The sequence below is a fragment of the Neolamprologus brichardi genome, chromosome 12 (genome assembly GCF_056152115.1).
Source record: "Neolamprologus brichardi isolate AB-2024 chromosome 12, ASM5615211v1, whole genome shotgun sequence".
NCBI lineage: Eukaryota > Metazoa > Chordata > Actinopteri > Cichliformes > Cichlidae > Neolamprologus > Neolamprologus brichardi.
Window position 1 is genome coordinate 17,964,752 of NC_142115.1, and position 72,089 is coordinate 18,036,840.

Sequence of the window (72,089 nt, forward strand, 5' to 3'; positions counted from 1 at the left end):
CCTCTCCATTCACACCCTGAGCCTCTTTCATTAGCATGACAGTTGCTAGCAGCGTCCAGGGGCCCCCAGGCTGCAAGGTTCTCTCCTCTGGGCCCCTGATTAAAGGGTGAACTCCTAGGACGCAAAGCTCCCGATTCCTTTCATCATCGGACCCATGCAGAGTCTCTTGGATGATCCCGAGACCGCAAACTGTCAAGTGTACCTGTTTCTATGGGTCCGTCCCCCTTTTCCATCTCTTTCTCCTACATCTTTCCGTCCTGCATCGTTCCTCTTCTCACTCTCTCAGACCCACTACAGTGTACTTTCTTCCATCTTGGTCTAATTGTCACCTCACCTCCTATGTCTCTACAGACCCTTATGGGCTTCTAATATATGTATGCAAAAGGGGGAGGCCTGGCTGGTGTCAGTCTTCTCTTTGCACATTGATGCAGATCACAGGGGCATATTATTTCAGGTTGGCTCTTGGGTTCACAATGGCAGCCCAGGTGACCCAGAGAAGAGTGCTCATTCTACGAAGGCTTATCCTTATTTCTCACTCCTATAGAACCACCTTTCCCCTTCACAGTGGTGAGAGATCCGGACAGCCTTACACCTGACATACAAGGTGGCTATCATCTCCAGGCCTTGCCCATCAGGGTCTCCCTCATCCAGTCTGGATTTCAAGGCAAAACGTCTCATTAGCCGTGGTCCTTGAAAGAAGGGCACTCAATTTCAAATTCAGTTACACATTCCCTTTGAATGGAACTGGAAGGCAAAGAAGAAGAGAGGGAGAGGGGATGGAGAGAAAGAAGGCTTGGGAGACAGTCTCAGTCGAAGGCTGAGGCCTTGGACCCAGAGGGAGGGAGTGCAGAGAGGGGAATAAGGTCTGCTGAGGCAGCCATAATTTCACGCCATCATTACCTCTATGGGCTGGAGATTTATGCTAATGCTATTTCAGAGAAGTAGTGCTGGACAAAACGGGTTTAGAGGGTCAAAAGGAGCTGTGTAGTTGCCTGTACCTGGTTTTCAGTTGGTTAAGCTAGAATTGCCTGTGGGGGGTTGTTTTGTTTGTTTGTTTTTTAAAGGTCTACTCTGACTAATTTATAGTCTGGGTTTTTTGCTTTTTTTGGCCTTTGCCAGATTAAAAGGAAACGTTTTCCATGGGAGACAGCACTCCCCAATCACTCATGTCTTAAATAGACAATGACAGTGTTAAATAAGACACGCTACTCTATTTAAGCTTTCATCTGCTCATGTCACTACACTTCTCAGACAAGTCAAAACTCCATCAGAGCTTCACACCAGCCTAGACAGAGGTGAAAATCAGATTTGGCCCTATCCTCTTCCCATGAAGAGCCGAGAGCACAGGTGAACGTCTTGCCAGGATTGCTCTCGGCCGAGCGGTCTAAGATTCAAGATTTGGACCCCACAAAGCTCCACGATAGCCTCCTGGAGTTCAAGAAGGCTGGTGAGAGCGCCGCGCAGCAACCGCGTACACCCACTATCAGTCACTAATGATGGTTGCATGGCAGAGGTTACATGCAGCAGGGGGGCAAGCAGACTTTCCTCCTAACAAGGAACAGTCACAGAGAGAAACAGGTCAGAGTTTGTGAGGGCTGTGCAGATAAGATAACACATCGCGCGCAGATGAAGAAAATGTCACGGCCGGCCTCTTCTGCCAGAGCAGAGCGAATAATTAGGATCGGTTGATGTTATTAAAAATACACAGGGGTTCTGATATCCCGCAACACTCAACAAGACGCAGCAGCACAGAGGGTGCAGCGCAATAATGTGGGAATCAATTAGCGCTGACCTTTCAGCACGTTCTCATTCTGACCTATCGATCATGACACCTCTTGATCCTTCTTTTCACCGCGTTCTGATGCAACTGCAGACATCAGAGATGAGATCAGTGACACAGGGTCGCACCATAGTGAGATAGAAGGTGGCGGATGGATAGTTATCACGAGGACCACCTGTCACTCCTCCAGCCTTCCTTCGTGAACGTCATCACTGACAAGCGCCACAGGAGGTCAGGCCGTGATAAAGCTGAACCTGTTAGTTAAGGGTAATGACACAGGAACTTTAGATTTAGCCTTTAACAGGTTTCAGAGCAAACACTAAAAGCTATTTTGACATTGTAAACGGGGGAAGTTCTTCTGTCTGCACCAGGGGTGTCAAACATAAGGCCCGGGGGCTAGAAGGAGCCTGACAAAGATTTCCAGTCCAGCCTGTTGAAAAGATTTGGAAAATATGAAGGAGGGCCTAAATTTTTTAACTCTATTGTTATAAGTTTAACAGGTTTTCCTGCTGATAAAGATCTCCCCCATATCTATTCATACTAAATACTTAAAAAATATTTTTAACAGTCTACTATAGAAATTTCAGTTTTAACAGAAGGAAAAAAAAAACTTTATGCTTTATAAATATGGGACAATCTGTGCACCAAAACATGTTCTAGAATTTTACACATCAAGTAGAAAAACTGAAATGTGCTGTAAATGTCTTCATACTGACAGAAAGTGGAGTTTCACTCATTTGGCCCACTTAGATCAAAGTGGGCTTTATGTTTGACATCTGAGGTCGACACCATCAGCTACACCTGGATAATTACACAAGCATGACTATTATTAAAGTATTTGTTAAATTACATAATTCAGGAATAATAATACGCAATATATATTAAAAATAATAATAATGTGTTACAGATCAAGACCAGCGTTTCAGTACAGTGTGCCCAAGTTCTAACATTTACGGCTCTAACTGCTTTTTGTCACTTTTAAAAGTTGGAGACACACTAGTACCCAGCAGCCGAACGCACATCAAAAATCTGTTTCTGCTTTGTTAAGAATACAGCGGAACTTTGGACAATCTCCCTTGCTGATTATTTTAAGTGATACATTTTCATGCACATACCGAACAAAGCTTTTCATGTCGGGCCGAAGTCATCTGTCACTTGCGGGGCCTGGATTGAGCGCTGAGGACGTCTGCGTGACATTTGGCTTCTCTATCAGTATGTTTTACCCACTGTATTTCTCCGCTTTTGCACAACCGACTGCCAATCAAGATAAGGCTATACATTAAGTAGATGATTTGATTTTCAGGCAGAAGAGTGCTCTTCACCTCCGGATACTGATACAAATTTGTGAGAGTGTGTATACTTTAACATAATGGCTGTCAAAAGTCAATTTCTCCCTCCTTAAGCCATCTCTCATTGCTGCAAATCGAACTGTGCCACACAGACAGAAATAGAGAGAGAGAGAGTGAAGAAGAAAGTGTGTCGGTGCTGCAACAGCTGCTGTCTGTTAGCAGTACGGGAGGGTGAGCACTTTTGCCCTACGGCACACTGCAGGGGCTAAAACGTTCCTCCACATCTACGCAGGCAGCTAAGAGACTGGAGGCATACACGGGATTACATCCTGTGCTATTGCCCTAGGCAGTCACCAGGAGAGGCCCTCACACATACTGCAAAAGCGTGCGCACACACAAACACACACAAACATGCAACATAGTAGCAGTGAAGTGAAGCCACATAAATGCTCACCAATGTGCACAAATTGCTAAATTGTGTACATATTCTAATTTTTTTAAACACACAGACAGGCACACACACATCTATCGTAAGGCGCATCCACATTTTGATTTCTTTTGGTCATCAATGACACTTCATATGAGACTCTTTTCCTGAGGCAGTCTGCAGGTTACTAAATAAAAAAAAGGAATTCTCACAGGAAGAAGTGAGTGTGCGACTTTTAAAAGGGTTTTATTTGAGGAACACTTGATACAAAGTTCAGAGACTTACTTAAATATTGTGAAAGCTGTATATCAAGTGCCAAATTAGGACTAGTTACTGTATCTGTAATGCAAGAAGAGAAAAAAAGTCGTTTCCTCCCTGTGTTGCAGTGCCCAAGGTGACATATCTGCCTCCTTTACAGCTCAGAGACACACCACAAACACACATGCATTCACACACACACCCAGCAGGAGTTTGGTGGTGAACAGATGAAAGTATCTTGCCTGCACTTTTCTTGGCATTGTGCAGGAGGGCCCAGGGGGGTGTTCTCAACTATCTGGTACATATACAACACTCCTCAGACAAACACACACAACCGCGCAGAAGCAGAGTAGTGTGGGCTATATATTGTAAAGAGAAAAAAAAACTTTCACTAAGTACCGAAAGGTCAAATCGGGTCAAAAAATGTGCACTAGTTAGTAACTCGAGCCAGGAGAGAAAACTCGTTTCTACATTTTAAACACATACTCATTATGTAAGAAACTGTCCCCAGCGGAGGGAGAGATTAAAATCCAGCGTAAAGATTAAATTCCTTGGCTGTGATTTCAGGTACAGTTCAATATTGCACATCTTTGAAATGAATCCTCATCCTGGTTTAGGTGAGTTTATGCCTCACCTTGCACCTTTTGATGTGTTCTCATCCACGCTCAAAGAGAGATATAAAAAGAAATGTCAGAAACATTTCTCTTACTCTTTCAACCCTTGTGCCCATTAACAGTTAGTGCTCGGAGTAATTGTGATTTGAATGTAACCCCAAATCTGTTTAATGAGAATAATGATCCATAGAGGGAGCACAGGTAAAGTGCTTTTAACGAGAGGGCCCTTATTTTACCAGACGGAGAGGAGCAGAGAGGAGCGGTGCTGCCATTTCACTTTCAGCTACAAAGCAGCGCTTCAAATTGTGCAGACGAGACTTCATTTGCTCTTATCTGAGAGTGTATAGGTCCTCCAGAGTGAGTGCACGGAGTGAAAATGTGAGGGGATGGTGGGTGAAGATGTATAGAGCGCACAGCACCACGGAGAGATGTGAAAACTCAAATTAGCTGAATATGAGAAACGGAGGAAGTTGTTAGACATTACAGCTGCACGCTCAGGAGTGCCGGCTCCACAGTTATGTCCTTCTCCAGACAAACCTTGAAAGATATTCTGTCGTGAGGAAACAGTTATGATATTCATTTCATAGACTTTACATTAGGGGTGTCAAACATGTGACCCAGTGGCCAGAACTGGCCTACCGCCTGGCTTTGTAAGTGGGAAAATTGCAGTGAAGCTATTAATAGTTACGATTTTTCAATAAGATACAAGACATTCACTGTGAGATGAATATAGCTTCACTACATATGTACCAAAATGTATGTAAAGTAAACACATTTGTAGATCTTGATAAATTGTTTACATATAAAAACAAACAACAACAATATAATATATTTGTTTAGTTTATTTGAAGGTTTTATACTTTGTGTAGAGCCACTATGCTCTGTTATGAACATGTAATAAGACATAATATTGAAAAAAAAATATTTATTTATTATTTATTTAAAATATTTCAGCCTATTTTACACGTGGTTCATTAAATTTGACTGTCTATTTTTAGTTCATTAAATTAAAAGAAAGGTAAGTGATTATGCATTAATTTAAAAGGAAGTTTGATGCACCTGTGTATCATATATCATAACATAATCATTTGAGGATTCTTAGTATCCCAGTAAATGTGTTTGCATTACTGCAGTGTAGCAGCCATCACCACAAACCAAGTGTTATATCTACTAAATTTTAAAGAACAAAAATATACATTACATACATTACATGAAAATTGTGTCTCCACTACACTTACACACATTTTGCTACTATAACAGAAAAACCGATAAAGCATAACCAAGCATTGTTTTTTTAATTCATCCGGTTCATCCTAGTGTGATGTGGTTATCGTTAAAACATTTCATTGCTTTATATTAAACCTCTATACCAAATATTTTATATATAAATATATTTATGCTGTTTTTATAGTGAAAGCTTCATATATTAAAATGAAACATTTGCCAGCAAACAAAAGTCTGGCTGTTTCTCTATGATGAGCTCTCGAATCAATATATGTATATAATTACGTGCTTTATCTGATTGTTGGGGTTATCCTTCAATATTGTGTAGTCTTTACCTTACAGGATAAGGTAAGTAAGTACGTACGTAACTAAAACTTTTTAAGACAAGAATCTATTACAAAGTGTTTTACAAGGATATTAAAAACACATCACACAGAAACACCATAATTTACAAGAACATTATCCAAACGCCTGTCTAAATAGATGTGTTTTCAGCTGTGTGCTGTTGTTGTTGTTTTTTAAAGAAGCACACTGGTTTTCATGAATTGGTGTTATGAGGGGAAAAAACTGGATTGGACTGAATTGCAGTGCCTTTGGATTGATTTTCATGTTGTAATAAAACCAAACAGATGACTTAGCAAACTCGTCATTTAGCAGTCACCCTTGAATTCCTGGACTAGAGGATCAGGATGCTGAAGACCTTTAGGAAAAGTCAGTACCTTTGTCAAGCCCTGACAGCTACTACCGTACATACAAAACAATATCAAATAATCAAAATAATGAAACCAAACAGATTAATTAGTGAGCCCTAACACTCAGTAGAGTTCCTGGACTAGGGGCCTAAATTGTGTAATATTAATTATTTTCTACTGACAGTGCTGGCCTCACCTGGGCTACAATGTGGTATTGGTGCTATTGTGACACTGAGTTGTGTGTCCGAGTGGATGCATGTGTGTATACAGATACGTGCACCAGTGCATCTTTGTGTTTTTCACTTCAGAGGAAAAAAACTCAAAATTATAGCAATATAGTGCAATCTGTGCTTCAGTCATAGTAGATGTGTATATATATAGCCCTGTATATTTTAGTCAGTGCCATCCTTGCCTAAATCTCCTGGTCTTCCATTACCCAGGGATAGAAATCCTACTGAGGAACTACAGCCAACTTGAATGCCCTCCTCCTATACAACAAAGCATCTTGGACAAGAGAAATACTGCAGGAAACCTTTGAGGTTGGATTGAATGAATGAAAAAAGAGAAAATGTCACCAATTCCATCTTCGAAGATTTGAGATAGAGGGTCTGACAATGAAGGTACATCAAAGGGAAATGCAGACCCCACAGTCTTCAAAAGGCACCGTGAGCACATGCAGGGTTATTAAATAGATGAATATTGACAGTGGTTTTCCTATTTGAGGTGAACGGCACCTCAGCTATCTCCACAGATCCAACAGGACCAAGGAGATGGCAACCGCAGCCTGGAGCTCTCCACCTCCTAGCCATTCACAGCAGCCTTAATTGACAGGCGAAACCGTAGAACGGCTCGTCCCCCCCACCCCCCACCCTCCCCTTCACCTTAACCCCACCCCCTCACCCCACCTCCACCCCCCGCGCAGCCAACTTTGCCCACTGGACCAAGCTGCTGCTGCTGAGCCAATCGGAGGATGTTTTGTTTGCTGAACTCCGATACGTCCTTCAGCACTTTGGCCCCATTCATCTCCCCAAACAATCCCCTTAAGAATTTAACTGGTGGGCAAACACACAGCACATGGGTAATGAAGGGGGCACCTTGGCTGTCTGTGTGAATATTTACCCTGCCATCAAAGGAGGGGCATGCATATAAATCTCTGCCTGCACTCCCAAGTTCAGGTTCAGGCTTTGGGAGTGCGGGAGGCGAAGCGAGAAAGACGGCTAGTGAATAGTCTTCAGATCTCACAGCCTATGGGATGTGATAGAGCTTTAAACGTATGGAATATGATAGCAAATTAGCTTGGTTTGTAACTCTGCAGGCACACAGAGGTTGTTTAAAATGTCAGATCCATGAATAAATACATCTGAAAATAAAATGGCACCCTCCCACGCATCAGGACTGCTCAACAAGAAATACTGTAGTGCATCCAAAGCAGCCAGGACTTCTTTTTTTTCATATCTAAAGGTTTTGTGGCCTCATCCCGCAATGAAAATGAAACAAAGTTTGGTTTTGAGTTTGCGAGAAGTTGTGACCTTTTCTGCGATGTTCTATTCAGTTGTTTAACACCTGATAAACCAGCGCGATTCCATTGTTCAACACCTGATAAACTCAATTCGAAAGGGGCCAGGAAACAATTCTGCTAAAGAGAGCAGCAAGAAAATAGCTGCAATCAGCCACTAGATTGCAATGTTTTGTCTCCGATTTGGAAGAGTGGAGAGATTCTATCAGGCCAGTTCTTGTGGCTGATATGCTACTGGTAATACGTTCAGCCCAGGTAAACTCACAATGGGATGAATGGACATTTTATTGAAACTTTTATATATAGCATTCAGGAACCGGCATGGTCTGCTGGAGACAAACAAACTGTGCTATTCGCTTTTTCTTCATGTGTAAAAATTCCAATCTTTACCTGTTCTCTTCCTCTCCTCCGTCAACCTTGAGCAATATGTATGTGCACCATTAGTCTTTGTTAGGAAGAAAACAATCGGGAATTAAATGGACTAAATGGAGTTGTGATGAACGTAACAAGCAAACGTTGTAGAAACGAGAAGAAATAATAGAACAGAATTTTTTTCACATTCATAATATTCTCTGGCGATGACCTCTAAAACAATGTAAGATATATTTTTTTAATTTTAGTTTAGTTTTTGTTTATAAAAACAAAACGGCTGCCATTCTTAACCACACATTCAAGAGGAAAAAAGGAGGAAGAGACGTGACACCATCCGAGTGACTCTCCCTCAAGATCCTCAGCTGCTCCTACCTTTGCTCTCAGCGCTAGTCATGTGTGTATCCGTGTTATGTAAGGCCATCCTTTCTTATTCTTTTCTCAATGCTGGCAAGCTCTGAAATTCTCACATAAAGAATATTAAAATAATTTAGGATTTGTAGACAATCCCAAACCTCCGATGCTGGTTTCTATCATTGCTGATTCATCATTTTTTCCTACACTGGCCAAAGCTCCGTAAAAACCTTGTGACATCATTGATCTTCCTTACCCAATAATATAATTGGCCGATAATGTAATCAAAAGACCAGAATGTATTGCCGTCATGTAAAATATTCATTGTGATATTCATATATACCTGCTGAGGTGTGGAGTCACCCACACATTTTCTCCCTCTTTCTCTCTCACACACACACATACGCACACACACGCACAAACAAAGCCCTTTATACAGTCTTCCACACCAACACTCCTCTTGGGGCCAATACTGCAATACTGTGCTCCAAAGCCCTTTAGAGGGGCAGCAAGCCGGAAAATGACCCCATGCTGTCCCCGCTCGTCTCAGCCCCGCCTGGTTACGCCCGTTTCCCAGGGACCCGCTGAGGGTCCAACGCCCCTAGGCCTCCCTCTCACGCCACACTACCTCCCAGGGCCAAACGTTAATGGTGTGGGGGGGAGGAGGGCTGCTCCATGGACAATGGCTGCCAGGAAACGTGGGAAAGAAATGTCACAAGGCTCTCTGACAACCGAGGTTCGACCCCCTGACCTCAGGGGCTGGTCCCACTGGGCCTCTTTATGTAAACAGAGGGTCTCCAAAGAAAAGAGAACCCTACGCTAATCAGATTCATAACCCGTGTGAGAAAATGTATAGAAGCCAAGGTGTGATGGACTTAAGTCTTAACTGGTGGCTGCTTATTAGTATATTCTTTTCTTGCATCACGTTTGAATTTACAAACTGCTGCTGAATACGTTTATACTTTACTGCAATCACTGGTTCAGTATTGTTTAGATATAACACTGGAAATGCACTGTAGTCTTTAACTGGGGTCACTGGAGTCATTAACAGGCTGAGGACAAAAAAATTTACAAGAGCCTGATGTTTGAACTCCCCATCGCCTTGTAAACAGTCCTGGTCATTTAACCTCTGACCTTTCAACAGTGTCTTCTCAATCTAGCCACTGCCTCTCTCCATATGGTCAAAGAAGGTCAAGTGAGGGTATGGTCAGCCGCACTTGCCCTCTAAGATTTTGGTTTGAAAGGGCCGGAGTTACTGGGTGGACACAGGCAGGGTGGTTACTGTGTAATGGTAGGGGACAAATTGCTGTGCAGTGGGGGTTAAGGAGAAAATGAAAAACCCAAACCTCCTTGCAAAGTGTTGCTGGTGAGAATGGTGTTTCTTTGTCGTCGTGCCACAAAGCTCACACCATTTAAATTATTTTAAGTGCCACTGTTATTGGTTTGCGTAAAACATTTCATATTGCTTCAATTGTTGGGCTTTAAAAATTTTAAAATTTTTGATTTGCACTCTCGATTTTTTTTAACAAGATTGTTAAAATCCCCCCCACCCCACCCCCATCCCCCCCCCCCACCTTACATTAACATCTTACCAAGTAATTCCTTTAAATGACAGTATCTCTTCAGTCCCCAATAAACTAGTACTTGTGTTTTCTTTTTCACGGGTCACGTAATTATCGTGATGGGCAGTGAGGCAGCTGGTCATCCTATTTACAGACAACAGGCCTAATCTGTTTGCTTAAGACCCTTGACGTGGTTCTATTGGTGACTGCATTGTTGCAGGAGCACATGTGCGGGTCAGACCACTATGGTCACTAGAGGTCAGAGTTCGCAAACCAGACACTATAACCTCATTCCCAGGAGACGCCTGCTGATGAACTCCCAGGCTAGTTAATGGACATCATTGAAAACTTAGGCCAGACAAGTTAAGGATAGGTTAGGTTTAGGGCTCAAATAAATACCGGCATGGGGCTTAGTGAGGTTAGGTTTAGGATAAGTTTCACAATGAAATGGTCATTTTCAGTCAATAACAATAGCAAAACAAATGATATCAAATAGTCAAGTGGTGGTAGCCACAGATGCACTTATATGCATTAGTGCTGTGCGCACCTGTATCATAACAGCAGTTGCACATGTCCATGCTTAATAACAGTCAGATGTACAAGCGACCTTGGTGGACTGTGATGTTACAGTACAAGCAAATACACTGGGTCTTCTAGCAAGTAAAGCAGTTAAACCAAGGAATCCCCAGTCCAGCACCAGTTAACTCAAAGGACTATGATGGAAAGCAGTGTGGAAGCAATTTGGCAAGAGGGCAGTCATTTTCACTACAGAACTATGAGTGGGAAACAATAATTAACTCTCGTGATAGGGTCTTTAGAGGGACAACCTTTGAGGATTATCTTCTTCCATCAATGACAGCAAGGCTAACAGTTATGCATGGAAATAAGAGGCCAACATTTCCTGACCACTAGCTACATTCAGAATTAGCATCTTAATATGTGTTTTTTATTCATATGCACATTTTTCACTGTACTTTTTATTTGAATTAGCAATGAGTCGGTTGTGTTATCCATCAAACGCATCTACGAAAACTTCCTGCACTTTCCGCCGCTGGCACTTTCCACCTCATTCCTGCCTTCTTGTCATCTCAGCCATCAGTGTCCGCACCACCACCGTGACAGCATGCAAACCCAGAACCTACGCAGCTTATAAGCATAGATGAGATACTGCATTGTCCCGCAGCTCCTTTTAACCCCCATGATCATAAATCTGCCTGCATGGCCTGTGATCGTTTATGAGCACTTTACATGAAGATCGCTCTCACAAACAACGCCCTTCAGCTAGTAATGAAAGCCAAGGATCAAAGCTGAAGATCAATGTCAGGTTACAGGATTCGTGACAGGGACTGTTTTCATGCATATGATCCCATATGTGATGAGGATCTCCAAGATATCTTGTTTATATCAGAATGTGAGACACAGCACATTGACACAGAGTGATTAGAAGTTAAAAAAAAAAGAACGTTTTTCAAGTGTCAGTGAGGCCAGCTGAAAAACGGGCAAAGAAAGAAATGATTACTAGTTTCTGTAAACTGAGAAATGCTTTGGCCCATAGCTGAGGTTAAAGGTTAAATGGTGGGGTCAGACGGTCATGACTCAATGTCTAGAGCTTTCTTAGATCAATAAAAGGCTGTTGAAGACATGGATGAATTAATGAAGGGAAGTATCACAGGCTCATTGTTTCTACTTTAGAGATTAATAATGCAACTGCAACCAAATTAAAGAAAAAAACTGTAAATATATTGAAAAGGTCTCATAAAGGTATACAAAATAAACCATTTGATTTTTAATCTGTGCTAAAAGTCACACTTACATAAAAGGTCATTCTACACTGAACTCATCTGAAAGTCGCTTTGAATTTAGCAGCAAAATATGCCCACAGTTAAGTTGCTCCGTTTCTTTTGCTTCCTTAAAATCTTGACAGCCTGACTTTAACCTACTGTGACCTTGCTCTTCCCTGGCTGTGCCTAGGCAGGTAAGGTTTCAGATAAGCACTCTGCTCTTTGGCCTAGGCGACAGATTAAAACTCGTGTCCCCTTTGCCCACTTTCATCTATGGCCAGCTGTCCAACCAAGCATACCCTATGCCTCCTCACCCTGCTTTCTCTTATCCTCTTCCTCCAACAGCTTCTGCTTTCCCTCTCATGCACGGGGGACCAAGAGTGGCATGCAGGGACAAACTGGAGACCTTACAAAAAAAAAAGAAAAAGAAGAAGAAGAAGAAAAACAGGAGGGGAAGGACGTTGAGGGGTGGGGATGGTGAGGAAGAAAAAGAAGCGAGGAGAAAAAGAGAAATGCACATTGTACTTTTCAAATGGATGGGAAATGATTCGCTAGGATTTGCTGACAATTATACGGTGGGGTTTAATCAATTCGGACCATTCACAGCGTGGAGAGGGCTGATCCCCCAGTACAAAGGCACAGACCGTGGGAGGGCGGTACCTAGGAAAGCGCCGGCCTGGTGTAAGTAACATGAGGCAACACTCCCCTCCCCACACATTGCACCGCAGCATATGGCTCCTCTCTGAACTTATTAGCTGGCGGATTAAGGCCAATCGCAGAGACCAAAGGGCCTGTGGCTGCCTCTGTTGCACCCTCCCTCTCCCCTCTTCACCCCCAGGAATGAGGCTGACTGACAAGGGGCATTGTGTTAGGCACCTAGATCGCCCCACCTCTCACTTACCCTGTCATACAGTGCAGGTTGATGAGGTTATTTGGTAGCAGGAGCAGGATCTAACCATTAACCATAAAGTAGTAGAACATATTGTGCATAGGCTTAGAAATTACTCCCTTATATGGATCCCAGCAGCAACCTTCAAACATCTCTACATCATATTTCATCAAATAAAATAATCTTACCCTTTTCCCTTGACCAATATATGGTAATACTACCTGCAAATTAGCAAGCTGCTCGGCTATGGAGTGGATTAAAAGCACCTGAATGTGAACACACAGATTAGCCCTGTAGATATGAAGTCTAATTAGCATCTCATTGCAACTCGACATGCAAGCTCAACATGAGTGCAGACATGCTGAGAGAAAAGGCTCCATTGGACAGGGGTTGATTATAGGTCCATTATGCACAAAGTACTTAGTGATGGGCTGAGAGTAGGAATTAAGAGCTTGATGGCTACTGTGAGGGGACCTGGGTGAAGTACAGGGGTGTTAGCAGTCAACAGGGTCTTGGGTCTACAGGAGGCCAAGACTGGGGGAGGCTATACAGTAGTCTCTGGTCTTCCTGAGTATTCATGGAGAGAGATTTGACAAGAGAAGAACCCCCTATTTAAGCCCTCATTTGATCTGGAAAGTGGCAGGTGATCTTCTGCCTCTTTTTTGTGTAAGACCACAGGGGTTTGCCGACCCCTTGCGACTTGTCTTACCTGGCGCCCCTCAAGACACCTCATTTAGGGAGGAAGAGAGAGGCTAATTCAGTCCTCGGTATCCACCCACTGCACAGCTCCACCTGGCCACAGGGTTGTGGGTCAGCTCTACACTGAGACAGCAGGGATGCTAGAGGCCTGCTTTACTAATCCTCTCACATACTGGGAGGTGTTGAAGGACCCAAAGGTCAGAGAGAGAGAGCAGAGAAGCCATCTTCCTGGTTCATTTAGACAGGATTAGAGGGCCAATAGGGGTTGGCCTTCAGGAGCAAGGCCCCTCGTTCGGAGATCATGAAGGCATTTCTGTGAAAAGCAGAAGAAGGCCCAGCTTTGGTTTGCCCTCCCTGCTGAGACCACCTGTGACCTCTGACCCCACAGAGATCCACAACGAATGCTGACAAGTGTGACAGCAGTGAGTATATCACAGATGTTACAGCTGATAATATGCAGAATGTTTGGTGGCAAAACTATTCTTCATTATACAGTTATCTCTATATGAGGGTTTGTTTGTTTGCTTGCTTTTTCATTAGACAGAAAGCAAGGATTTGACCTTAAACATGAGGGGAAGCTTTGTTCTGTAAAATCATTCTGTATTCCTTATGGAGTGGGGTTGGGGTGGAGGACTGTACCTTCTTTACATATAAAGCAAAAAAAGTCTGCTTTTTTCTTCGATGCTACAGGGAAAGTCTCTGTAACAAAAAAATCACAGATCCAAATGGGCATCCTAATAGTCAGATTTTTCCCCCCTAGATTTCCAAATGCACCCACCTCAGCCCAATCAACGCTTCTACACTTTGTGTCTCACCATTTCTGGCACTCTGACACCTCTGAGAACACCCCCAGAAGCCTGGACTTGCTCATCAAAAGCTCTTCTCACAACAAAATTAACCACAGCGCCGGCGAGAAAAAAACATTTTATCTGTGAATGTATTCAAAGCTAAACAAATACAGTAAGAGGGATGGACATTGGACGCACATCGACACAAAAAATATAAAATTCCAATCATTGCTAGGAAACACACAGAGATAATGTGTTCACATTTTAATGCCTCCCTTTAGTGAATAACAATCACATCAGATAACACTTAATGACCCTGTCAATGATAGCCACATTAAATGCTTGTAATGCTCAAGAGCAGTTAGCAGAGGCTATTAGATAACCATAGTGATAAAACCTGCAATAGTGTGCAATGCAAGGCCAACTGTTAGCATTTTAGATTAGCTCTGCGCTGAACCTTTGGGTTCATTTGGCTGCATTTGTGTCCATTATCGACTGAATAAGCAGATCGGACTGGCAGAGATCCATTTTTCTCCACACACCGTAGCTCTTTATCTTTGTCTGAGCTCACTCAAATCACGTTAGCCAGTCAAATCAGGTTAGCTCCTCTTTAGCATCAAACGCACTTCTAATTCAAAGCATCACTTCATCGACACCAGGCGTGTTGGCATGCCAGAGACAGAGTTGTCAGTGCCTCTGCACTGATCCACATCCACCAGGGTCAGACAGGCTGGGATACCGAGCCAATCTGTCTGAGTGTGCGTGTGTGTGTGTGTGTGTGTGTGTGTGAGGAGCCGGAGTTGGACTATGAGATATTTTAGGGTTGGATGAAAAGAGTTACTGACAATCTGGCAGCCTTTCACAATGACATGTGTGTTTGATGGTACACACAGCCCATCATCAGCTTCCGTGACCCAGTGCTGTCACGGGGGGTCGAGTGCGTGACAACGTGCTTCTGTTTGTGCTGTGGAGGACTACAGTTTGTTAAGGGTGGGTTGGTGGGGGCAAGGACAAGGGTGGGGGTTGAGGCTGAGGACAGGGGTTGTGTCGAGACTGCCAGTCTTGTGCTTACCGTAGGACCTGGAAATACAGTCATCGTAAGAGTTTGTCATAACACTGATTATCAGACTTATCCAGAAAAACAAATAAATCAGAGCAATTAAATAATGTATCTGTATATCAAAATTACTTTTTTCCCCCTTTTTCACAGCACAATCCTTTCATTTTTAATCCATATGTTACTCATTACATGGACTTTCGTTTGTGACTGGCAGCAAATTCTCGTGAAAAGTAGAATTCTAGGGAGAGATTAATGTCATGTTCTCTCTATAATAAATCACCAGGGTGAATGCAGAACAGAAGTGGAACACAAGACCTGTATTTCATAGCTTCGTGCAGATATCAACAAACCCTGCTTGTCCCACTGCCTGCAAGGACGACTAACGTCCAAAAGCAAAGAGTTTCTGAAGCACAAAGTGGTGCACCAGGTGAAAGAAATACAGACTCCCGGTTAGAAGTTTAAATTTAATTTCATAAGCCTGAGGCCACATATGTCTCAGGTAAAACTAAAAAAGCATAATCTACACATAAGTCTCAGGACTTGGGAATAGGTTTTGCAAGAATAAAAGCAAAACTCCTACAACTGTGTTTAAAAACATAGCACACCATGTGCTTCTTCACCATGCTAGGAGATGCTAATTCCTTATTTTGTACTAGTGTCTTTTCCCAGTTCGATTCCTTTGATTTTGCAGTGGCGAAACTGTACGCATGGCCTAACTACGGCTCGTGAAAATAACTGAGTTGCATATTGTTCTGACTCATATACATGCCAGGAGGTGGAGTCAGGTATTGTGATTGCGTGAGGCTAATAACAGTAGAGTGGGAGGAAGAGGTGTACATAAGAAGTTAAAAAGGCTATAAGGCTTACAGCAGGCGTAGGCGTACGTCAGGGTCTAAACGTGTGTGTGTGTTTGCATGAGCATACAGTGTAAGTGCAGGCACCATGTGGTACAGTAACCCTGCACTGATAAATGTGTGGGATGTGAGGATCGTTGTGGAGCCCCAAAGCCAATCTGTCCAGGACCCTCACAGCAGCCTGAGGGCCTCCTCGGTGCCTTCCTCTACCTGTCTGTCTCTATTTTTTGCCTTCCTGCTACTCAGAGACTCCAGGAATGTCTGTGTGATTTTTTTCTGGTAGTTTCCAGTCTTTGAACGCATTTTTAAATGAAATATTGCAAATTAACATGCAGCTATTTGAAAAAAAAAAACTGCACAGACTGAAAATATTAATGAATAAATATTAGCTTGCAATTTGATTAATTATGCATCGCTCCTATTTGATCAATTTGACATCTTCAGCAGTATCGTTCACTTAATTCACACATCTATAACTGTTGTTGGGACAAAGCTCAAAAGGTAAAATAACCAGCAAAAAAAGAAAAAGAAAAAAAAGATTCACCTCTTCCAGCCATCGCTACCATTATTTTGCCGCCACGTCCATCGTTAACAAAAGCCTTAATTTCATGAAATGCCCTTCAGTGTCGGATCTGTGAATGAGCTGCTTTGCTACAGTGCTAAGAACGAAGCCTTTATGACAATCACTGCGCTGCAACACTGTAATAACTCAGATGCATCGACAAATAGACATTACAAAATCTGTGAAATATACATGACACGGACGCTTTATAAATGCAATTTTTTTTGCATTTGAGCAGATGAGTGGTGGAGTACACATATCTGGAATCAAATAAAGACTGTGTGCGGGAAGGAAAAGAGTGATGCGGAATCAGTGTGTGACGGAGCTGAGCAGCAGAGAGAATAAGGTGGTTTTGATCAGGAGTTTTTCTGGGATAATTGTCAGGATCTGCTGTTTGGAAGATGACTGACAAAAGGAAAAATATGACAGTGGAATTTGTTAAGGAAGCATGAAAATGTGTCAAACATCCATCAAACAAAGAAATGCAATATTTATGGGTTCAAGAAGACCCCCCCCCCCTTTTTTTCCCCCCTCTAGATGCACACACACGCATATTGTTAAAGCCTTCTCAGCGTCTTCTCCACAAATCATTTCCCATGTCGTCATGCACCTCGCTAATGTTCTCTCGTAAAAGGATTAACATGCAAAAAAGGCTGTTTACATAACAATGACGAGCGTGAGCGTTTAAAAATCTTCAGTCGAAAGCCTGATTATGATAAGTGTGTGAAAGTTTGCACAGGCTAAAGGCATATTTGGGATACAGTTTTATTCTTTTATTAAAGGAAAACAACCCCAATTTAACACAAATTAATCACTTGAAGTAATGTTAAGCATTTAAAAAAACTCCACTGCACTTTATAATATATATATATTTCAAACACATTAAAGGTGTATGCAATCCTATATCTCTATTTAACAGATTTTAAGCCAAAGAAACTTTTTTTTTAATCATCTCCTTTTACTGTGTTGACATACACATTTACGGACATGCATACACAATCCCAATGTGCACGTCTACAGACACTACAGAAAGAAAGAAAGAAAGTTTTGTTGTCTTTTCTTAGAAAGCCCGTTGATTAATTACAACTATCAGCCTGAAGACCTCCTGGTATGGTTAGACAACCTCTCCTCCCTAACCCTTCTCTCTTTTTCTCTAACACACACACTCACTCACACGCACACACACTCTCACACCTACTAAGAAAACAAAACCCCACTAATCATTTGAAGCCTGTGCTTTGTAGGTGGGGCCCAGTCATTATCAGGCCTCAGCAGTGCGGGTTTTTGTTGGTTTTAGTTTTGCATCCTCAATCAATCGCTAACAGGAAGAGCTTTAATCAGGGTTTTAATGCAGCAGTACAAGAGGTGGGCTGGCCCATTGTCTGGGTCTGAAAGGCTGATCAGAGGGGAGTCCTCTCACGTTTCTTTACATTCACCTGCTGGGCCCTATTGGGTCTCTTTCTGAAAGAAAGGGACAAGGGAAATGAATAAAGAACACAGGCAAAGTGTGGGTCTGCTGAACCAGCCTATGGGTTAATCAAGGAGCTACTTGTCATCTCCACAGAGTCTCACAGTTCTGGCGGTTAAGCTCGCCCCTTCTCTTTCGTATGCCAATTCAAACACACTGAGGAGCTGGGCTGGGATGAACAACAGCGGCCCTAACACAAGCATGAGCTAATGGTACTCTGAAATGAATGTATGAAGCGAGGGTGGGAGGGTGCTGATAAAGAAGGAGGACAGAGAGAAAACTTTATGAGTTGCAGAGAAACACAATTTTGAGAGACTGAATATATGAGAAAAAGAATGAAATGAAATCTAAAATAGATTCAAAAATATTGTACAGCAGGAAGATGTGTTTTTCTGAGAGTTATTCTGTTAAAAACAAACACTGCAAATATTCAGAGTAGCTCTGCCCAGACTGCAGCAGAAGCTTTGCAAATCATCTCTATATCCAGTTTGCAAAATGCTTTGGAGAAGCAAAGCAGAACTGATATTTCAGTATGAACCAGTATTCCAATATTTTGTACATTTTGTGATATTCTGATTTTTCTTTGCATCTGAAGCACTGCTTATGGCCCAAAGGGAAGAAAGTTCAGTACTTTAAGCAAAACTTGCAAAGGTGACACCATTTTAGACTTTGGATTTCTATAAAAAATCCTTAAAGAAGAGTTTTATCATGATATCGTTGTTTGCAAAGGTGCGGTGGGGCAACGTTTGGTAGGCTTAATGGTCTATTAAATGATGCTCTTACCCCATCTAGTGAAAAGAAAGAGTAACTCAGATCATTAGGAAAAAAAAAGAGTGAGCGAGTTTATGTGTGTGAGCGCTTGTTTGTTTGGGGGTTTCTTTTAAATGACACTCGCAAGAAACACAATTAAAATGGGACGTGGATATAACAACATATGGAAATGTGATGCAAGTACTGGGTGTGTGTGGAAATTAAAGCAAATGAACAAACGCATAAAAGTGTATTATTTCTAGTGCTGATTATATTAATTTCTAATTTTACTTCCCCTCAGTAGTCCTCATACAAAGACCACAAGAGGGCATTATTTAATCAGGGCTGTGTGGCACTATTTACTACACATTACACTGAAGTCGTAGGAATAAGTACAGTTACAATCCTGTTCAGATACACAGTTAAAAAGACAAGAATGAGGATCTATAAATATTTTTTTCCAATTTATTTATTCTTTATTATTAATATTATTATTATTATTAGAATTATTATTGTTGTTGTTGCTCTTGTTGCATGCCCGGATCAAAAATGAAGGTGACTTTATGTCACAAGATGAAATACCAAAAAAAATCTTCTTTAAATCATAGCAGAACTAAATTTTAAAAAATGGCAGTAATTACCTTTAACTTAAAAAAAAAATGCTATAATGTCAATTACTATTTGTTTGTTGTAATCAAATTTAACTGGGTAAAGATCTAAATAATTATTTTTCCATCAATATGTTTTCTGTTCCAGCCAACATTTATGATGTTTCCGGAATAAAACGTTTGCAATTTGTTCTGCACAGAGAGTGCTTTGGAATTACGCGTGTACTTTAAACGTCAGATTTGTCAGAGACAATGTAGACTGGTGACTAATGGCTGATCTACCTGACAGGGCTTTTTGTCGAAGTCCACAGGAAGTCCACAGGAAGCCTTCAGTCCTCTCCAGCTCAGATTGATGCACTTATAAGAATGCCCTCTAACAAAAAAGGGTGGTGGCAATTAGGAAAACAAAAGAGGGGAGGGTGCCAGAGATTACAGCAGGAGCACTTCAATGCCCAGCTTTCGTGTCTCGATTAGAGGAGCCAAAGAGAGCACTTCTATAAGTTAATGTTTGTTAAATATATGGATTTTTTAAGAAATAAAAAAGATTATGATTATTTCACAAAATAATACATCAAAAAACTATTTTAAATATTTTTTCATGATGATTGTGCCAAAATAGGTGTAGTTTTTACACAACATGCTTTTTTTTATCAGTCTGTAATTAAACTGAGTTTAATTTTAAAGTGATTCATTTAAACAAGTAAATCTGAGAGTAAAATTCCACACTGAGTTTAATTAATAACAACTGTGTTTAAACACGCTCGAGCATGCTCAAACAGAGGGAAGAAAAACACAGTGTATGCAAATGCGCTTCGGTTTTATTCACTTCCATTTTACTAGCTGTATCTGAAAGCTTATTTGGGCTGATTTGCAGGGTTTAAGGGTTTATTTTGAAAGGTCCTTACTGCAGAAGGTCAGCAATTCACCTGTAAGTTGAGAATTTACCCTGACTAATTTTTGCCATCCTTCAGGTGCAGTCTGCCAACGTCCTTTGCATTTTAATGTAGACAACCCGATTATAAAATCTTAGAGGGCTTCTTCTTCTTCTTTCTTTTTTTTCTCTGAAATAAATGGTTTTGGTTGCTGGGCAACTTGACTTGATCAAACGCAGCTCCCCCTCCCCCAATTTGAAGCTCATAATTCTTCATCTATATTCAGGCACTTCGTTCTTAATTAGATTAAGATGCATAACCCCCCTCTGAAAGCTAATTCACACTGATGTACAGCCCTCATGTACACACACACACACACACACACGGGCACAACGCTTTTGTGATGGTACGAAACCATTAAAAATGTGGCTATCGAGGAAAAGTGTTGATTTTTTAAAGTTGAAAATTTAGAATGAACGAAAAATACTTTATTTTTCTTAAATTTAACAACAAGTAATAACCAGAACGTACTGATCTATTACTTGAAACACTGGGCATTCATTTAGTTTCTTTGCAATTATTTTACCCTAAAAACTGAAGAAGTTATGGAAGAGAGATAATAGACTTTTTAAAAAATAAAAGAAAACAAACAAAAATTCAGTAATAATAACAATCCGAACTATACCCTAATATATATATATATATAATATAATATATATATATATATATATATATATATATATATATATATGTTCAAATAGAGTAGCAACAGTACCCAGAGATTGGTCACACAATATTCTACCTGTACAGCATTTCACTCAAATGGCCCGGCTATTTGGAGAGGTGAGGACATTGTACATTGATATAAAGGGTCATTTGGTGGACTTGTTGGAGCATTGTACAGTAAGGGATTGGATTTTCACCAGAATGACTGCACCTTAACATCACTCTGTCTGTCCTTCCCTACATTCCCCTCAAAGCCTAAGGTGCTCAGAATGATGGAGCACAATGTGTTTTTCATTCCCTGCTGATTTAAACACCGCCAGACATTTAAAAATGAGCACACGTGATTTCGTTTTCTAAATAAAGCCCTTATATCCAAACTCACTGAAGAAACAAAGAAAAGAAAAAACGGAAACATTTTCACACTGTTTGCATTTGTCTTCAAGGTAAAGCTAAAATGGGTCATTTAATTTGCTCCAATTCTCAAAGGTGTGACTATGGAGGAAGCGGCTGCATAGGAAAGCCAAGGACAGTTGGATTTACCGTAAAGAGCATGCTAGTTGTGCTCTCCCTAGAGCCATGTCTTTGATTGAATACTGAAATGAGTTGAAATGTCACAAATCTCTACCAGTATGCTCGAAATGAAAATTGGCCTTGGGGGGGTTTTAAGCTTCCCATTAAGAGCGTGCTTAACATTCTGTTAAATGTGACTGGAGTGCATCAAAAATACAGCATAATTACGTGTCTCTGTGCACTCAAGCAAAATGTCCCTAAAAATTCCTCAATGCTGAGCAACTGCCTCTGCTAAAATGCAAGGGACCTTAAAATCGGGCCTCAACGGGAATGATGTGAGAGTAAAGCCAAAGGGCAGTAGGGTTCAAATTAAACCTACCAAAAAGGGGCCAAATTGTCACGTAACTGGCAAAAGGAAAAAAAAGTGGGTGAATCCTGTTTTCCTGCAGAATTTCCAGGATTTAAATTTAAATACAAATATAAATTATGTCAGCTTGAAACTGGAGCACCAAAACGCATGTGTTATAAATGTTAAACTGTCAACAGATTCCTTCGTAGCCTACATCACAACACGTCTGGCAACTTTTAAGTCAAATTAGAGTATATGATGTTTTTTACAGTGCCTTTCTTAATTAATTCTGCCTTTATATCAGCATCCCCTTCCCAGTCTGGTAATGCCCGTCTGTCTCTGAATGCAACTGATTTGATACGACCGCACTCCTTCCTATTTACCCCTGATCTCTCAGGTAGCTGTATTTTCAGGAAACAGGAAAATGACTATCGCGCCTGCTTAGTATTCACGTCACGCAAAGTGGGTCTGTGTTCCTCATTTAGTTCTGTACAGTACAGCTGGGGAGCTGTCCAGCACGCAGCGGCAGTATGCAAATGAGGCTGGATTTGAATGGAGATGGAGGTAGACACAAAGCTCAATTAGAGACAGAGAAGAGAAAGAGGCAGTGGGGGAGCGCTGAGTGTCTGAAGGGGAGGGGGAGGGGGGGGAGAAAACCTTTGACTGCTTAATGCCAACCTGAGAAAACCAGTGTACGGACACATTCAAACACAAAGGGACACACAGATGTGAATGCGCTTAAATAGCCAGACAGATTTCTAAATTCTTCAGACAGGCAGCCGATCTCTGAGGGGCTCAGACAGCTCAGCTCTGTGATGCCTTTCGCTCACACCAATCACACAGAGAATATCCCACATCATCCATATCACACATTTCAAAACAAAAAAAAGAGAGGGGGGGGGGGGGGGGGGGGGGGAGCACAGGTGCACTCCTCGCTTTTATTTAAGCTCAAAGAGAGAGTCTCACATGTGGTTAATAAAAAAAGAAGAAAAAGAAAAGAAAACTGAGGTGGAGGGGGGGGAGTGGCCGCCATTTTGTTCCTGGATGCCCAGCAGCGTTGCATATCACCTGACCCAATGCCTGCATGACTGTCCTTGGAGGAGTTTCTGACATCAGCACTGCCACTTATGGTTGCCATAGCAACCTGGGTACCAATTTGGATGGGGTGGGGTGGGGGTGTCGCTGGATGCTGCAGGATGGAGAGTAGAAAATTAATATGCACATGCGACGAGTCAGAATCGGGATTTAATTGTTGGCGTGTGAAGCTGAAATGGATTGAAAGCTGCAGCAAACACGAGGAATATCAGGGCAAGGGCGGGCAAAAAATGGATTAGGCAGGCTCATTCTGGTAAATCATCTGCATCATTGTCAAGGTTATATCCAGATTATTTCCTCTCGTGGTAGAAAGTAACTTCATAGATGAGATGAGGAAGGTGGGCCACGGGGTGGGGATTATCTTCCTCCAGCTTCTCCTCGCCTCCCTCCTCAGCATTATCACCGCCATGAATAGTTTACAAAGCTGCGTACAGGCGAGGTGATGGTTCACACGGCATCGGCGGCTGAATTTTAGCTGACTTTGTGTCCGTGAATAGCAATCATTTCAGCACGCCTGAAAAGGTTTTCATATGCGGCTGAAATATAACAGGCAGGAGTGTGGGCTCGACTCTGGGAGGATGAGTCTAACTCGATCAGGGAGGCTCAAAGATCATTCAGTTGATCTGGCAATGCAACAAAATCACCCAAGTTTGATTTCCCATAAAACACTGCCTGTCAGATTGCATAGGAGCAACCGTTACTCACAGGGACACACACACACACACACCTGACCTAAAACTGTGGTGTCTCTCCCTTCAAATCACCAATCACATGAACATACACACTCACGGGGAGGCAGATTTCACTTGCTGCCTCACCATCAAGCCAGCATTTCTTTTGTAAATAGTGAAGGCACAGGATGAAGTGATGAAGTCTCAAAACAGAAAAAAAAACCCTACACATACATATATAAATGACAAATGAAACAGCAGAAATGTAAAAACAACAACAACAACAAACAAACAAAAACCTTCAAGATAGTCCAACACAACACAGAAAGACAAAAATAAGTCATCACACTGCAGAATTATGCGAAATAGCAGAGGGAGAGGTGTTAGGCTGACAACACAAGCGTGCATGCACAGTCAGTCCCGCGCACGTACACATATGCGCACATACAGTAAACGTTGCAATGGTCTCATCAATAATGCATCGGCACTTCATGTTTATGCAATTTACAGGGCAAGACCGAGCGATGGCTAGTGTAGAAGCCCGCCGTAGCCTTGTGCACAAGCCTATCACAGACAGAGCTCAGACGCGAGCGTTCACACGGAAAGCGCCTGTAGAGAAAAAGGTTAAGATTATATAAAATAGTCCCGAGTGCGCACATACCTGTTAAAGCGTCATTTCTTTGAGCCTGGTTTTATGCAGGCTCGAAGGGCTTCATGATAACGCCGCACTAAGGAAATAAAACTGTAGCTGTGGTGATATGCAAATTAACGGCTCCCGCTGAATGCAAGGGCATTTATTATTCATAAATTACTCATGTTTATGCAAATGAGGGCGTGCGGAAACACGGGTGGGGGGTTGAGTGGCTCTGTCTAAACATACCGTGTGATTTCGTTTCTGTTGCGCATTTTTCCCCCCACCCCCCACTAAAAAATAATCAAAATCCTTGATTTTAAATAACATATAGTCACAAACCAGCTTTAGCAGTGTGAACTTTATGTTGTCCTGGCTCATTTAAAGAAGAAGGGGAGGGAGCTGCTGTTAATGCGGGCCTTTATTCAAGGTTTACATGCTTATTTATTCTGGGTTATTTAGCGTGTGCTAACCCGAGTGTAGAGGACACATAAGGTCAGACACCTCTTTCAATGCTGCAGACTGTCAAAAGTGGCAGCTATTTCTAACCGGCCTATCACACGTGACCCTGCAAAGGTGGGATATCATCTGCAGAAGTCTCTTGAGTGAGAGGTGAAACGTCTTCATGGCGCTTCATTTTCTTTCCAACCTCCTGTTTTTTGTTTTTTGTTTTTTTTTTGTTGTTTTTTTTTTTGGGGGGGGGGGGCTTTTCAATGTTTGCTTGTGTGTGTGAGTGCGTGTGTGTGTTTACTTCTGTCAAAATTGGGGACTTATATCAGCTGACACACCCGTTCATTGGGGACGCTGTTGCCTCTGGGGACCGAAACTACCTCAATTAGACATAAATTGAAGCCATTCAGCGCGTTTCAAGTGGCATTCCCGTCTAATACTACCAAAAACGTCCCTAAATATGACTTAGATTGTGTGCGTATATGTGTATGTGTGTTTGCGTGCGTCATCAATAACCGACGAGGTCGACGTAATCCAATGGCGACGCGCGTGGGATTTGTTATTGCTGGAGTCCGCTTGTTAAGACGTTAGTTTTGAACTGTCTTGAGGCATTAAACGCGCTCATTTGTAGAAATTTATTTTCGCACAGCATCGGTGTCGCGGATGGACTGACCTTTAATTACGCTCAACAACTGTAAGTTATTTTATTTCAGATTTATCAAAGTTTGGACGGCAGGCTAACGTTGACTCTCTTTTTTTATCAGGCAGTTTTGTTGCGGTGTTCTCCACAGCAGGCGACATGTTTCACAACAGCTCCCAGAAGAAATACTGGATTTTTAAAAGTGAAGATGAAATCGAGCATATGAGGAACAAGGCTAATCAGAAATTCCGCAACAAGGCCCTAGAAAGTGGGAAGGTAAGCTAATGTCATTAGGCATATTTGAACCAAAGATGTAGTCCACGAACGTCTGTTTGACAGTTACCTTCACTCCCTCCTCTTTGAACAAGCCCGGGGTGAGTGAGTCCGTGTTCTTGCAGCGTCATGAGGAAGACGTCCTATTTCGGCACTATGAGAGGAGGCTGCTGGAATTCTGCAATGCTTTTAAGCCCACAATGCCAAAGTCTGTGGTGGTATGTATGTATGTGGTTTCTTTGAACAGAGCCATGTGACCTCGAGGACATCTGTGAACCACGTGCCTTTCCCTCGTTTTGCAGGGTACAGCCCTCATGTACTTCAGGAGATTCTACCTGAGCAACTCCGTCATGGAGTACCACCCCAGGATTATCATGTAAGTACTGCTGGTCGGTGAAAGGAAAACGAACAGCACTGAGGTGACACATTAAAGGAAGTGTCTGTTGAGGAAAGTTTCTGATAGGTTTGGCAGTTTCCCTCTAAGAATTTGTTGACATATGTGAGTCCTTATATTGACTTTAATAAATTCAAACACCGAGGTGAAAAAAGTAGTCGACAGTAGTAAAAAAGACTCGACGGTGCTGAGCAGGCCAATTACAGAAGTTGCATGCTGACTCAATACGATGCGTAGCTTTGCAGAGAGGTTATGTTGTAGGGTTTCAGAGGGGTTTGTGGCTACGAGGTGACATCCTTACAGTGTAGATTGTACACAGAAGCATACATCTCTTGGTGTGTTTTAGAAATTCACAGTTTGTTAAACTCACAGGCAAACTTTGAACTGTTTTATTAAAACGATCAAAGCGATGCGACGGTTGTAGTGTAACTCAGTTTGGTGGTCTCTTATCGTGAATTAATGTGATGTCAGGTGTGTTGAAAGCCTCAATTCAAGAGTCAAAGTTGATCTTCAGTGGAGAGAGATGATGTGGGCAGATGTCAGGATGAGAAACGCGTAAGAGTATGTGGCAGCAAAGCATCTCAGGTGTTTTGTAATCTGTGCTCAGTGTTAACAGGGGTGACCCATGTGATCGTCACCCACAGTCACATTATCAAGTTGTCTAGACTAAGTGCAGATTCTCTAAACACACCGTTTCTTTTTCTTTGACATCATAATTTTACCTGACCTCATAATAAATCGTTTTTGTTTTTCTTCGATCTTAAGTAAGTTGTTCTCAGTGATCTCCTACTTCCTGCTATGACACTTTCCTCCTAACGGGAATGTTTCCTCCCAAGATAAAGTGCAGCATCCATAGGGCACAGGGGGAGGGTCACTGAATGATTTGCTGTGTATAAAAATGATTTATTTAACTAACACTTAAACCACTTAACCTTCATGTTGTGTTGAATAATGAGTTAATTATATAATTTTTTTTCAGCCTTGTTCTAAGCAACCTGTTACTTGTTTTAGGCTGACGTGTACATACCTGGCCTGCAAAGTAGATGAATTCAATGTGTCCTGCACCCAGTTTGTGGGCAATCTTGTACAGGAGACCCCAGCAGGACAAGAAAGGGTTCTGGAGCAGATCCTGGAGTATGAGCTACTGCTAATCCAGCAGCTCAACTTTCATTTGGTGGTCCACAACCCCTACAGACCCATGGAAGGTCTGCTCATCGACCTCAAGGTGGGTGTGCTCCTATGACTGCTTCACACTATAAACACGAAGACGGAAACTACTACTGCCCTAATCTCGCTTACTTAAGTTTTCATTTGAACTTGTCGCTTTTTCCAGACCCGGTACCCTACACTGGAAAGCCCAGAGTCACTGAGGAAGACTGCTGATGACTTTCTGACACAGGCAGCTATGACAGATGCAGGACTACTTTTTTCTCCCTCCCAGATCGCTCTGACAGCTATTCTGAACAGCGCCTCGAGAGCCGGTCTTAACATGGAGAGGTAGTACACAAAGTTCTTAAATCAATAACCAGGCGACAGTGGTCAGTTTGAATTTCAAACACGGATTTGAAACATTATGTCTGTTAATTATGAATCGAATCTTCCTCGTGGTTTAAAACAAAAAAGGGAAAAAAGAAAAAAAATTAAATGTTAGATAATGTTTAGAATTTAAGATTACATCATAAAGTCCAGAGTGATTACTGGCTGGCTTAGTTAATTTCTATGTACAGCAAATACATTACAAAAGCAAAATTTGAATCAGGAACAAAAAAAACCTTAAAAAAATGTAATTTCTCTGAAGAAGTTTGTCTCTCTGTATGTTAATCAAGACCGATCCCTTCTATGTATTATTTCTCATGCCCAGTTACCTGACCCAGTGCTTAGGACTGAAAGAGGAGAAGGAGACGCTCTCAAAGATGTACGACTCCATGAGACGTGAGTAAACCGCACCTTCAAGTTGACACCACAAGATGGTGATATTGAGCTGTTTTAGCTTCTCCTGAGGCTTTTTCTTGCATTCTGTCCAATTGACTGCAAGATACAGAAACTTGTGCTGAATTGCACAAGTAAAGGAAGAACTGAATACATTTTAAATGCCAATCCAACTCATGTGCCTTAGAGCTACAAAACAGGGCATTGGCCTTGGCAAAGAATGCGCTTTCAAACTTGCTGCTTTCTGTTTTTTCAGGAATGAAAACCCTCCTGAAGAAATATGAGCCTCCTAAACTACAGGAGGTGAATATTTCCAAACAGAGGCTGGAGAGGATTCATGCCGAATTTGCCAGTTCAAGCAAGTAAGGAGACGACATTAACTCCCTTGGTTTTTTTGTTTTTGTTTTGTGATACTTTCCAACAGTTAAACATTGTGATATTAAAATCAGAATATATAAAGCTGATAAATGTGTACATATGTATGTAGAAAGAAAAATAACACCTTTACTGTCACGTAGTACTCTGGCACACACAAACAAGCGACTAAGTCCAGGTATATATTGTTTTATTTTAGCCAGGTTGTCGTATCTAAGATGCAAAAGGTTCAAGGTTCAGTAATCAGGTAGAAAAATAAAAAGGATTACACATCATTATCATCAGCTGTATGAAATACAGAAAGTACAACAGCACGCCACATTTCTGCCTACATCATCTATACCATGTAGCACAGCTGATATTGGTATAGCTGATGAGGAGTTTTGTTTGTTTTTGTTTTTCTGGGCGATGTTAGGAGACATTGTGTCACTTATCTGTCGCCAGATGTCTGCTAACACTCGGTGAGGTCCGTGGTATCTTAAGTGCAACTACAGTAAACTGTGGTAAACGTTTGCGCTATGACAGGCACAGATTCAGACTTTTGCAGCTGCTCGAATCACGACGAGGCACACGGGGCCAACCGTTATGACGTTGAAGTTGGTAAATCTGTGCGTGGCATGACTTCTCCGGGTGGATCTATGAACTGAAACGCCACCTGTTGGTGGAGGGAAAGCGCGAGAGAGAGAGAATGCAACGCGTGAAAGGTTTTTTTTGTGTGGTTTTTTTTTTGTTTTTTTAAAACATCCAAAAAGGCATAAAGGGGAGTTCCGGTGAAAGTCGTTAGAGCAGCATATATGTAGGCCCACACACAATAACGGGATCCATCAGGATTACACATGCACAGGATGGGTTACAGGTATCTCCTACAAACTCCTATGACTACCTTTCAGCTGTAATCGTACACAAACACAGTTCCTCTATACAAGCCTAAGTATATAACATCAATAAACAAAGCAGCATATTTAAAAAACAGCCAAAAAAAGAAGTAACAAGCGACTCCCGTTGCTGCGTCGAAGTTCACACACAGACTGGAAGTCGTCAATGGTTTAAAGGAAGAGCTTATCGTAAAAATCAGGCGACGTGGGTGAGAGGACAGTGAGTAGAAAGGGCGTTAAGGCTCGTGTTGTCTTGGCAAGAGGTGCTATGTTTGAATTCCCTGATGATGGCAGAAAAAAAAAAACGCTACTTCAATGCTTTGGATTTCCTTTCTCCTGTGTCATCACGAGACAGAAGTTGGCCCATCAGGTAGCCTCCCTACCAAACCCCCTATTTGTCTGGTTCTATGTCAGTTACCAACTGTAACTGCTCAGATTTTTTTTGTTTTTTATTTTATTTTTGAGGGAGTGGCAGGAATAGCAAGGATTAAAAAAAAAAAAAAAAGTCTGCAGTAAAGTCTCTCAGATCTTCACAGAAATCTTTTCGAGGCTTTTTGCCCATCTTTAAACACGGCGTCATCGTTTGAAGCATTTCGAGAAGGGCTTTGGAAGGACAGCATTCAGAAGTTTCCCATGGAGAACAGCCGTATTGCATTTATACCGCCAGGAATCTAGGCCACATGCTTGGAAAGTACAAACTCGCTCCAGTCTTCGGTTCTACACCTCACGGGATGATGAGGCCTCGCTTTGGCTGGCTGTGCGGCCCGACCGCCACACTTTTGATTCTCAGGTGAAAAATCGTATGAAAACTCACATTACCTGGATGGCGGCAGCGAGTGACATGATGGTGCACTCTGTCCTGTAAGATAAAGCGAACACGTTTGTGAAAGGGACTTTATGTTTGCTGTGCATCAAAATGTTCCAGACAGATGGCCTTGGCAGTCGTGTGCAGCTTGCAAACATGGCGTGAAGAGAGTCTAAATGAAGTCATAGAAACTAAAATAATGAAGAGAAACACAAAATGCAACTAAGAGTGATTATGGAGGGGCACTACACACTAGAGGTCTCACACTACCGAAATGAGTCGACGACAGAGTTGACAAGTTACAGTTAACAGCAAAGATGTGGGACGGTTATTTCTCGCAAAACAACACTTGCGATTTGCAGAAGTGTTTGCAAAACTAGTTTTACACCTACATGCTAAAATTTTATTTTTTTTCCCCATCGCAGCAAACGAAAGAGAGGATATGAAGAAGATGGCCATGTAGCAAAAGAACCACGGTTGGTAGAAGAGGTGAGGCAGGCCAACATTATTCTCAGTTTAACGTTTTTGTTTTTTTTAAACAATTCTTTCTAAATCTAGACTTTTATTTCAGGAATGGACTGATGAAGACCTCATCTAGACTTGTGCAACTGAGCAGAGTTTAAAGTTATTATATATACACATTAATTCCAGTGTTTTACTGTAAAGGGATGTGACATAAATTCAAGTGTTCGTGTCATAATTGCAGTCAGCTGTTTGTTTGCTCTCTCTTCTGCTTTTTTAATAAAGAGTTTTCTACATATTTCTATGTCACATGACACCATGTGCACACATTTCTCCTCCTTCAAATCAGGAGACCAAAAGAAAAACCCACTCCGTAATCTACTTTACAAAAACAGTTTAATGAGTGCATGCATGTCTGATACAGTCTGTACTATCCCAATTTTTTTTTCTTTTTACTGCTGTAAACACTTTTGTTTTACTTGGTTTCTCTGATTATGTGTCTTGAAGTTTCCAAGAAAAAAAAAAAAAAAAAGACTCAACCAGATAATCAAAAAATAGCTGATACAATTATTGGGAAAAATGCAGCTCTTCTCATGTATATACTCATGATTCCAGCAAGAGAATTTATTAATATAAAATAACCATACTTTTCTTTTTTTGAAAGACTTTGTTCCAATCTAGAAAAGAAAAACAAAAACAAACCACAGACATACAGAGATGCTTGTTTCAGTACTTTGCAGATATTGTCACCACCTTCAAATAAGTCACTAATTACAAAAAAGCATCATCTCTTGTAATCCAGTTTCCAGTAAAGGGGTCTGAGGAAAACTAGCATCTCCTTGTCAGTTTCCTCATATTGAGTAGGAGGGGAGGGGTGGGGGGCACTTTGGCAACCTGTGCTATTGAAAACATACTGGGTACAAAAAGCCCCTCTCAGCATTTGGCCTCAGTGATGAAAGGAATAAATGTACCCAAATCACAGTTAATGGAGGAGGGGAACAAATATTTGCATTGTGCATACAGCTGTCAGTTACTGGTGCAAGTTCTTTGTTTGTTTTTTATTTATTTTTTAAAGTACGCCGTCGCCTGTTGTACTCAGCTGCTGTTGTTGCATAGCTCTCTTGTGGTGAACGAGACAAGATGGCAGGTGGGTGGGATGGGCGGGACTATCAGAGGAAGATATGATGGAGAATGGTGGATGGGTTGCCATGGTGATGAGGGTAGAGCATGCCATGTCTCCACCGGGCTGCACTCGGAGACTTGACGCAAGGATGGGGAGGATGGGAGGAGAGGAAGAGTGCAGTACTACCTGTTGCTGTTGGACATGGCATACTGAGCCTGCTTCTGCTGGAGGAGCTCTGTGATGGCCAGCATCTTTTTCAATACATGCTGCGGAGATCAAACGGGGAGATAAATGAGCCTCGTGAAACGGGACGGCATTAATCGATGTCTGTGTGCGAGAATGTGGCAGCGGTCTCTAACCTGTCCTGAGCCCCTCTCGTTGCTCAGCGTCCGGAGCTCGTCTGAGTGTGTGGCACAGATCTCGTGCAGCGCGGCCAGGTCCCGGGACAGGTCCGTCCTAAAGTGCTCCGTGGCTTCAGGGAGGTCAGGCACATTCTAGAAACACAGTTAAGAGTTTCTTAAAGTTTTTCAAAGCTTATGAAAAGGTTATTGGCTCTACAAAATGTAAGAAAACATTAAAAGGTATCCTTTTATAATTTCCCTAAGGCCAATGTAGTATTTAAGCTACTTTCTTAATTTGACCAATAGTCAAAAAGCAGCATGACATACCGCCCACTCAATTTAGAGCTTTTGTCAATGTAAAGAGATGTAACTACACACTGAATTGCTAAGATATCTTAATAGTACTTTACTTTTACTTTATAAAACTAAAAAGCATTTAAATCCACTAATCTTTTGAACTTTCGGCAACAAATGTGACTCACCCCCAACTCGTCCAGAAACATGATCATCCTGTGTTTGTTGTTTTTGATGAAAGGGTTTACACCCTCCATGTAGGGTTCCTGTTCGCGAGCAGAGACAACCGTCAAATCCAGACAAATCTCGACACGTGCCTTCCTATAAAAGCTGAATGAAAGAATTCATACCTTAGCACCAAATTCAACCAGGTTAGCCAGATTCTGGACAGACTTCGCCACCAGTGTGAGGGTCCTGCCTGCTGTTGAAGATGGAGGATCTGCAAAAGGGAACAGTAGTGTCAAATGCACAGTGGCAAGTCACAGAGTGAGCAAAGATGATATGGTGTGTGCGCTTTTCAGCAGATGCTCACCAGAAATGATGTTGAACATTCTGGGATTGAGGATGGCGGGGCAGATCAGTCTTAGAAAGACAAAGCCACTAGAAAAGGAATCGATAAGCATAATAAGATATTGAAATATAATAAACAAACATTTATACTCTCAAAGAAAATCAGTGTTTTTTGGCAGTTTGTCTACCTTACAACTCTCGTTCGCATGGTGGTGTTGGTGGGCCACTTCTGTTGCACAGACTTCTGCAGACAGCCGTAGATGTACCTCAAAGTACTGAAAAAGTAATTATAGAGACACCTGAATTGTTTTTTTTTTGGGTTTCTTGGACTTGTGGTTTGATTTTCTGCTGTGTGAGGGTAAATGAGCTTACGGTGGAAGGATCTCAGCAGCCATGAAGATCTTCTCCACCAGCTCAGACAGTATGTTGAGGAGATGCCCCAGATTCATATTCACATCTTCATTCTTTTCCAGTTTTGAAGGGTTCAACTTAAAAACAATTTTTTAAAAAGGTAGATTTAGGCCGAGATTTGGAGGGGAAATAGACAAATAAATTCAACAAGATAAATATTTCACCTTATTGTACAGTATCAACACTTAATGCAACATTTTTAGCAGGCGTTTACCTCGCAGGACTGTTTGCTCTCCATGATTTTGAGGATGGTGTCTTTGAGCGCGTGGTGGACGAAGGGTGTTGCTGTGGCCTTCATGTACTGCTCCATCAGTGTGCTGGCCAGTGTAGTTGCTCTGAACAATGTTGTGGCCTCATCTGGTCGCAATGCATAAGCAGAGAAGGGTTTTTAAAATGCGTGGACACAACAACTTCCCGGTTACTAAGCAACATGATTGTCACTTATAGCTTTCAATGAAATGATTCTTTCATAATTCTTTAAGTCCAATTTATTTAGATGCCTAAGCCTTCCTATCTTTGGATCACAATAGCTGTGACTCCTACCCTCCATGCTAATCTCTCTGTCATTGAGTGTCCTGAGTAGTGGGGCTTCAGTCTTCTCGTGCCTGAAGATCCGCAGGAGGAGACTTGCCAGTAAGGAGCGGTCCTGACCGCACACATGTGCCAAAGCATAGACGACATAAAACTCCTTCTGCAAGATTATCTGCAAAGGATGCACAACAAGGACATAATATGAAGTCAACAACCGAGTAGACAGTTAATAGACGTTGCAATCAAAGCCACTTTTCAGTGGTTCAGACCTCCTTGAATTCGTTGTACTCCTCTTCGGGCATGATCTTCTCCACGGAGTAGCGGGCACGTACGCGTAAGGAGCCCGGCTCAATGCCCTTCAGAGGAACGTAGGAGCTGAGAGGGAACCACTCGTCAATCATCTGGCCTTTTTGCAGCCGGTTTAGCTGGCAGCGCATGAACACTGAGAAGGGAAGAGACATTGAGGCATCGATGAACACGGAGAGAAAAGGGTAGATAACGTAAATAAAGTAAATGCAGATTTGAATCTGTTTTAAAACTTGAAGCAGTTACTTACAGATGTCATTTTCTTTACTCTTTTTCGTTTTGTTGCTCAAGCTGATTTCAAATCTGTTAATTTCACTGGACAAGTCACTGAAACAACAGAGATAAACATATCATTCTCTAAACCAGGAACCACACACACTGCTCATTTCAAATGTACAGTACCGGTATTCAAGTGCATTGTTTTCAAAGTCATCTGTTAACATATGTACATATAAATGTGAATATGCTTTAATCTGTTTGTGTATCTTGTTATGTTGCCACATTAATGTTTTGGATTGCTATGTAGCAAACACTTCAACTTCACTAACATCACATGCACAGCATTTCAGCTCCAATTGTAAAACAATAACCACATTTACATGGAATATAATACTAAAAAAAATGAGAAAGAAATTGTAGTCTGTGAACAAATCGTTCACTTGGTTTCAGGCTGTGTTCCTCCTTTGCGTGCTCTTGTATTTATATAAATGCCAGGTCATTTACATTACTGCAGACTGAGAGCTCAGAAGAATCGAAAGAGCAATAATAGCAACTACAATGCCATACAGATGAGAGATATGTCTTCAAGTATCTATTCAGATAAACATCACAGATGTTAGATGTGTATTTTTTGCATGTTACACTTTTCTAGTTCATTGCATGTGCAGCCCGTGAGAAACAAGAAAAAGCATTTTATTAAAGGGTCCACCAAACATACAACTTAAGGACAAAAGCTGAGTTGTAATTTCAGCTACATTTACATGTCAAATAATTCAAACAAAAAGGTGTGTGTGTGTGTTTTCCAGAGTGTAAGGCCTCTGCCTGCATTAACAAACCAGATGAAAAACACTGCATGTATGTACACCACTGACTCAAGGGTTCAGCTCATCTCTGCCACTCACTGAACAGAGCAGACACAAAAAGATGTGCACCTTTGGCAGGAGAGCAAGAACCCTGCTCAAACAGCGGCACTGGCCACAGTCCAAGACTCTTTGTCGCTATAGTGACATGAAAAGTTGCTAAATCAGGCTGGAAGCTGCTTAAGCAACAATGAGATGAACTGAAGCATGACATGTACTCTGCGAGTGAGAGGGATGTCAGTCGCATGAGCTAATATCCAAATTACAAAAGTGTAAAAACAACAACAACAAAAAAACGATGTTCAATGCCATCGGTGCAGCTTGTTTATTCAGTGACAATGTTAATGTGTACGGCCATAAAGGTAATCACCGTACTTTCCTGTTAACTATGCCACTCCTACATGGTCCTGGGGCAGATTCACTTTGCAGACTTTCAACAACATCAACCTCAGTCTTATCTGTGCTCTCTCAAACAGTGGTAAACATTGGCACTACACTGGCTATATAGCATGATGCTAGTATGCCATGAAGTGATTCTAAGCAATAAAAATAGCTGGAAACATTAGGAGGATAAAACATGAAGGGAGAAACATAACAGCAAAAGCCAAAGGAGAGAAATAAACAAGTACAACAAACTTACTCAAAGATGAATTCCTCAGTGAAGACGGGGTTCTGCCCCTCCCGTGGGTGCGTCTTAGCAACCTGGACACTGTTCAGGTAGATGTTACAGTAGGGGTTGGTGAAATACTTCGCTGGCAACTTGTGCGCCTCCTCCACGTACAGCACCAGGCTGCTCACCTGAAAGACAGCAATAAAGATGAAAACATATGCACTGATGGGTTGCAATAATTAGATTTCCTGATATGCCATGACATTTGAGGAGAACCTCGTCAAACTACTGAATTAATCTTTAATCAAAAAATTATAACAACTGCCTCATCACAGAAGAATTAATATACAAGCCATTTTAATAATCAGTGTTTAATCTTTCACAATATTATTATGTTTTGATACATTTTAAACTTTAAAATGTTGATGTCACAATTGCAGCCCTCTCTTGCTCATACACCTGAATGAGAGCTGCCTCTTTATTCACTGGATTTAATCTTCTGCTGTGTTGCTTTGCCATCATGACCACACACTGGGTGCTGCTATACAAACCTGTCTAAGCCTCTTGTTGGAGGTGGGCTGAGTGGTTTTCCTTAGGTTATTACAGAAGGTTTGAAGGCATTTCATCCAATCCTGCAGAAAAAAGGAAATAAGAAAATGTACACTGTGTGTACTCATTTATTCCACGAAAAGGAATAAAATGAAAGTCTCATTAAAATTTCTAACTGGTGGCCACATGCATCTGGAAACTGAAAATGCTTTGTGGTCCCAAACTTATCTAAGACAAAATATACTATAATGAATATATTACAATATAAAACAAGAGAAAACTGCTGTCCTAAAGTAAACCTGTTCCACCGGCGCTACAGTGTAAATGTGTAATCCTACAGTGAAACAACACTGCCACCATCAGGTCAAACTGAAGCTACAGCAATAAGTCTTTCATTTTCGAGCATTTTTATGACATTGCAGAAAGATTTTAAATCAAAGAACTGAGGCGTGATTAAAGTGGTGTTTCACCTCTAATTCAAGGGTTTTGATAAACGATGCAGTATGTTCGTGAACTCTTTCCTTCCTTCCTACTTTTCTCTTCCCAGCATTCTAACTTCCACTTTAGACAATGATACATGAAAGATAAAATAAATAATGGAATAAATTTGCACTCTGATCTAGCAGAAGACAAATGGAAAGAATACCAGTCGGTTGAGTTCTACGAAAGTAGATAACGATGTTGAAATCCTTTTTCTTTTAGAGAAGCACCCTTCAGCTCTCAAAAAAATAAATGTATTGGTATAAAAATATTTATAAGAATGTGTATGTGTTTCTGCCTTGTTTGACCATTTTCTGTGACAGTAAAGTGCTGACTCTCCGTTTACCTGTGCCTGCTCTGTAGCCTCTCCTGCAAAGTAGAATATGTACTGTTCCTCGCTAAAGTGCTGGACAACAATCTGGAAACAGTTTGGCCTGAAAAAGTAAAGCAGAAGACAACATGCTTTAAAGATTAAAAATAATTTCCATCTATACAATGTCTACACAACTGCTATCATTAAGCATTGAGATTTCAAAGTGTAAAAAATGAAACCACTGATTAGATTTCAAAGCCCGACCTGCCAAACAGACTGTCGTGCACGCCGTAGACGGAGCACACGCTTAAGTCGATCAGCCCTTTGGGTTTCGTGGCTCTTTTCTCGTTTTCAAAATAGATGAGCTGTGCGTCATTACCCTCCAGGATAAAGTAAAGGTTCTTCCACCGTTTGCCTTTGCCTGTGGGAGAAATCTAAGTTTAGACTCTGAATGAGATAATAGTTACTCACGATATTACAAGATAATAAAAGCCCAGACAAAACGAGCCAACGTTACACAAACCTTTATTGATCAGGAGGTAGCCTTTTTTGACAATGTTTTTGTAAAAAGCATCTTTTGTTTTCCGTCTGATAGTGTTATAAATTTCTCTCCCGTCCACTACGTCAGTCAGAACCTGTTCCTGGTGCTACAGTAAATACAAAAACAAACACCGTATAAGGACAGAGGTAAAATGACATCATTCAAACGACCAGCTTACATCGCTTTTCTCTGTCTGTTATGTCTATTGATTAAGAGAAGTGTGGATGATTTTTATTAAAAATTACATTTACTGTTCACTGAGAGTCCAATCATATTAAAATGTAGTACTTTACCATATTTAAGGTTAAGTCCTCCACCTTGCATTCATTTAAGCTCTAAAACTTCACCTCAAATATCAACAAAATGACATCTCAGAAAAAAATTTTTGTACACTGCCTTTCCAAGGTGGCACAAATGCTAAACCCTGATATCTTCAGAGACACACACACAAAAAACAAAACACACTGTCGAATGTCATTTTGCTAAGTCAAAAATACAGTGAGGTTCACTATATGACGTTAGCATATAACTGTGCTTACCTGCACTGAAACAGCTTCTTTTAAGTTGTAACCCTCAACAATCTGTTCTTTCTTGTAATGGTCGATGATGTCATCAACACTGCCAGAGAGAAAAGACACTCAGCTCATCAGTAACTACGTCGGCATCCTTAATATGTGCTGATGCTGCATTAAAGAAATGCTACAGTTATACTGCAACTTTCTTTATATAACTGTGTTGCATCGCCACACTGAAGGCAGCCACACTGGCAGACATACCTGTTATAGTACCTCCCCCCCATCACGTATTGATTGTTAGGTGTGGGGGAGATCTTAAACCTTTGGATGTTTTCATTGGTGCGAAAAAAGAGGGAGTAGTCGCCAGGTGTGTTGTCTGAAGGCCGGACTAGAAAACCGCACACTTGACCAACTATGAAATTAAAAGGTGCAAAAGAAGCAGAGTGAAGGAAAAAGAGACGTTTAGATAATGTTCACAACATATTTGGGACAAAAAGAAACTGTAAAGTCTGCAGTGCTGAGTGAAAGTGTACCTGTCATCAGAAGGTTGTAGGCCTCTTGCTTGGTGATCTTTCCGTGATACCAGCTGTAGGAGAGCAACAGAAGGAAAACAGACTGAATTAACGAAATCAACCGAATGCTCAGTAGTGATCACATGTCTAAAAGACAAAGCAAACTAGGCGTATGGATGCATTTTCTGCAATAATAAAATACAGTAATACAATTATGTGTGATAAATTATTGTAACAGACAGGACAGATTTTTATGGAAGAGAACAGATGTCAGACAGTAAGTCAGTTCAGTGCCATGGAGCTTACACTTTTCCCTCATGTGGATCCTCCTCACGGCCCTGAAAATGATCACAAAAGAAATGTTTGTAGTTTTTACAATGTCATGCAATTATTTTGTGTATTCATATATCCCATCCCAACTGTGGGTGCTATGCTTTTGCCTACTTTAGTGTCCTATATTGCAGTCACCTCACAGCGCTAGTGCAGTGCTTGTTTTTAATGCACACTACTGTGCAGATGCCACTATTAATTTTGTTTGGTTTTTTTCCCACCGAATTTACTTTTATTGTTTGATAAAGATCTTTTGAAAAATAAGGTGATATGAGCTTCTCAATGTCGGGCCGTACTTACCACCTCCTCCACCAAATCCTCCACAATGAGTCCCTGCTCCTCTGTGCGAACATTGCTCACCCACATCCAGCCATCTTCCAGTTCATTGTGAACAATAAACATGTCCCCTTTAAGGAAGCTGCAAATAGATCAAGTCAAGTAAGAAAGACTTTATCCAACACTATCTGTATCCCATTGTCGCTCTGTAAGGGAACTATCATCTCAACTGTGATTTAATGTGAAGTTGGGATCAGTAAAGTGAACACATATACAGACAATAATAATTTAGTGTGGAAATAAAGCGTTACTAGAATCTGAAGTAGCGCTGTGCCATATCATTTTGTTCATGATAATACCAGCATAATTTTTTTACACAATATAAAAATGTCATATCTTAATATCATTGCTATAGCAACGTCATGTATTCACAGTACACCCAACGAGACAAGTCCGGGCATGTCTGAAGCAAGAGCCTTGTATCAGGCTCCAATGACGATTTAGACTCCACCGAGCATCATCAGACCAAAATACTAAATTTTGCTCTACAAGGGCCTGATATCCACTTATAAGAACACAGCCACTGTTCTATTGAAATTTAAAATAAATGTCCTCTTATGTGGACCTCTTTTTCCTCAGAAACAAAACAAAAAAATTACTTGTTTTTACATTCATCAGGTCCCAGTCATTCCAAATAGCAAAGAGAAATTAAAAAAGCATGCCATGAAAGAGTTCAGGTCTTACCAGGTTAAGGTACTTTAGGTAATGTTAAACTAAAATGTTTAATACGCTACTTTTGTGCTTAAATCTGACTTTTGCTGTGTCACTACTGTTAGAGTTGAATGCTGCGGCTGGTGGCGCCTCATGTCACACTTAAAATTAGGAAGTGTGTGATCAGCAACAGCAACTTGTTGCAAAAAAATGCCCTCCATATACTTACTTTTTAAACTGCTGCCCGCATGGTAAATGGCCTGTATTTATATAGCGCTTTACTAGTCCCTAAGGACCCCAAAGCGCTTTACATATCCAGTCATCCACCCATTCACACACACATTCACACACAGGGTGGCTGTGGCTACATTGTAGCCACAGCCACCCTGGGGCGCACTGACAGAGGCGAGGCTGCCGGACACTGGCGCCACCGGGCCCTCTGACCACCACCAGTAGGCAACGGGTGAAGTGAAGTGTCCAAGGACACAACGACCGAGACTGTCCAAGCCGGGGCTCGAACCGGCAACCTTCCGATTACAAGGCGAACTCCCAACTCTTGAGCCACGATCGCCCACAATGCATCAATAACATTTTGTTAACTATTTTATAAATTCGATACTGGAAATATTCTTGAATTGTCATGATAAAATTTTGAACCACGTCGCCTACCCCTAATCTGAAGTAAATGTTGCATGCCTGTGTGCTCAGTTAAGCCTGTGGCTCACTGGCACGCTCAGCGTTGAGGTTGACTTCAGACAGTTGTTTATCAGATTTAGGAAATCGGGAATAGCTGGGATCATCAGTAAGTGTGCCTACTGCAGCTTAATGACAGGGACAAGACCGTTTTTCAGTCACAAGTCAGATAATGTGCTTTCCAGCCTGCTGTGTCATGCCACAAAAATGAAAGAAGACTAGGCTGTTCTTTGTGCTAAGAATAGGTATTTTTTAGGTCTAGGATGTCACTGTGGCTCGTGTGCAACTAAAAGATTATGGTTCACATTCCAAAAAAATACTTTTAGGAAAGTGATGGTTGGGACACGAGGAATTTACCCTACAAGACAAGAAAAGCAGATTTTGTGCACACATGACACTTACCTGATCTCATCAGTATCTGGCACTTTGGTGTATGGAAGTATGGCCCTGACTCTTCTCCTGTCTTCTACAGGCTGTGGAAACAGGAATAAAAAAAAAGAATAAAAGCCTCATTTTTAGCCCTGACCTTTCAGAATTATATTCATGTAAAATCCTCCAATTATTTTTGAAAATCAAGTATTCTACTACAGCTCCCAGGGGTAAATCCCACTACCTTAAAAAGCATAATTAACATTAGCCCAGGCTTTGCCTTAAACAGTTCTGAAATCTGCCAGAAGGCAAAAGAAAAAAAAAGGAAAAGGAAGACCGTAAAATACTTCCTCTTGCAATGAACAAGTGGCGTAAAAAAAAAAAGAAAGAAATAATAAAGGAGTGAAGGCTGACTTCGAGTTATCTCAAAAGGTGCACATTTCCACTCATCTTTCAACCCTCACACATTTTATCAGATCAGAACTCTTAAGGGACATTTCAGGAGATTAGGTTTCATTATGCACACTTTACTCTTGTCCCGTTTTGCACACTGTTAAGTATATATAAAAAGGGTCTGAAGTTTTGATAGAGCCCTGGGGAAAGTTCGTTTCTACTTATTTCCAAAACAGCATAGGAGACCGTTAATTCAACAAGCTGCCAGTCACACATTTTATTCGCTACATTAAACACAGCTATCCAACCATCACAATTTCAGTTTTTAAAAGGAAATCATTAATGATATGCCATCTGAAAGTCATAGTTCATTTATATCAGCACAAAAAAAAAAAGCACACGAGAAACTTCTCACGTTATGTTGAGTTTTTTTAAAACTGACGAGGAGTTCATTTTTAATATAGCACAACCTTGGCCTACTTTGAGTTGAGAAACATTGGGGACGGTGTGACAAAACAAATCGGGGGTCAAATAAAATTACAGAGGAACACTACAAGACAAGACTACACTGTATACCTTCAGCCATGGAGTCACTCACCTCTGGAGGGGCCACTGGTGATAGCAGTTTCTCTCCTTTTAGAAGGCAAGACACATAGCTGTAGTAACCAATCAGGTCTGATAAGGACGAGAATCGCCGCCCACCAATGTAATAGTCCCCACACATGGCGATTATCCTGTTAATAGAAAACATAACAATAAAGAAGGTGCCGTGGTTAGCTTTAAGTACAGGTAAACCCCTGGGCAGTAAAGACAATCGAAAAGAGTTCAACTCTCATTTATTTGACAGTTGAATTATCTGTATCGATTACTTCCATCACTGTTCCTATGACACACCATCCAGCTCTGGTGTAAACACAGCTGATGATATAAATTGCTTCATCACATGCATATGTGCAAAGGTAAGCTCATATCGACACAATGAAACATCAGTGCTGACAGTCTGTGCATTTGAAGACAATCCATTAAGTCTGTTTCGGCAGCAGTGCCAAACCCATTTACTAGATATGAATGGGAAATTGTGACACAGGTTAAAAACCTGAAAATCACTGCAGTGTACGGGTACGATTACTGCTATCTGCTGACATTATTAGCAGGTCAAACTTTTCTTCGGTTCCTGAACTCAAATACAGTGGCATCGCTGAGAGTTAAAAACAGCCCAAATTGTTTCATCTCAATTATATTGATCTGTGTGGGTGCCCTTCGAGGTGTTACACTAAAGTTTAGCATCCAGGCACCAATGGAAAAAAACAAAACAAAACAAGTTAGCGGAAAGTCAACTAGCTTGATGGATTTCTAAAAACTAAAATGTGCAGCTCTGCTCTCACTTCAGACATAAATTAAAACAGAAACCAAACAGCGGCAGTGTTTGTAGGATTATTGGAATTTGGTTAACTGGCATATAATGGTGTGCTACTTGATGGCTAGCTACAGATCTATGGTTATGGTAACAATAAACACCCTGATATCAACTTTCCCTTCTAAAAAAGTTCATGTGAGGGTGGAAGACATGACAAATGCAATCAAAAGGCAGGAAACGATGCTGAAAATTGACCAAACAACCAGAGAATACTGGAGATGATCCATTCACAGCTCAAGGTTAGTCACGCATATTCTCCTGCATGGTTTGGATTACTCACCATGAAAAATTCTTGATCCTAAGCTTCATGTCCTTTTGAAATCTTAGTTAGCTTCAGAGAGATTCTTATCTGAAGCATTCAAATATGTGGTGTCTGACAAACCGTAAGTCCATACGCTGTATGTAAGGTTTTAAAGCTGAGCTTAAAGGCATGATGCACATGATTAGCGCTAATAAAAAGGCAGAGAGGCCTACGATGATCACAGATTATTTTGAGGGGATTGTTTATATTAAATAACAAAATATATAAAGAATTTAGTTAAGATTACAAGTTAAGACAACAGCCTTAATGAACACAGCAGGAGCTTGGACCTGGAAGCAGGGTTGGACCGTCATCACTTAACAAGCGGATTCTGAACTTTATATCTCTCGGCTGGCCTGGGAACGCCTTGGTGTTCCCCCGGATGAGCTGGAGGAGGTGGCTGGGGAGAGGGAGGTCTGGGCCTCTTTGCTTAGGCTGCTGCCCCCGCGACCCGGCCCCGGATAAAGCGGATGAAGATGGATGGATGGATGGATTCTGAACTGCAACCAGTTACGGAACCACAAATCTCTAACAAACACTAACTCACTAAAATACCACAAATAAATCATATACAGAGCAGCTCCTTTCTCCCATCACTGATGACATCATGGCAATATGTCCACAGGAGATCATGTCGTTTTCACTTAATTAGATGATGTTTGCCCTGAATCTTGGTGAGCTGCAGAGTTAATATTAACATAGCATAACCACCGAAGGAAAGGACAGACTGTAATGTCTTATCTTCTTCTCGTCTTTTTTATTGACTGTAAGGTTGTAAAATGCTCCAGGGTACTGTTGTTAAACAAGTGTGGTGTCATTTTTCTTCTGCATCAAGTCCGCCCACACACATTGCATTAAAAAAAAACCATCTTGTCCACCTTACACGCAAACACACACAGCGTCATCTGTCGCAGCAAACATTAAGTGTACAAGCTGCCATGACAAAACACTGTTTTTAAGCTCTGTATGGTCTTTGAATCTGTGAGACAAAAAAGCTGACCTACCCCAGAATCTACTTTCTTAAACCTTAACAGTGTTGAAATAAGGGCTAATCGCTGAACTTGCCCGTCTGTTGTAGTCTCTAGCTTCCTGCCCTTTTGGTTAACAGGTAATAAATAACTTTAGTACTTCAGAGATTTTATCTTACCCGAGGGCGACTTCCTACAACCTGGATCCTGCTTATTGTGAGATGCCATAGAAAAAAAAATGAAACACTTCATGTTGCACCATGCTACTCTAACTATTCCAACCATACATTTCTCTCTGGTCTCAGATGTTAGCAACACCATGCTAGACAGCCATTCAAAGTCTACATGGCTATTAGGGTAAACACAAATAAGACATCAATTAGAGTCCTATTATATTTAAACCTCAGGCCTGAACCACTCTGATTTATCTGTAAATTATAGAAACACCTGTAGGCTAAGTAGGTTCAAATTAACTTCTCTTTCCAGAGTTCTGTGAGCAGTCAGAGAGTTATATTCTGTTTGAACGGTGTATAAAAATCATACCTGAAGTGGTTGACCACATTGGTCATACTGAGGAAAGACAGGACAAAGGAACCGGGCCGGCGGTCGCTCTCCCTGATGAGGTAGCTGCCAGGATTTCGGGCCTGGCGCAGGCGCTCCTCTGCAATGGTTCGGTCTAGCTTGCCATGGTACCACCTGAGAGAAAACAAACAGTAAGGAAATTGCCACAAGGAGAAACATGTAGCATAAAGTGTTTATACGCAGAATTTCTCAAGTTATAACCATGAAACAATATGTTGACAAGTCAAGCTATATTTAACTACAACTTAAAAAAAAAAAGCCATATAAAAACAATAAACCCACAGACGGCCACAGACGGCCACAAACTCAACGGCCGAGTATTTATTCCTGCTATACTTCTTTGAAGTCCATTTGGCTTCATGCATAGTGACATACTGTGGTGATATTTCTCTGCATATAAGTTTTCACAGTCACAAAAACCAGTCCACATTGACCATCCTGCGAACTTATCTGATGATGAAATTTATGTTATTCCAACCTGAGCAGAACCTAACAGACTCACAGATGAACAAAGTTTAATCAAGGCTTTACAATCTCTACTGAATCTAGAGATTAAACTAAAACTTTAGCACTGTATGTCCATTAGTTCAAAAGACAAGGTTTAGGTTCATAAAAGCAAATGTTTGGCTTTTTCAGTTTTTAGTAACTCTATTTAAATCTTGCTTTCTGAATTAAACAGAAGACCTAAGAACGACATTGGTCAAAATTTCAGCAGGTGGGGCTGAATTTGAAAGGGCCCTGCCAGCTGGGGTAAAAAATTAACATGTTTTTCCAAATTTAGGCCAGTGGTGCATCTCAGAACAGAGGGCAGTGACTGGAAAAACATGCAGAGGTGAGAGGATGAATGAGGTGCTGCAGTAGCTCTTTTCACAGGAGACCTTAATGGCTCCCATCTGGTTTAGGGAAGTACAGGTCTCCATTTGTAAAGAAAAATGCCATCAACTCTGCTATCATGCAGGAAGCTGGAGAAAGGTTGCTGAAGAGGAGATGGAGTGTGTCCATGAGGGAGGTTTGGGGGGGGGATTTTTGGTGATAACGAGAATTGAAGATGGCAATCGAGAGCAGCTGGAGAGAGAATGGCCAAGGAGCCCTTAAGAGGTTGAGGAAATATGGGAAAATAACACTGAGAGGCAAAGACAGATGACTGTGAAAACAATAACATCAAGACAAAAAGAACTTTCCACCACATACTACTGGCTAGTTAAGCTCCACTTATTATGGAATGAGGTTATTTAAGTTGTTTACGACTCCTCCAACACACACACACACACACACACACACACACACACACACACACAATGCTCTCTTTTAATCGGGTGTGGCAAACAAAGACGCGGTGAGCCAGAACCAGCCCACCAAAGGGTGGCCAACTAGATGAAGTGGCAAAGTATGACATCTCAGAGAACAAATGAATGATTCTGATGTTTCATTAACATGAGCTGCCATTTCTGCCTTTTTGATGCCAGCACTTGTAAACATGCGTGAACATGGAAAGCAAGAAGTATTTTCCTGTCTTAACAAGTTGCTCCAATTATTGTCATTTTTTTTTTTTTTTCATTTGTTCAAAATACTCCATGTGAAGCCTCTGTGCCTTTAACAAGCCTCTGCGATCTAAAAATAGCAACCCATAAATTGTTGAAATTGCACTTATTGAGACATTTCAAGCAGCTGTACTTTTTAATTCTTTCTTAATGGTTATTGATGCAGCGATTTCAAAAGTCCATCCCATTAGGGCTGGGCCAAACTATACTGTTCACGGTATAACAGTATAATGTTAGTCAATGATAAGAAAATGAAATATGACGATTGAATATGGGTAAAACGCGCATGCGCAGTGCCTTTGTTTTCATACGTACATGGCGAAAAAAGCACGGTGGCAACGGAGAATGAGAAGGGCAAAAGCGGATCATTGAATGAAACAGACGAACCAGAATTGGTTTGTAAAAATGGTGCAACTTCAGTGATGTGGAACTGGTTAAGGTAATGTTCAACATAACATTACCTTATTGTGTTGCTTAATGCGCCTTATAATTCTGCGCACCTTATGGTCCAAAAAATACGTATTTGACTTATTTATTTGGCACACTGCAGTTTCATGTTGCAAAACACCTCTTTTTAACTTTTGTGGATATTATACATGGTTATGCTCAGGATATGTCAGCCAGTTTCCACTGAAAATGCCTTTTGGTTAAATTGTCAGCAAGGAATTTGCATTTGCACTGTTAAATTTTTACCTAGCATTAATGCACATAAAAAACAGCTGCTTGTTTAAATGAAAATAAATTGATGGGGGTTTTTTGCACTAATAAAGTTGTGGAGTTGTAAAGTATTTTGGCTTGCATCTATTATATTGTTAGTTCTATCGTTATCGCAAATTTTCAAATATATATTGTGATAAATATTTTTGGCCATATTGCCCTGCTCTACATCCCACCATGAACAACAAACAAAATACAAAAAAGAAAATGTGTGATCTAAATGTAATCGAATGACTCCACTGAAGACTCGCTAGCTGCACTCCATATAACAGAGAGACAATTGTGGATAGTGGAGCACTAAATGGTGGTAAAAGAGAGCTGTAACATCATATGTCACATCATGATAAAATATAATCAAAGTATCTGATTTTTTGTGAAACTTTAAGCTCTTTTGCATCTACATTTAGTAAAACAATTTTATTGGATGAAGTTTCCTGCAGCTCTGTGTGTAAGCTATATGTCCTCTATGATGACATGGGATGCAAATAGTTAAACAAAAGGAGAAGTGTTGAGATAAATAAGCCACGGCAATGGTGATATGAGACAGTGCTACTATCAACTTCAGGAATGCTCTTTCATGTCAAAACACGAACATCAAGCAACACCATGACGTTTTGGTTTAGCTCGGCACAAGATAAGGAATTTACTTTTTCAACTACAGCTCCATGGCCGTGTGTGTGTGTGTGTGTGTGTGTGGCTGAAGACTAATGTTAAAAACATTACTATTTTCATTATATTGCACAGTAGCCCGGCAACTCCCACACGTTACAGTAATGACAACATAGTGTGGCGTCCACACTAGGTCACAAATACCCATGTTCCCACAGTGTCACCAAGCCAATGCCTGCATTTTGAATGGTATCTTCACACCACAGACCTGTTTTATCACTACATCACGATACAAGAGGCCAAGATAAACCTTCCAGCTAAGCTTGTAAACAAGTGATTTACTTGGGTAGGTTACATGGATAGTTTAGCTAACCGTGTAATGCACTTAAGAACAATATCACTGTGCACTGCTGCACATTAGCATGCCTAAGTCTAGTGAGTTGAGCAAGATGACACAATACAGGGCTGATGACCGAAAGCCTTAAAAATATTCTATCACTAGACACAAGGGTTACGTGCTGTTTATAGCTTCTGTTCTAGAAACGACAGCCTGCACCACAAAGCCACAAAGAGCACAAAGCAAACTTTTTTTTAAAAAATCTAACTACAATGAGAGGTTCGTTACACAAAGACAGCCAACAGACTCTTAGAGAGAGAGAGAGAGAGAGAGAGAGAGGCACTCATCCAAATTCAAAGAAGTACTCGAATGGATTAAATACTTGTTTATTAATAGAACAAAATTAACTCTTAATCATACTTTAATATTCAAGCTTGCAGAACAAAAATTATGAGCATGCATGCATGCATGGATCTAAAACCTATATGTCTAACTAACAGGAGAACACTCGTTCCATACAGGCATTTTAAATAATAATATAAATAAAGCTGAGGATAAATAACAAATAGTGTTTGCATTGTTTGGGTCATTCGTGTGCACTCAACTCATGATCAGGGTATTAGACAACAGGATCACCATAACAGCATAACCATATTGTATCCTACCCACAGAGGGACTCATTCACAGACATTAAAATGGATATAGAAAATGACTGACAATCACATCAACGGACTGATCTGAGCAAATTTAATCAGTCTATATCATAAAGGCAAAGTGCATCATCCAGAGAGTGAACTGTTTCTTAAACCCCCACCCCCACCTCAAAAAACCCAAAACAGTGCAGTCATGACATGCTACTATTTGAAAATACAGTCTCTAAAATTAGCGGACAGGATAAGATTTAAGGATTTAACAAGCTTCACCAGACTATGGATGAATTTACACAGTAACCTTTTTTTGTCAAAAATGCTATACAGTGAATTTAAATCTGAGTTTCAATGATGATCGCAAGCAACAATTCTAGTATTTGTGGTCATCCACTCAATGTTCAGTTTTGTTGTTACCACACGTAAGAAAATCAGACAAAATCCTTTTTTGTTGATATATATATTTATTCCTGTCTGCTGGAGCCTAGTCTCTAGGGGCAATAAGACTAACAGGACAGGCACAGATTACTGTGACTTGAGTGGGTTAGACATCGTCTCTCTGTGTGCCAGTCTGTCTCTCATTAAGCAGTTTTGGGAGCTCTTTCTCTCTAGCTTATGCCTCAATTCTTCATCTTCCTTCATCTTGACAGTTGGACTCAAATATCTCCACAGACATACTGTCAGCCATCATCAGGATCAAGAAAAGAAATAGTGCATGGCTGTACATTAGCAATGCACCTCATTGTAGCTACAGACTTTTTGTAGATGGCATACCTTTTACACACATATTTAAGATTCCAGTATTCTTAAATAGAGCTAATGGACTCCATTAGCTTTCTTTGCATATCACATATATCCATACAATTGCACATAATAACCTTTAGCAGCTTTCCGTGCCTGAGGTCTGAGAATTGGACAATGACAACATTACTGACCATTTATACTTACATATAGAGTATTTAATAAACCAGTAAACCTTCTCCAAGCAAAACAGTTAATAAATTACTGTTTCTGCAGTATATTAGTGTGGTGAATTCAATTACAACTGCTATCATGAACTAAGTGCAATTGCTAGATAACAACAGGCTGCAATTTAGTTAAAGATACGAAAACATACCACATGTGCACAAAAGTTAAACAACACTTTTCTTCCATGTGTAATCTATTCATTCAACACACCATACAGAGACATGATCATTCGGTTATTGACACTTTTTGGAAATAAACAGGTTCGTGGAGTCCGAAATGGTGATTGGGGAAAAAATGTTATCTCTGCAGGCTCTATAGTGTGAGCATACTGCTTGTAAAACTGACAAATTATGGACGTGCAACATTTTAAGTGACTCTTACACTTCAAGTTCTTGCACTGTTGTTAGCAAAGCTAAGTGCACAAGACTTTCTGGCAGCAGCTTCCCACTTTTAGACAGCAGATTGGTGTGAAAACAGGCTGCAGGAACACTGCTGTCTGTACCCAGCCAGAGTGTTTCTGATGTAAAAAATGCATAACTCCAGGGTCTCTGCCAGTGTAGCCAGACCAGTGGCACACCAGCCCTAAGCTGACCTAACCAAGGTTAAGCATCATGCAATTTTCTAAATGTATTTTTAAGATGTTTAGGAGACATACGTTAAGCCATGTCTGAAAAATTGCAACAATATTTAATATATCTTGTTGCAATCCAGTTCACAACCTTTTTTAAACCTGTATAAATAAATTAAAAAAAGCTCAAAAGGGGTTCCTGCAACTGTAAAGAAGTAAAAGGAAAAAAAAGAAGCTGTGAATGCAAAATGAGATTTATAGGCTGATTTGATTTCCCACTTACACCGAGTTTACCCTCTGCTGCATCTCCCTCCTGTGTCCCGTGTTCTCACAAGGTGCACCCACTCCACCGACAGCGCTGATGGCCAGGCAAAAACTGTAAGCTCTGACGTGTAGAGCAGACCAACAGCAGCTTTAAATCCATACCAAGCATGGTGATGTGACCCTTTTGGTGCCTTACTACGTCCATCTCCTGTAGCAAGGGTTAATGAGCAATATCCATGGAAGAAAGATAAACAGGAGTACACAAAGATGCAGATGGACTTGGATACATGCAACCGACAACCTATTTTGGTGACAGCTGGATGGTTTTGTCTGCTTCTTTGGTTCTCTAGAAGCTATTCTGAAGAATAACACAACTTGATCTTTCAGCTGCTCTCAAGCGCTGGTCTTTGCTCCCACTTCATCCTCTGACTTTCTCATTCTCTTACTCTCCCTTAGTCTCTCTCTCCCTCTCCCTTAAAAACACGTATCATGAGCATGCTGGCGATTGGTGTTCCAAGCAGGGGAACAGCAGGGGTAGGGAGTGGCATATCTGCACATATACCGCCAACTGTATGACCACACATTTGCATGCTGCCCACAAACACTAAAAAACACACATCCATAAAAGAAAAAAAAAAAAATAGGGCAATCTTGTCACCTAAATAACTCTGGCTTAACAAGGTACACAGCATTGTGAAACCAAGTAAAGCAACTACCAAATCAGCATATTTTTGTTTTACTATTAGTGCTTTCTTAATTAACTGACTGTGTCCTTGCTTTAGAAATTAAAGTAATAGATATGAAGATATGCTATGATAACATATCATAACTTCTCATCAAGTTTCACATTTAAAATCGATTAGTTTGCAAGTACTGAAACCAAGGCTGACTTTAGAAAGTGAAATTTTGAAATTGTATCCATTTAATAAAAAAAAATAGTTTTGCCTAAATCCTTCAGCTCTATCTTGAATAATTTCTTAAATTGTTAAAGGCTTAAATTAAACATTGCACCACAGTGCAATGAGGGCAGCCAGCTTTAGAAATGGCATAAAGTACTGCCTTAGCTTAATTTCCCCACCACTACCACGGCTTATTTTATGTGGCAGGCAATTTTCCAACTTTTCACTTAACATGGTAAATTAATTATTTCCATGAAAGTCTTAAGCCTTTAAAAATCAGGTTAAACTGGACTGATCAAATACCTTTAGTGATGATTAATTGTGAAAAACAGCTTTAAAACAGCTGCAGGTCTAGCAGCATTGAGGCCATTTACTAAAAGGCTTACTAAAAGGCAACACCGTTGAATCCCCTAATGCATGACTATCTCACTTTTATTTGGGCTAACACATTTTATGGGCTGAAACCGTGATTATGCTTGTTACTTTGTTCACTGTGCAAAAAAAACAAAAAACAAAACAAATAAACCCCCCAAAAAACAAAACAAAAAAATCCACACCACCATAAAATTTCACACTCAAGCTTGAGGCACGCTTGACTTGCATCTTTGAAATATAGGCGTTCAAGCATAAACCAAATTTTGCCGAAATTATCTGCAAAAAGTCTTCTTTTTTTCAAACTGCTGCAGTAATACTTTTGAGTTCTGTGCCAAATGGGAAGCAGAACCAGTGCATCCTGTGCTAACTGAAAATAAGCGCCATTATATCTGCAGAGCTGAACGTGCACACAGACCCATACCTCCAGCTCATCCATTTTCCATATGCACATGGCAACCATAAAACATTGCACCAAAGCTTACCACAAATTTAACAAGAGCGAGCATAAACAAAGCTTGGTGACCTGCATAAAAAAAATGTTTGTGGAAGCAAATTAAAACCTAACATGCTAGCATGGTGTTGCTGATGGACAACAATGTTTGTAAAGCCATGAAATTCAAGGAGTATCTTAAATTATAGCATTTTCTTTTCAGGAGTTCATGGTCAACGGCCTTATTACCCTACGGAATAAACAAGTGCATCACAAGTGCGTAGCCATTCAACTCCCATGTAAAATGGGATCCTTTAATCATTTACTTACATTTGTTTTTTCATGTTTCCACAACAAATAGAAAGGAAGTTGTAGAGCTGACGATGACAGACAACAGTTGTGACTTGGAGCAAGTTCTAATTTCATTATGTATAAGCTTCTATTAAACAAGATTAACTTCCATGGTCAACAAGTCCCTTATCAAATGTTTGCTTCCCCCCCTCGCCCCCATCTTGCCTTTCTCTGCAGAACAGGAGTTAGCAAGGGGGGAAAAATATAATGATACTATAGTAAAATACTATGCTTGTCACATGACAAACAACATCTGCTAGCAACCTCACTCAATAAGGAGGGTGACAGCACACCTGAAATTGTACAGATGAAGATATGGGAAAGCCAATCTTTGGATTCTCAGCTTTGCTCAGTCTAAATGATAACCAGCCAACACTTTAATCCCCAGTCACTCAAGCCAATACCTCAGCTGTCCTTCTGTGAATCAGCTTCCCTGAAATAACAGGATTACATCAGTAATAATAACAAGCTTCACTCCCACATATGCCAACAATCTTCCTCTGAGCATTTTATTACTCCAAGTTCAAGCATACAGTTAGGAACACCGTTTATGAAAAGAACTAAAACCACGTCCACGTCCAACTGTTAAAAAACAACAACAAGATACTGTAGCTCACAATAAAATGGAAACATGCAACAGCAGTTTTCAGTTATGTGGCTATTCCTTCAGCATTCACTGCAATGGCATCACTGCCGCAAAAAGAATTTTTTCATATCACAGGAAGTCATGACAGTAGTACTATAATACCAAAGCCTAACCTGGCACTGTAATACTTTCCATTCACTCCCCAATCCATCAATCAGCAAACCTAGTTAAAAAGAAAAGTCATTCAAATCAGAAATCCTGCACATTGTCAAACACAACTCAAATGCTTCAGAGGATCCTGTTAGGGCCACAATGAATGGTTCAGAAGTCTTGAAAACAGGATGCTGGGTGAGAAAAGGCAGGGCAATGTGGGCGCTGGAAGATTATAGCACGACAATGTATAGCAAGCTGGAAATATATGGAAACTATAGACTGTCTTGTGAATGCACAAGACAGATATTATACTAATAAAAGTTGGAGCGGGATCAATCGGCAAATCAGTCAAACTAGCCCTAAGCATGATCATCCTTGGTTGTAATGGTTCAGGAGACTGAGGGGATATTTGGTGAGCAACGAGCAATCACAGCCTAATACTTCTATATATTATTTACATGCACACGCACACAAACACACTAGGAGAGCTGCGATAATTTTAAAAATAAGGGACAGGAGATGGCATGCTCAAGAGTGTAATGGTTGTCACAGTGTTATTAATCAAATACTGCTTTGTAATAAAAGTGCTGTAATATATTGACCACTAGGAACAGCTTCCATCAGGGAATAATCTAATTAAACTATGCAATCAGTCCTTGTGGTTTATCAGAATTCCATTGTCTGTAACAGCCTTCATCACAAAGGCCAATTAGGTAGTGTTGCTGCAAAATTAGCAGTAAACTTACAGACAATGTTTCCACAGCCAACTGGTAAATCTGGTAAACTCATTCACACAACCACAGATTTTCAAATCCAAGTTTTGTTTCCAATTTTTTTTTCCCCCTTCCTTCCGCCTACCACAACCTCCTGTGGGAAACCCTTTATGACTTAAAATCCCCTCTAATCTTCGTGGAAACTCAAAATCAACGACTCATTTCCCAATGTGCTGTTTGTTTAAGCTCAGGCTCACGGCCAGTGGTTTCTAAAGGTAGCAGGAACACACACTACTGGGGCCACCTGACATCTTCACTCCTGCATCTTTGTTAATCATCAGCTTCTTATCAAACATCCTTTCAAACATTCATACAGTGCTTTTAACCACGCATGGTCAAAATAGGGCCTGATAGCTAAATCTGACCCAAGGTCTGGACAGAAACTGTGTGCAAAAATCAAAAGCAAAATAATCCCTAAAATGAAAATAAAAAAGGCAGCACTATGTTAATGAAGCTGAAGGACTGACTGAACCTGATTCCAACCGAAGGTGCCCCTTTTAAGACTGTTGTGGCCATCGCAAATTATTCATTATTAATATAAGAATGTATAAGCCAGTGGGTTTGTACATAAATAGAAACTGTTTAATCTTTTCTTCATTCAATGAGGCAGTTTCTTGGTTTAACAGCAGCTCAAGCACTCCAGGCTGGCAAATTTGAAATAATATCAAAATCATTGATTTTAAAACATCTTTACACCATGTCCATCATTTTGCAATAAAATTTTCAAATACATTGTCTATAATATGGCTATCTTAAAAAACTGCAGCCCTCTTCCACTTTTTACCTACATACATGCACACAAATACACACAGGAAACTAGACAATACCCCGTTTAGATAATATTTTTGACTATAGCCCGCAAGTTATATTTGTAGCCCTAATGTATCCAGGTTAGCTGGCTTTAGCCCTCGTCAGCACTGGCAGGGGAATGTGAAAGCTCTGCTAATGTGTTTTACTGTCACAGAGGAAATTAATTTATTACAGGCAGGGAAAATAATCAGCTGTCATAGACAAGCTGGGCCAGCACTGTGGGAAATAAAAAGGAGAAATTCAGCATTATTTTTAAATCTAAAATTAAACTGCAGACTTGATTGGGTTATTTAAGTAATTGAAGAAATTAGGTGATTTTAAGTAACTGTTTTAGTAAGTTAGTTCATACTTATTGCTTTTTCTTGTTGAGATTATTCAGAATTTTACCTTCTGCTTAGCAAGAATAAACAGAACCCTGATGGATGTTAAAAACCAAGGTTTATGTTGAGCAATGACTGTTTTTATACTGTTACAGTTTGCAACAGTTTACTGGCTACATAATCAAATGAACAACACAAACAGAATCACTGTGATTAAGGCAGTAAACTGTCAATGTCCATCAGCTTTACTTTTAAGCCACAGTTTAAGTAGTCTGCCTCCTTTTTTTGATTTGTTTTGAGGTACAATATTTGTTGGGGTTGAGAGTGGAGGGTGAATAATAACAATTTTTAAAAAAAGTTATTTTTGACTGCAGGCACGATTACTCAATCATGACTGGACCCAAGGACAAAAACAGGGTGCGACCCGTCTAATTGTAATTTGAGACCTTGGGCGCTTCCATCTCAGACACTATCTGTTTCAGAGCAGTTACACACCTAATAGATTTGGCATGATGCACTGCGCAGCACCTCTGACATCACATCAGCCCCTTCTATCAACAGTGGATCAGTGGCACAATCAGAAGGAGAGAGAGATCCCAGCCTTTACTGGGCCAACTTTACAAGACAAAGTCAGCACCTCATAACTTGCCCGTTTCTGAGCTGCATCCAGTGACAGAAAAAGTGATAAGATAAGTGCTCTCAGAAGGTCATTTCTCTGAATTTGCTTTTACTGCCAATCGCAAGTGTTCTCATGTAAAAAACACACACGTGGTACATCAAGTGTATGACTGTAGTATTTTAATCAGATGTTTATGGAATACAATTACCTTAAAAAACAAAGAAAATCCATTCATTTTGAATTTGGAAATAAAATCAAAAATAGTAAACCTCATTCTAATAAACTGCCACACAATTCTTATATACTAATAATACCCAAAAATGTGGTCCAGCTTTCCGGTGCAATCACAACCACTACAAACAATTCACCAAACCACAAAGCCAATACAGCGGAAAAGCTTGTGTTGTGAACATGTCTTGCACAACTCGATTAAGAAAGACACAGGAGACTGTGTTGGTGAGAGTCAAAATGATTCTGGGTATTCTACTCTAATCCAAAGTTAGGCACTGGTGAGAGGTTTAGCGAATGTAGCAGATAAATATTTGAATTCAAGTTACGCATGATGAAGCAAGTAAAACCAAAGAAAGCCAACCCCCTCTATAACACGCAGTAATTGCTCCAATGCCTCAGTGAAAATCTTTCAAGCTGATAAACTGGAGTGAGTGTAAACCTGTGAAGAAGTCTGCATTTCCAGGGCAAAACTACAACTTCCAAAGGTAGGAGCCTAGATATAAGTGATGTTCATTCCACTTAAGGTTATTCATTACCAAAACAGGCAACAGTGTAAAACGCTGCCCTTCCCCTTCCTCTGTAATCTGACAGCGAGATATAGAATGGCTTCTAAAATAAGAGCTGAATCCACACTCCAAGCCTAGTCACTTCCATATCTCACAGTATGAGGGCCAGAAATGACAAAGCTCAGCAGTTTTCTAATGAGACTATAACAAATGGAAGGCCTATATTTAGGTTATTACAACATCAGCAGTGCGCACACAGGTTTGAACATGGGTTTCTGTGCATGCCTGATAAAGTCATGACCGTACCCACAATTAGTCAGATGCGTTCTAAAGTACAGTGCTTAGGCAGAATTTACTGTGCTGCAGACAAGACAAGAAAAAAGGTTTGCAAATGCTTTGTTTTAAGTTTTAGTTCACTTCAATCACAGGCAAAATATTTAGACACGATGGCCATTTTCTCAGAGCATACAGTTGTGCAGCAAACAAGAAAGAAGATTTTCTACTTCCCATGTAGCATTACATAGAACTATGCAATTTACTATAAATAGTAGATAACAGAAAGGTGTATGGATTTCTGTCAAAAGCACAGGCATTGATTTTAATGTATCTGGGCCAATAGTGCCAAGGGTTCTTGCCAGCCTAAAACTTAAATCTAAAACAAGAAAAATGCTTTGTTTAATCAAAGAAACAAAGTTGCTTTGGAAGTATTTGTGCATCACCTGAGCATCAGTTCGAATTGTCACAACTGTCACCAACGACACCTGGAATCAAGTTGGTCTCCATACAATTGTTGATTTAGGTTTTTGATACAACAGAAAAAGAAAGGGAGGCTAAGGAGCTTGGAATAAAAAAAAACTGGAGTTCTTTAAGTTTCTTAAAGACATTTTACCTCTTGTTCGAGAAGCATCTTCAATTCTGAAAGAACTATTCAAAGAAAGTGTCCTGATATGTATATACTGACTTTATCCAAACTTAATGATTTCCTATCTTCTTCCAAAAACATAAAAACTACAAAAAAAAATGCCCATAGTTAATCACACTACATAGAGGCTGAATGTTAAGCTGAAAGATTACGTGGAACAGGAAACGAAAAACCTACAGTCGAGTTCACTTGAAAGAAATCTAAAAACAACAACAAATAAGCCTGGACAACTGCTGCAGAGTGCAATTTTGAATGTTCTTAATCGCTCAGTTTCACTCCATCACAAAGAAGTTCTTTGTATACCATGACTTCTCTGCAGAATGGGCAAAGCTGAAGGACCAACAACAGCATAAACGTGAACAAAAGCGCCCGCACTACCAGTTGTCCCACATCATTGACGGCATTTTTGTTACTGTTACACTGTATTACTCAGTGTTGATTATTGTGTTTACTGTGTATATACATAATACATGTTCTGCTTGGTTGATCCTGTGAAATGAGGCTATGCTGACAACAGCTGTCCAAGTCAATTATTGATATGTAGTAGTCCATTGTGAGAATGTTTATAAGGGCATTCACTATAAGTGAATCAGCTCTCTGTAAAAAATAATGAACAGGCATTACTACTGTGTTGCTAGGGTTTCTATTTCATATTGAATCTCCTGCCAATTCAATTTGATCTCAGTTATTTCAGTGCTTTCTAGGATAACAGGTGTGCAAACGCACAACAGATGTATTTTAGGTAATGTGTCTTGGGGAACTGGCATTATTTCAAAGCCACATCTACCAAATATACCTCAAGTGCAAAACAGGAAGGCTATGAAAACGCAATAAAACAAAATACATTGCTTAAGTGTTTCTATTTTCTAGAAGTCATAGACATCACTTAACTTGTGGTTTACTTACTGGTTAGTGGGAGGTGCAGAGAGTGGGAACGTCACCTCTTCTTCGTCGATTTCCATCCCATCTTGCATGTCGCTTTCATCCATAGTGCCACCGAGCCCCCCACAGCTAGGAGGCGGAGGAGGTGGTGGTGGAAGTGGTGGGAAGACAGTGGGCCCATCCGGGCCTGTTGATGTGGGTGAGATCCGACTAGCTGGACCCTCCATAGTTGGAGAGCAGCACATGCCGCCCACTGTCCCTGAGCTTGTTCCTTGAAAAACTGTATGTCCACCTCCTGCTACGCCACTCCCTGCTCCGGTCATATCCCCACTAAGCATGGAGGAATAGATTATATTCATCTCTGAAAGGGAGTCCGGAGATGTGTTTGAATGCTGTCGGGTGGCTGGTGCCGGCCCTTGCACCAAATCAGTGGTTCGGACTCTGCTCGGCTTGGGATAGTATGGGAAAGGGGCCGTCGTCTCCGGGCCTCCTCCGCCTGCCACCCCTGTCCCTGTCGCGACCGAGCCCGTATCCTCACTGCTGACCTCCGCTGCCATCATAGTAGAAAAATACGTAGAGGGGAAAAAGTCCAGAAGGGAACCTGCCCTTCCCCTCTGTTTTTACAATAATCCCTCGGTGTTTGGGCTCCTGGGAAACAACACCAAAAGTTTCTCAAAAACGCGTTCAGCTAGCCGGCTAATGTTAGCCAACAGCTAACTTAGCTTACTTGGCTGCACTAGCGGGCGTTAGCTTCGCCTCGCATTCGCTCCCTGCAAAAATCACCGAGCTAACGCTAGCGGGACAGCTAGCAGCTTCGAGACACTTGATGAGTTCTTGCTCGCTAGGTCTTCATTGTTTCCTGAGTTAAGAGTTCACGCAGAAACACTACTTGAGATTAACCGTTACAATACTTCCAACAGAATATCACTTCACCTATATTTCCTGTTGGTATTTTTGAGTCTGGGGGATGTTCGGACTTCACCCTCGGCACCAAAGCAGACCACTTGTCGATGAGTGTTGTTTTATTGTCACTGTTGTGTGTAATCCCCTTCTTTTTTCCCAGTGTTGTTTTCTTCAGTTTTAAACCTTCTCCAGTAGCGTTCCCAGACGACTTCAGCCTTATCTCCTATATCCCCGGAGCCGTATGTTGTTCTCCGCGTACTGCCATGTCGTTTACCAACATTTATTATCTGCGTACAAGCTTTATTTCTGGGTTTCGGGGCTAGTGGCTTGCCCGCTGCTGCGCTGTTCTTGTCTCCCCTCCCTCTCCCACTCCTCTCCAGTTAAAGATCAGACACAGCTAAGTGAACACAGAGCGGAACTTTTTTTCTCCCCCAAATTTAATCCATGGCATCTTCAATCACGTCAAATCTTATTAAGTTGAATAAAATGCGACATTGTCCTTGTTACGTAAATGAAATATAGAATCTCGTTATGGTTTGTTTTTTTTCTTACCAGAGGATCTCAGAAATCAAGACAAGTAGCAGAGTAAAATCAGTCCTCTAGATATTTTTCTGCAAATAATCTCTTGCTGAACTACTATACTGTGGCAGGAAATGTTTACACCTTTGATCTGCTGTTTTAACACGTCAGCAACACCGAACAAGTTTCACTAGTTATCAGATAAGCGGCTCTGTACAATAAAAAGAAAAGAGTAATTAGAAAAAAAATTTAATCGCAGGATTTATTTACAGTTCCCCATTTAATCTACAACTGCAAATTCTTGCTATTGTTCTTGCTTCCATACAAGGACACAGTGATTTAAAATCTCCCGTGATGTTATCAGTTACACCTAAGCGTTTCCCTTTCAAGCCCCAACTTCACATGATTTGTGTGTATGTGTGTGTGTTCCTGTTTTTCCTTCAGACAGGTAATGAAAGTCTAGGTAAATGACAGCATGTATAGTTCCACGTCCTCTAGTTTATATTAAAGCAAAGGCTTTTAGTAAAAAGTAAAAAAAAAAAAGGGGGGGGGGGAGGGGGGTTAAAGGCTGTGGCTGCTAATTCTAACTGATTTCACCACTGCATCCTGTTAGATAGAAACATATACTGGGTAGATATGCTACAATGCTATTCAGCTGTAAGATGTTCGAGGCGTTTACCTTAACATATTGGCAATAGCACTACAGGGCAGCAAGAAAACCGCTTAAACTAATTTGGAACCTGTCAGTTACGTTTATACAAAACAGGAAAATGCTTTAATTGCAAAGTCATTAATAGCATGATAATACTACTAAAATACCATTGTGAAGGAAAAACGCTCAGAAAAGCACGCACAGATGTTCCATCTCATTGCTGGCTCCTAGTGAAATAGGCTTGAATTTTTAATTCTAGCATGGTCCTTTTTAGTGCTGCAGACGTCATTGCTAACAGCGTTAAAATAGCAGCCAGGTTCAGATTTGTGCAACGCACGGACCCAAGTCTTTCTTTCTTTTTATTTCTAGATGCATAAATACAATTTTAGCCCAGTTGTTGCAAAGCTGAATTCGTTTCCTGTATCACCCTCTTTCCTCTAGATGAAGAGAATAATCTGCATGTTGTGCTAAACTGCAGCACTATTACAGAACAACACCACAAGGACAAATGTTTTGTTTTATTCCTTTAACTGAATGGGAAACGATTAACAGTGTCAATAAAACTCAATAAATACTATCCGTCTATGTAGTCTATATATATCTATATAGATAGATAGATAGATAGATAGATAGATAGATAGATAGATAGATAGATAGATAGATACACACAAAATGTGTGCACTAAAAATATCAAAGCAAGATTATGTGCCACTTTTATGTAAATATTTGTATGAAAAAAATAACTAGCTAAACTATAAAGGAAAATACTAACAGTGAAGAGTGGCTGGTGGAGCACCGCACTCTAACACAAAAAGCTCTTGGAAGAAAAACTCACTGTTGAGCCTGTGGATGAGTTTTGTGTCATGTTTTCAAAGTAAGTCATTTCACTTTCTTTTGTCTATGTTGTTAACACATACACAGACATTTTCACACTGAAAGCAGCGAGGTTTATTATGCATGCTTCAGCACTATCACTACTCATTTCTGAAAAAGCCTGTCCTCAGCAAGCAGGGCCTTTATATTGCATAATTACACAATAACTAGATCACAACATTTCATATTTTAATCTGGCAGGCGGTAAACTTGTCACTTATTTACCTGCCTTTAAACTGGCTCACTTGTACCAAGGGTCCATTTTCCACTTAGTAGGTAAACGTCAGAAGCGTAGCCGCCACAGCGGCAGGCAACTATTTCTTCGAGTCATGTAGCTATATATATATGTGTGTGTGTGTGTGTGTGTGTGTGTGTGTATGTATATATGTATATATATGTATATATATACATTTGTTTGTATATTGATCTTTACTAGACTTATGCACAAGTTGGTGCAGACAAGCATACACTTAAGGACAATGGAAAACAATGATAATCATGAAGTTTAATCAGGTGGCCAAGTGACACCTTACTCACGACCTACAAAAACATGTTTTGGCTTTTTATGTTTTTTTTTTCTGAATGCATCATATTTTGAATACAGATAAACGACTGATACAAACTTATATTTACTCTATACATACTCTCAGCACACACCCTTTAAACATGCAGAAGGGAAGGTGAATTTTCTGAATTCATCGGACATAAAACAGTCCTGTCTCACCTACAGCAGAAGCAGTGAAGCTGATTATGAATTAAATTGACTTTTTAGCCAACAAATGCAAAAGGTTTTTTTCATAAGTTCTAGTAAATCAGCCACTGGCTAACTTTAAGATAAGAGTGCATACGTGCGCAGCTTAAGCAGCAGGCCACCGTTGTTCTCCACCCACCATCTACAGTCATGCCCACAGGGCAGCTGCCATTACTGTTCTACCTCCACATAAATCCATTTCGGAGCAGCTGGCACTGTGAAAAGAATATCTGGAGGTCTCGTCTTTCCTCTCTCTGCTTCCTGGCCTTTCTAACCTATTTTCTCAGTTTTTGAGCCAACAGCTCTCTGATCACTTTGCTTTTGTACTAGTATTTCTCAGGTTGATCAGATACGCAGTTGAAGTTGGATGACAATTAAAATAGTATTTTTTGTAATTTTATTTATAATAAAAGGGTCACATGAAAAAGATATGAAAAAACGTATCACACCTTCCGATCCAAAATCAGGACTGAGAGTTTCAGATTGGAAACCAGTGATTAGACCTGTATTAGATAGTTACTGGAACCTATCTTCTCCTAACTGTGACATCCAGGATCTCCTGTTACCTTAACTTTGCTTCCCATCTCTTTGCTTGGTGGCTTCAAGCCAGTATCAAAAGAGGTCTTCAAGGCCTTTGTGGAAAAAAATGTAGATGACTATGAGTCTGGTAAAATCTTCATAAAGATCTCCCAGTTGCTGAAAAGCAATCATTCTACCATTTCAAAAGCGGTCTACAAGTAATGTAGGTTTTACATAGTGGTCAATCATGATAGTCAGTAAGCTGTTATCAGAAGGGGCGATGCTTACTTTTTCCTCACAAAAGAACATATACTCATGTTTTGTAGATAAAACAACTGAACTTTTGTTTGTTTTTCTCTCATATGTAAACACTGTTTAAAAAAAATATTGAATGCGCTTTATTTATTTATTTTTTTAAAAAGCAATTTCCATGGGATGTAGCCTACTTAGTATTTCACATAACTATTCACAGTATTATCTGGATTGTGTAATAAAGGAGGAAGCACACCCTGCACCCCTGTTGGTCACTCAGGGAGCTGATGCCTGTGTTCTCCTTTAAAGCGCAGAGATCCCTTAAGTCCTGTGATACAGAAGGTCAGCGAGCTGTGAAATCCAGAAGCTGACATTGACTTGACGTATGATCATCAGAGGCACTCGAGTTGAAAGACATGTATACTCAGTTGTAAGCACGCAAAACAAACATTCCCCACTAGGATAGTCAGACATTTAAACATGCTCATTAATCAAGGCACTTCAGTGTGAGTGGTCTGGTCAAGTGTCAGAACAGCCTGTTTTTTTTGTTTTGTTTTTTGCTTTGCTTTTTATTAAATCAACACTGCCCCTGCTTTTAATTTCACAGAATTATGAATATTAAAATATAATTATGTATTTTAACCGTCCTCATGGCTCAGTCCTTTATTTGCTAGTCATCATTTGACCTTGTATGGTGATGTAATCTGGAGGACTGGGATCATCTCATGTGTCCCAGTGGCAGATGACGTGTCCTGCAGATCCTCCCACATGGAGCATAATAAGATTGCAGACAGGATATAGCTAATTGTCTTCCCTTAGTAGACGTGATACAAGAGGACCAGCCTCAAACCTGCTGAATGGCGGTTCAACCACTCTGAATTCAACCCTGTCTCTGTGCATGTATGTAATGGGGTGTGAAAGACTGATTTCTTTCTTTATTTTTTTCTTTTTACACATGTAGAGGCAAGATAGATAGTCCAAAATCTAATTTCCAGGATTTCACCCATGTGTGAATTTGCACGCAGTGACTTTTGTGTGTGTGTGCATTTTTGTGTGCATTCATTCCTGTGTAACCATTTGTGTCTTTGTCTTCATCTCTGTATCTCTGGGTGTGGGCTGCAGGAGAGGGAATGAGGTGGGGGCCGGCACTGACAAACTGCCAAGGGTGAGGAAGAAGTGCGTGAGGGAGAGTGGCAGGGCAGCCCAGTTGTTCTGCTCTGTTTCACCATAACTGCATTGTCAGATATGAGGATGGGCACTGATATGAGTACCATGGGAGCCTGACTTGGTGTCAGCTGAGAGCTCTCATCCATATTCATTATCATATTATAATAACACTCCATTGCCCTCAGAGACAGCACATTGGAAGATCTCCACCCTCCAGTGCCTTTGAAGACATCTATGTTTTTTGTTTGATTTTGTTTTGCTTTGGGTTTTTTATCTACTGACATGCAGCTTGAGATGTCTGAAGGCAGCAGGATGTCTTTTAATTTAGTTAAAAAGTGTAGCAATAGTAAGAAATACTCTGTATTAGTAATTGCAAATGAGCTATGCATTACAAAAATTTGTATTGTCTTTGTTTGATTATCCAAAAATGTTTTATTCTCATTGCTATTTATGGCAGCTGGCAACTGCTGCAGAAACCATGGTCTGGGTATTCATTGCTTTTCTTCCTGTGTGGTTAGAGTGTCTGAAATAGTCATACATTAGATTTGAAATGTAACTTAGGACTGAACGCGACAGGTTTTAGATGTACCGGACTTCCCTTTCTGAGTTTCTCTCTCAGTCAACCTCCTCTCATATAAACCAAACACCTTCTAAAAGATTAAAATAAAATCTAATGTGTGTCACCCAACTGACTCCTTCAAGCGAAGTACGCACATTAACACTTGAATGCACGGCCCAGGTTTGGTGCTCAAGCCCTCTCATTCAGGGGATACTTGTAGGCACATCAGGACTTGTGTGAATTATTTACTGGATTAACATAAAAGTTTTAAAAAGGGACTGAGTGACACATGGATGAATAACGATGGTCACTTTCCTCTGGAATTGGAGGCTGGCTTACTAGCATTACTTTCATGGGATTTATGAAACCTTCCGCCCCACCGTGTTAACCAGATGCTTAAAGTTTAATGTCATGTGTGAATTAACAATGTGAATTCTGGGGTGGCGATGGTGACATGAAACTTTAAGTTGTCATCTTAAAAAAAAAAAAAACAAAACAAAAAAACCTCAGTGACTACATTTTCTGGGAATATGGGTAGGTTGTATTTCAAGTGTTCACTGCACATTTTAGCTCATATTAAAATGTCATTCTGTGTAATAAATGTGCTTGGAATTCCTTGGGCAAATGTGCAAAAGAATCTGCAGATAGTCTAAGTTATGTTTGAGAATATTTGTTGAATAATTGATCCACGAGCATTAAGTTTCATGGTTTTTAAAATCACTGTACGACCAGATTGAAGTTTTCATTGCTGGATCTGTAAAGATTTAAAATTGGCCTGGATTTTAAGACATTTCTAGTGTTTTCAGTTACACTGTATGTGGTCTTTTAACTATAGTAGGTATCCATGTGACTTTATTACCACTTTTAACCCAGACACATTAGCTGAAGAAGGTGACAGCACTTTGCCACACTGAACAGATATGATGTGTGTGTGTGAGCAAGAGTGAGGTGACATTTCTCAGAGTGTTATCACGTCTAAAATAGACAGTGTGAAAGAGGCAGGATCGTGAGGCCTTCTGCATATTTATGTCTCTGTGTGCAGTATATGTTTGTTTCCCTGAATGGCCCACATGTCTTGTAATATTTTAAGTGGCGCTGGAGGAAACGGCCATATATGCCTGCTGCATTACGCGTCCTGTCCCCGGAGGAGGAGGACAAAGCAGATGGGAAGGCCACTGTGATGCGTGGTGTGTGCACACATGCATGTAATTAATGCCCCTACTTGATGAGAAAATAAGTGCAAAGAATCCCAAAAGAAGACAAAGAGCTTCTTACAGTGATGGCACAGGCCTTGTAAATAATAGGTTTGTTGTTTTTGGATAGGAAAAGGCCTTTTCTTTAGCTTTGTGTGTCTTCCTGATGCTCACAGTAGCTGTCAGACACATGCTGACCATAGAAGCTCTCCTACTTGTGCGCAGAGCTGTTTTTCCACTTTCTTTTTTTTCTTTTTATCTGGGCAAGTGAGAAGGGAGGAAGGAGTTTGCAGCTGCCACCCGAATGCACATATGGGCTGAGTTGAAGTGAGAACTGGGGGTGGGGGACAGAGCACATGGCCCCCTCAGTCACACTTTTAGCCATGAATGGCTGTGGAAAGTAGGCGGCTCTGTACAACTCAGCCACTTTTTGATTTATGAAGCAAACTTTGACAAATGAGACAGTTTTTTTCACTTTCATTTATAGTACCATGTATATGGCTTCTAAAAGTTCTGATGTTTACTTTTGTGGGGTTTTTTCCATCTGTTTTACCTTTTCACAGCTACATAGAGAGTAACAATCATTCACAAAAAGCCAATTTTAAAGTGCTCATTACAACACTTTAAATAATTATTATGATAATTGAAATGATTAAGTACAAGTCCAGCTTGTCTCTCGTGTTGACAGCACATTCTACATGTGCTTGAGAGCGCTCAAGCACATGTAGAATGACAGCTGATATTCATAATACAGGCTACAACTAATGGGCTGCCGCAATTAAAAGAAAATAATTAAATAAAATAAATAAAATTCTGGTTTATGGTTAAAGAAACAGGGATTCTAGTTAATAAGCCTAATTTACTTGGCACCCATTCAGATATATATAGCGCTAACAACTTCCCTTTTTATATGACACACCAATTTCACTCAATCTCCGGGATCAATATTTGCAGAAAAAAAACCCTCGATATAAAAGCAAGAGTGAAGGATGAAGACCTTTCACTATATGAAAATGCACTGTGTGGCTCAGAGCCCATGTTTGAGGTTGATTATCAGATGATATCACCCTGGCACCAGCGGTCTGGGCGGTTCCCTTTCCCGTCTGGGGATGCTGTGAGAGATGGACAGCAGCTCCCTGAGGACCAATGAAAGGGGTTGTCATTAGAGGCACTTCCTGTAAAAAGTTACTTACAAATATCAGACTCATAAAACACATTAGTGTGTGTGTGTGTATAAGAGAGAGAGCAATAAAAGAGTGGTTCTATCTAGCAAATAGCCATTGTAATCTAGACCATACGCTTACGGACTAATCTGCATCAGGGGTTAATCCTGCTGCAGATGGTTGTCCTCAGTAATATTACACACATATGACATGTAGAGAAAGAAGCTGTACTAATACTAAATATGTGCCAGAAATGACTCTTTAAAATGCCTATTGGTACTATAGGTCAAATCTTATCACTTTACTAAAACAGGAAGGGTATTACCGGAATCTTTTATCACTGTGTGTTGTTTTGCTGCATAAGGTGATGAGTCACAGACTAAATGAGGTTATCCTCTCCATTAGGACATGCAGGCTGACACCAGAAGCTACTCACTGCGCAGCCTATTTGAGCAACAGCTGAGACATCACACGCCCCACTGTCCAATGCACACATGCACGCGTGACATCATTGTCATTCCTCTATTTTATATGCACCCAAAAGGGATTAATGTCTCTCTGCCTAAATTAAGACTGCTGCTGCTGCTCTTTTAGCTATTTCTCTCCTCTGTGTCCCATTAAAGCCTTTGTAGCGTTTCTATCAGTCATGTCTGCTGTTTTCAAATGTCATCTTTATTTTTCTCTTGTATCTTTACGCTTCCTCTTCTTCTTCTTCTTCTTCAGCGAATTTTTCTCCCTCTCTACTTTCGCATCTTCCTGTGTCAAAGTATGTCCCTTCCTCTCTGCCTGCTTCAGATCCCTCCAGCCCCTCAGGCTGCAGTGACATGTGCATTGCAGTCTGCAGCCCCAGTATACTCTGCTGTGTCCTCAGGCCTTCCCATCACCCTGTAATCTCCCCTCGTGCTTTTAGGTCCTTCTGTATAATTCATAAGCTTCCTGTGGCTCCTGTCATGTCTCATCGGGGCCACAGGAAGGCATGGTGTAAATAATGGAGCATCCCCAAAGACATGTTCAATGCTGACTGCCACAGCAGTGTGCCTTGCGCTTCCATGGAGGGGACAGGACAACTGTGTGCATGTTTTTTAATTTTTTAATTTTTATTTTGGTGCCCTTTTGAACACATGCCATGTAAATAATTTCTAGACATATGGTGTGCATAGAGTGAATATAATTACTGGAATGTATACCATTAACATTGTTTTGTACTCTGTCATGAAACTCTTGTTTTATTTCATTTGACTACACGGTGCCAGAAACTATATCCAACATTCTCACGCTGTTAGAATCCTCAGCATTGATCATCTCTCCAAGGTTTTATTAGCATTATTCACAGCTGAGGTGGTATTGGAGCAATACCTCGTTAGGGAGCTCCTGTGAAATCCTTCCTTAAACCCCATAACAGATCGAACTGATCAATATTGTTTTTCACGCAAATGAGAAATCAGGGCAGCGGTAAAGATGCAAAGGCCTCACTTCACTATCACAGGGTTGTCTTTAAAGGCAGATAACAGGTGATCTGCTTGTTAAATGAAGCAGAGAAATTCATCAAATGGAACAAAGATCACTTTGTACCATTCAAATGTCAAGCTTAAGGATCTTGTTTTGCATCAATCTTGTTAAGGGTTGTCACAGCGGACCATTTGCCTCCATCTCACTATATTGCTAACGTTTCACACCAACCCTCTGTAAGTCCTCCTTCACTGCATCCATGAACCTCTTCTGAGGTCTTCCTCGTTTCCTCCTGCTTGGCAACTCCAAATTCAACATCCCTTTTACAATATATCCACCCACCATCCTCTGCACATCTCTAAGTTTGTCTCCAAATTGCTCAACCTGAGATGTCCCTCTGGTATACGCCTTTCTAATCCTATACCTTCTGATCTCTTGATGTCAATGAAATCTTAGCATCTTAAGCTCTTCCACCTCCACCTCTAGTTTGGCCTTATATGTTTTTGTCATTGCCACTGTCTCCAAACCATGTATCATAGCAGGTCTCACTACCAATTCGCAGATCTTCTCTTTCATTTGTGTTCTTAATTCAAAAATGAGCTGTGATAATTGTCTAAAGCCACTCTACTCTGCTCTTCATCTCTCTGTGCACTGTCCATTGCTTTGGATTGCTGTGCTCATACATGTCCTTCACCACCCTCACGTACTTGTCTGCCGCTCCTGACTTCCTCATACAATACACACAGTTCCTCTCTTGACACCCTATCATATGCTTTCTCTAGATCCACAAAACCACAGCAACTCATTCTGATCTTTTCTATGCTTCTCTTTCAACACTCTCAAAGTAAAGTGCTCTTTCTCCCCCTTAAGCCATACTGCTGCTTGCTGATGGTCACCTCTCTTTTTAACCCAACTCCAACAACTATTTCCTTTATCTAACTACAGCTCTATACATAAGCCTTTGCATTTGGATATCGGTGTATCGGTTAAAAAGCCCAGTCTTCCACAGACATGTCGCCTGAACCAGCGGCCTTTCCACTCTTCAGCTTCTTACTAGCTGCCCTCACTTCCTCCTTACTAATCCTCTGCACTATTTACTTTCTTTATCTTCAGCTGTACTTTCCCAGTCACCTGGTAACTGTTCCCTACCACCCAGAGCTTGTCTCAACGCTTCCCTGAACTCGATGCACCATTCTTCCACCACTTAATCCTTGCCTCTGCTTTCACTCACTTCCTCGTCTTGATTTCTAAAATCATGCTGCACACTGCTAATTGATGCTACCCAGTTAGATTGTCCCTTGACACAACCATGCAGTCTCCTATTTATTTCAAATGGCACTTTTTGCATAGAGTCCACCTGTGTGCACCTTCCTCCACCCTTATTTGTCACCTCATGTTCCTCCTTCTTCTTGAAGTATATGCTCACCACAGCTGTTTCTATTCTTTTCATAAAATACACTTCCATTAGCCCTTTGGAATTTCTCTCCTTAACACCACACCTGCCTAGCATCTCCTCATTACCTCTGATCCCTTTATCTTCATATTCATGGAAATTCCAGTCATGATTCTCCCACCATAGAAACACTCTTCCACTTCATCCAACTTAATTCAGACTTTTTGACCAACAGCACTGGATACAGTCAGTGTTCACCGTAACCCAAATGATTTGGTATAGAATTCTCATTCTTGATGATCCACATTTGATTTGTTAAAGATTTTATATTTTGGGAAAACAAGGCAGGGATTTAATGTAATGAATTAAGGACAGAGTGACATCGGGCACAGATAGAAGTTGGGTTAGCAATGCAATTAAACATTTAATCTAATACCACTTTTAGCCACCTAAGAGCTATTTTTGCTATCTCACTCACACACTTCATTGAGACTCAGTGCAATGGAATATAATGGAAGCTTCTCTAGAGTACTGACTCCCCACCGAACTGAAGAGAGTACATATCAAAGTGAGGTGTCATGTTTTTGTTGGCACATGTATGTCAGGAAGAGAAAGAGAGAGTGAGGCAGTTAGAGAGCTAAATGAACCGCAGTTTGATCAAATCAACATGGGCAGTCTCTTGGGGCTAAGAACCTGGAAACACACCATGTGATTATTGATCTGTGGCATGTTCAGAAAATCACTAGACTCCACTTTCCAATCATATGTGTAACCCCCCACTGTTCAACTCTGTGGTGCATTCTTTGTAATTCTGCTTGATCCGCCTCCCCTTGGCTTTAAGTTGAGCCCTGTTGCCATATACAGAATGGAACGGATGCAAGGTTAAGAATATAATCAACTGTCTGGTGGCTCATCAATCAGCCTGCAAGACCCTTTCACATTATATGTTCAATATGAGCTCCTGGTCTTTACAGATGAATAGCCAAATCATGACAATGTGCAAGTAATGACAGCCAGACTCCTCTGTGTCACTTTTTACTTACGTAAAAGTGCATCACTAACTGAACCTCCACCTGCCATACTAATATCCATCCATTTATTCAATGCAGGGCTGTGAGCCCATGGGCTTGAATTACATGTGACTTTCGCCTGTAAAATGTCTTTCAGAAATGTCTTGATTCTTCATGGCATGAATTCAACAACATGCTGGGAACAAAATTATGGTCCATGTTGACATGATAGCATCATATAGTTCATCATACAGTTGCTGCAGATTTTTTTGGTTGCACATCCATGATGTGAATCTGTTCCACTAGATCCCAAAGGTGCTCTCTTACGGATCTGGCGACCGTGGAAATCAGAAGTCATCAGAAGATGGGTACACAGTGGTCATAAAGGGCTGGGAATACTGACCAACAGGTAGGTTGTGGTATTTAAATGATGCTCATTTGGTATTAAGGGTTCCAAAGTCTACCAAAACATCTCCCTCACACCATTATACCAGCAGCAGCTGGAACTGTTGGTACAATGCAGGATGGACCCATGCTTTCATGTTGTTTCTGCCAAATTCTGAATGGCAGAAACATTTCTGCAGCAGAAATGATCTTCTATAAAAGAACTGTATGTACCTAGAGAGGGATTAAATATTAATGAAATATTAAGTAGGAGTTTTAGCAAAAAAGATTTTGATGGTTGATGGTTACTAAGAGAAAATTCATCTGGTATACTGGTATACTTGCTAATGCAACATCTGTTTCTACACAAAGCACAGATGGTAACTGATCTCAGAGCAGTGAAAGCAAATCCAGTGATAGCTTTTTGCAGCACGCTAATCTCCCATCATTCTTCCATCAAAGCCCATACTTCTCCACAATGCACAAACAAACAGCTGCAAGCTGATGGCCTCTCAGCTCGACAAGCTCCAGCCAACAGTGGCTGAAGTAGGGGAGACCGGGGATAGTTGTAACATTTTTGACATTTCTGTCTGTAAATTGGAGCTCTTTTAAGGTAGTGGATTCAAAATGTAATGCAAAGTATTTACATGTCTCTGCTATTAAATAGTGCAGCTATTTTCTCTGCAGCACAATTACCCATTGCATGGTATGGTCTCAAACACAAAGAGTGAAATGTTACAATTAACCCCATAGTCTGGGTTAGTTGTAACATATCCTGGGGTGAAATGTAACACAATGAAATAAGGGTACTGACAAAACATTAACATGTAATCTTTGTTTATTCAACACATGAATGCACTTAGAGCCATTTATGTAGCTGTGTGTGTATGTCAGACAGAATGCAGAAATCTAGCTTTTGAACATATTCCAACCCCCCAAAAAAGACAAATTATGGAATTTTCTGCAACTGAATATTTCATTAATTTTGGTTGGTCTTCCTTGAGTTTGGCCTCATTGGCTCAGTGGGCATTATAACC

At 40.7% G+C, this 72,089-nt stretch overlaps 2 protein-coding genes across 4 annotated transcripts; one reads left to right on the forward strand and one right to left on the reverse strand.

Annotated features, from left to right (window-relative positions):
• Positions 1-25,376: 25,376 nt before the first annotated feature.
• Positions 25,377-31,076, forward strand: ccnh (cyclin H). 3 transcript variants are annotated; one of them, XM_006784122.3, is made up of 10 exons: positions 25,377-25,434; positions 25,613-25,764; positions 25,857-25,979; positions 26,064-26,137; positions 27,167-27,380; positions 27,489-27,652; positions 28,017-28,087; positions 28,341-28,446; positions 30,565-30,628; positions 30,711-31,076. In XM_006784122.3, exons 1-10 carry the CDS (start codon positions 25,386-25,388, stop codon positions 30,735-30,737), a joined length of 1,044 nt encoding a protein of 347 aa, XP_006784185.1. In that variant the 5' UTR covers positions 25,377-25,385; the 3' UTR covers positions 30,738-31,076. The 3 variants fall into 3 exon arrangements, with proteins under 3 accessions (XP_006784185.1, XP_006784186.1, XP_035760894.1); XM_006784123.3 differs by having other exon boundaries at positions 25,378-25,542; positions 30,711-31,060; XM_035905001.2 differs by having other exon boundaries at positions 25,378-25,542; positions 25,617-25,764; positions 30,711-31,060.
• On the reverse strand, positions 28,633-59,535 carry rasa1a (RAS p21 protein activator (GTPase activating protein) 1a). The gene is made up of 26 exons (XM_006784121.3): positions 58,290-59,535; positions 44,718-44,870; positions 42,087-42,222; positions 41,129-41,199; positions 39,347-39,464; positions 39,023-39,054; positions 38,738-38,790; positions 38,466-38,616; positions 38,229-38,307; positions 37,672-37,795; positions 37,413-37,569; positions 37,182-37,269; positions 36,358-36,438; positions 35,837-35,994; positions 34,368-34,444; positions 34,081-34,253; positions 33,824-33,983; positions 33,495-33,637; positions 33,242-33,357; positions 33,058-33,144; positions 32,892-32,959; positions 32,710-32,798; positions 32,548-32,625; positions 32,084-32,218; positions 31,911-31,990; positions 28,633-30,193 (listed from the first exon to the last, which is right to left on the reverse strand). The coding sequence occupies exons 1-26, from the start codon at positions 58,823-58,825 to the stop codon at positions 30,145-30,147; spliced, it is 3,192 nt and encodes a 1,063-aa protein (XP_006784184.1). The 5' UTR covers positions 58,826-59,535; the 3' UTR covers positions 28,633-30,144.
• Between the last annotated feature and the right edge of the window lie 12,554 nt (positions 59,536-72,089).

What these genes read in the sequence shown, in the direction of transcription:
- ccnh (XM_006784122.3), top strand. Translation starts at nt 25,386, where the DNA reads ATGGCGACGCGCGTGGGATTTGTTATTGCTGGAGTCCGCTTGTTAAGA. An exon ending in TGGAGTCCGCTTGTTAAGAC is followed by an intron (nt 25,435 to 25,612) that starts GTTAGTTTTGAA and finishes TTTTTTTATCAG; the next exon opens with GCAGTTTTGTTGCGGTGTTC. An exon ending in GAATTTGCCAGTTCAAGCAA is followed by an intron (nt 28,447 to 30,564) that starts GTAAGGAGACGA and finishes TCCCCATCGCAG; the next exon opens with CAAACGAAAGAGAGGATATG.
- rasa1a (XM_006784121.3), bottom strand. Translation starts at nt 58,825, where the DNA reads ATGATGGCAGCGGAGGTCAGCAGTGAGGATACGGGCTCGGTCGCGACA. An exon ending in AGTACAACGAATTCAAGGAG is followed by an intron (nt 33,984 to 34,080) that starts GTCTGAACCACT and finishes CATCCTTTGCAG; the next exon opens with ATAATCTTGCAGAAGGAGTT. An exon ending in AGAGCAAACAGTCCTGCGAG is followed by an intron (nt 33,358 to 33,494) that starts GTAAACGCCTGC and finishes ATTGTTTTTAAG; the next exon opens with TTGAACCCTTCAAAACTGGA.